The sequence below is a fragment of the Giraffa tippelskirchi genome, chromosome 4, assembly GCF_054371585.1.
Source record: "Giraffa tippelskirchi isolate mGirTip1 chromosome 4, T2T-mGirTip1v1.2.pri, whole genome shotgun sequence".
Lineage (NCBI taxonomy): Eukaryota > Metazoa > Chordata > Mammalia > Artiodactyla > Giraffidae > Giraffa > Giraffa tippelskirchi.
Window position 1 is genome coordinate 102,129,904 of NC_137278.1, and position 68,894 is coordinate 102,198,797.

A 68,894-nucleotide genomic window follows, 5' to 3' on the forward strand; every position below is an offset into this window, starting at 1 on the left:
GAAACTAGGCCTTTCTTGACTCGGGAGGTGAGGACCTGCTCGCAGGCCTATGGACCGGGCGTTTCCAGAGCTCCACGTTGCCTGCGCGCGGGAGGCCTGAAAACTCACTCTCTGGGGCTGCCTTTCCTCCCTCCAAGGAAGAGAGCCTGCCCGGCCGCCTTCAAGCTGAAAGTAACATTGGGCTGGGAAGTGCTGCCTGGGAAATCAGTTTTCAGGGGCCATAGCCGCTGGGTGCACGTGTATGTGTACAGCCCCTATACTGCCCGGGAACATCAAGGCTCCCTCCACACAGCTCTACCGTCACGTTAGCTCTGCAGGAGAGAGCTCGCGAAACTAGGCCTTTCTTGACTCGGGAAGTGAGGACTTGCTCGCAGACCTCTGGACCGGGCGTTTCCCAGCTCCGCGTTGCCTGCGCGCGGGAGGCCTGAAAACTCACTCTCTGGGGCGGCCTTTCCTCCCTCCAAGGAAGAGAGCCTGCCCGGCCGCCTTCTGGCTGAAAGTCAAATCTGGCTGGGAAGTGGTAGTTGGGAAGTCAGTTTTCAGGGGCAATGTCCGCTAGGTGTACGTGCATGCCTAGGGTTCCCACACTGCCCAGAACACCAAGGTTCCCTCCACACAGCTCTTCCGTCACGTTAGCTCTGCAGGAGAGAGCTCGCGAAACTAGGCCTTTCTCGGCTCGGGAAGTGAGTGCCTGTTTGCAGGCCTCTTGTACTGGCGTCTGCAGAGCCCCACACTTGCTGTGCGAGGGAGGCCTAAAAACCCAATCTCTGGGGCTGCCTTTCCTCCCTCCAAGGAGGACAGCCTGCTCGGCCACCTTCAAGCTGAAAGTCACATTGGGCTGGGAAATGCTACCTGGGAAGTCAGTTTTCAGGGGCCATGGCCGCTGGCTGCACGTTTACAGCTAGGCCTCCCACACTGCCCGGGAACATCAAGGCTCCCTCCACACAGCTCTTTCTTCACGTTGGCTCTGCAGGAGAGAGCTCGCGAAACTAGGCCTTTCTTGACTCGGGAGGTGAGGACCTGCTCGCAGACCTATGGACCGGGCGTTTCCAGAGCTCCACGTTGCCTGCGCGCGGGAGGCCTGAAAACTCACTCTCTGGGGCTGCCTTTCCTCCCTCCAAGGAAGAGAGCCTGCCCGGCCGCCTTCAAGCTGAAAGTAACATTGGGCTGGGAAGTGCTGCCTGGGAAATCAGTTTTCAGGGGCCATAGCCGCTGGGTGCACGTGTATGTGTACAGCCCCTATACTGCCCGGGAACATCAAGGCTCCCTCCACACAGCTCTACCGTCACGTTAGCTCTGCAGGAGAGAGCTCGCGAAACTAGGCCTTTCTTGACTCGGGAAGTGAGGACTTGCTCGCAGACCTCTGGACCGGGCGTTTCCCAGCTCCGCGTTGCCTGCGCGCGGGAGGCCTGAAAACTCACTCTCTGGGGCGGCCTTTCCTCCCTCCAAGGAAGAGAGCCTGCCCGGCCGCCTTCTGGCTGAAAGTCAAATCTGGCTGGGAAGTGGTAGTTGGGAAGTCAGTTTTCAGGGGCAATGTCCGCTAGGTGTACGTGCATGCCTAGGGTTCCCACACTGCCCAGAACACCAAGGTTCCCTCCACACAGCTCTTCCGTCACGTTAGCTCTGCAGGAGAGAGCTCGCGAAACTAGGCCTTTCTCGGCTCGGGAAGTGAGTGCCTGTTTGCAGGCCTCTTGCACTGGCGTCTGCAGAGCCCCACACTTGCTGTGCGAGGGAGGCCTAAAAACCCAATCTCTGGGGCTGCCTTTCCTCCCTCCAAGGAGGACAGCCTGCTCGGCCACCTTCAAGCTGAAAGTCCCATTGGGCTGGGAAATGCTACCTGGGAAGTCAGTTTTCAGGGGCCATGGCCGCTGGCTGCACGTTTACAGCTAGGCCTCCCACACTGCCCGGGAACATCAAGGCTCCCTCCACACAGCTCTTTCTTCACGTTGGCTCTGCAGGAGAGAGCTCGCGAAACTAGGCCTTTCTTGACTCCGGAGGTGAGGACCTGCTCGCAGGCCTATGGACCGGGCGTTTCCAGAGCTCCACGTTGCCTGCGCGCGGGAGGCCTGAAAACTCACTCTCTGGGGCTGCCTTTCCTCCCTCCAAGGAAGAGAGCCTGCCCGGCCGCCTTCAAGCTGAAAGTAACATTGGGCTGGGAAGTGCTGCCTGGGAAATCAGTTTTCAGGGGCCATAGCCGCTGGGTGCACGTGTATGTGTACAGCCCCTATACTGCCCGGGAACATCAAGGCTCCCTCCACACAGCTCTACCGTCACGTTAGCTCTGCAGGAGAGAGCTCGCGAAACTAGGCCTTTCTTGACTCGGGAAGTGAGGACTTGCTCGCAGACCTCTGGACCGGGCGTTTCCCAGCTCCGCGTTGCCTGCGCGCGGGAGGCCTGAAAACTCACTCTCTGGGGCTGCCTTTCCTCCCTCCAAGGAAGAGAGCCTGCCCGGCCGCCTTCAAGCTGAAAGTAACATTGGGCTGGGAAGTGCTGCCTGGGAAATCAGTTTTCAGGGGCCATAGCCGCTGGGTGCACGTGTATGTGTACAGCCCCTATACTGCCCGGGAACATCAAGGCTCCCTCCACACAGCTCTACCGTCACGTTAGCTCTGCAGGAGAGAGCTCGCGAAACTAGGCCTTTCTTGACTCGGGAAGTGAGGACTTGCTCGCAGACCTCTGGACCGGGCGTTTCCCAGCTCCACGTTGCCTGCGCGCGGGAGGCCTGAAAACTCACTCTCTGGGGCGGCCTTTCCTCCCTCCAAGGAAGAGAGCCTGCCCGGCCGCCTTCTGGCTGAAAGTCAAATCTGGCTGGGAAGTGGTAGTTGGGAAGTCAGTTTTCAGGGGCAATGTCCGCTAGGTGTACGTGCATGCCTAGGGTTCCCACACTGCCCAGAACACCAAGGTTCCCTCCACACAGCTCTTTCTTCACGTTGGCTCTGCAGGAGAGAGCTCGCGAAACTAGGCCTTTCTTGACTCGGGAGGTGAGGACCTGCTCGCAGGCCTATGGACCGGGCGTTTCCAGAGCTCCACGTTGCCTGCGCGCGGGAGGCCTGAAAACTCACTCTCTGGGGCTGCCTTTCCTCCCTCCAAGGAAGAGAGCCTGCCCGGCCGCCTTCAAGCTGAAAGTAACATTGGGCTGGGAAGTGCTGCCTGGGAAATCAGTTTTCAGGGGCCATAGCCGCTGGGTGCACGTGTATGTGTACAGCCCCTATACTGCCCGGGAACATCAAGGCTCCCTCCACACAGCTCTACCGTCACGTTAGCTCTGCAGGAGAGAGCTCGCGAAACTAGGCCTTTCTTGACTCGGGAAGTGAGGACTTGCTCGCAGACCTCTGGACCGGGCGTTTCCCAGCTCCGCGTTGCCTGCGCGCGGGAGGCCTGAAAACTCACTCTCTGGGGCGGCCTTTCCTCCCTCCAAGGAAGAGAGCCTGCCCGGCCGCCTTCTGGCTGAAAGTCAAATCTGGCTGGGAAGTGGTAGTTGGGAAGTCAGTTTTCAGGGGCAATGTCCGCTAGGTGTACGTGCATGCCTAGGGTTCCCACACTGCCCAGAACACCAAGGTTCCCTCCACACAGCTCTTCCGTCACGTTAGCTCTGCAGGAGAGAGCTCGCGAAACTAGGCCTTTCTCGGCTCGGGAAGTGAGTGCCTGTTTGCAGGCCTCTTGTACTGGCGTCTGCAGAGCCCCACACTTGCTGTGCGAGGGAGGCCTAAAAACCCAATCTCTGGGGCTGCCTTTCCTCCCTCCAAGGAGGACAGCCTGCTCGGCCACCTTCAAGCTGAAAGTCACATTGGGCTGGGAAATGCTACCTGGGAAGTCAGTTTTCAGGGGCCATGGCCGCTGGCTGCACGTTTACAGCTAGGCCTCCCACACTGCCCGGGAACATCAAGGCTCCCTCCACACAGCTCTTTCTTCACGTTGGCTCTGCAGGAGAGAGCTCGCGAAACTAGGCCTTTCTTGACTCGGGAGGTGAGGACCTGCTCGCAGACCTATGGACCGGGCGTTTCCAGAGCTCCACGTTGCCTGCGCGCGGGAGGCCTGAAAACTCACTCTCTGGGGCTGCCTTTCCTCCCTCCAAGGAAGAGAGCCTGCCCGGCCGCCTTCAAGCTGAAAGTAACATTGGGCTGGGAAGTGCTGCCTGGGAAATCAGTTTTCAGGGGCCATAGCCGCTGGGTGCACGTGTATGTGTACAGCCCCTATACTGCCCGGGAACATCAAGGCTCCCTCCACACAGCTCTACCGTCACGTTAGCTCTGCAGGAGAGAGCTCGCGAAACTAGGCCTTTCTTGACTCGGGAAGTGAGGACTTGCTCGCAGACCTCTGGACCGGGCGTTTCCCAGCTCCGCGTTGCCTGCGCGCGGGAGGCCTGAAAACTCACTCTCTGGGGCGGCCTTTCCTCCCTCCAAGGAAGAGAGCCTGCCCGGCCGCCTTCTGGCTGAAAGTCAAATCTGGCTGGGAAGTGGTAGTTGGGAAGTCAGTTTTCAGGGGCAATGTCCGCTAGGTGTACGTGCATGCCTAGGGTTCCCACACTGCCCAGAACACCAAGGTTCCCTCCACACAGCTCTTCCGTCACGTTAGCTCTGCAGGAGAGAGCTCGCGAAACTAGGCCTTTCTCGGCTCGGGAAGTGAGTGCCTGTTTGCAGGCCTCTTGCACTGGCGTCTGCAGAGCCCCACACTTGCTGTGCGAGGGAGGCCTAAAAACCCAATCTCTGGGGCTGCCTTTCCTCCCTCCAAGGAGGACAGCCTGCTCGGCCACCTTCAAGCTGAAAGTCACATTGGGCTGGGAAATGCTACCTGGGAAGTCAGTTTTCAGGGGCCATGGCCGCTGGCTGCACGTTTACAGCTAGGCCTCCCACACTGCCCGGGAACATCAAGGCTCCCTCCACACAGCTCTTTCTTCACGTTGGCTCTGCAGGAGAGAGCTCGCGAAACTAGGCCTTTCTTGACTCGGGAGGTGAGGACCTGCTCGCAGACCTATGGACCGGGCGTTTCCAGAGCTCCACGTTGCCTGCGCGCGGGAGGCCTGAAAACTCACTCTCTGGGGCTGCCTTTCCTCCCTCCAAGGAAGAGAGCCTGCCCGGCCGCCTTCAAGCTGAAAGTAACATTGGGCTGGGAAGTGCTGCCTGGGAAATCAGTTTTCAGGGGCCATAGCCGCTGGGTGCACGTGTATGTGTACAGCCCCTATACTGCCCGGGAACATCAAGGCTCCCTCCACACAGCTCTACCGTCACGTTAGCTCTGCAGGAGAGAGCTCGCGAAACTAGGCCTTTCTTGACTCGGGAAGTGAGGACTTGCTCGCAGACCTCTGGACCGGGCGTTTCCCAGCTCCGCGTTGCCTGCGCGCGGGAGGCCTGAAAACTCACTCTCTGGGGCGGCCTTTCCTCCCTCCAAGGAAGAGAGCCTGCCCGGCCGCCTTCTGGCTGAAAGTCAAATCTGGCTGGGAAGTGGTAGTTGGGAAGTCAGTTTTCAGGGGCAATGTCCGCTAGGTGTACGTGCATGCCTAGGGTTCCCACACTGCCCAGAACACCAAGGTTCCCTCCACACAGCTCTTCTGTCACGTTAGCTCTGCAGGAGAGAGCTCGCGAAACTAGGCCTTTCTCGGCTCGGGAAGTGAGTGCCTGTTTGCAGGCCTCTTGCACTGGCGTCTGCAGAGCCCCACACTTGCTGTGCGAGGGAGGCCTAAAAACCCAATCTCTGGGGCTGCCTTTCCTCCCTCCAAGGAGGACAGCCTGCTCGGCCACCTTCAAGCTGAAAGTCACATTGGGCTGGGAAATGCTACCTGGGAAGTCAGTTTTCAGGGGCCATGGCCGCTGGCTGCACGTTTACAGCTAGGCCTCCCACACTGCCCGGGAACATCAAGGCTCCCTCCACACAGCTCTTTCTTCACGTTGGCTCTGCAGGAGAGAGCTCGCGAAACTAGGCCTTTCTTGACTCGGGAGGTGAGGACCTGCTCGCAGACCTATGGACCGGGCGTTTCCAGAGCTCCACGTTGCCTGCGCGCGGGAGGCCTGAAAACTCACTCTCTGGGGCTGCCTTTCCTCCCTCCAAGGAAGAGAGCCTGCCCGGCCGCCTTCAAGCTGAAAGTAACATTGGGCTGGGAAGTGCTGCCTGGGAAATCAGTTTTCAGGGGCCATAGCCGCTGGGTGCACGTGTATGTGTACAGCCCCTATACTGCCCGGGAACATCAAGGCTCCCTCCACACAGCTCTACCGTCACGTTAGCTCTGCAGGAGAGAGCTCGCGAAACTAGGCCTTTCTTGACTCGGGAAGTGAGGACTTGCTCGCAGACCTCTGGACCGGGCGTTTCCCAGCTCCGCGTTGCCTGCGCGCGGGAGGCCTGAAAACTCACTCTCTGGGGCGGCCTTTCCTCCCTCCAAGGAAGAGAGCCTGCCCGGCCGCCTTCTGGCTGAAAGTCAAATCTGGCTGGGAAGTGGTAGTTGGGAAGTCAGTTTTCAGGGGCAATGTCCGCTAGGTGTACGTGCATGCCTAGGGTTCCCACACTGCCCAGAACACCAAGGTTCCCTCCACACAGCTCTTCCGTCACGTTAGCTCTGCAGGAGAGAGCTCGCGAAACTAGGCCTTTCTCGGCTCGGGAAGTGAGTGCCTGTTTGCAGGCCTCTTGCACTGGCGTCTGCAGAGCCCCACACTTGCTGTGCGAGGGAGGCCTAAAAACCCAATCTCTGGGGCTGCCTTTCCTCCCTCCAAGGAGGACAGCCTGCTCGGCCACCTTCAAGCTGAAAGTCACATTGGGCTGGGAAATGCTACCTGGGAAGTCAGTTTTCAGGGGCCATGGCCGCTGGCTGCACGTTTACAGCTAGGCCTCCCACACTGCCCGGGAACATCAAGGCTCCCTCCACACAGCTCTTTCTTCACGTTGGCTCTGCAGGAGAGAGCTCGCGAAACTAGGCCTTTCTTGACTCGGGAGGTGAGGACCTGCTCGCAGACCTATGGACCGGGCGTTTCCAGAGCTCCACGTTGCCTGCGCGCGGGAGGCCTGAAAACTCACTCTCTGGGGCTGCCTTTCCTCCCTCCAAGGAAGAGAGCCTGCCCGGCCGCCTTCAAGCTGAAAGTAACATTGGGCTGGGAAGTGCTGCCTGGGAAATCAGTTTTCAGGGGCCATAGCCGCTGGGTGCACGTGTATGTGTACAGCCCCTATACTGCCCGGGAACATCAAGGCTCCCTCCACACAGCTCTACCGTCACGTTAGCTCTGCAGGAGAGAGCTCGCGAAACTAGGCCTTTCTTGACTCGGGAAGTGAGGACTTGCTCGCAGACCTCTGGACCGGGCGTTTCCCAGCTCCGCGTTGCCTGCGCGCGGGAGGCCTGAAAACTCACTCTCTGGGGCGGCCTTTCCTCCCTCCAAGGAAGAGAGCCTGCCCGGCCGCCTTCTGGCTGAAAGTCAAATCTGGCTGGGAAGTGGTAGTTGGGAAGTCAGTTTTCAGGGGCAATGTCCGCTAGGTGTACGTGCATGCCTAGGGTTCCCACACTGCCCAGAACACCAAGGTTCCCTCCACACAGCTCTTCCGTCACGTTAGCTCTGCAGGAGAGAGCTCGCGAAACTAGGCCTTTCTCGGCTCGGGAAGTGAGTGCCTGTTTGCAGGCCTCTTGCACTGGCGTCTGCAGAGCCCCACACTTGCTGTGCGAGGGAGGCCTAAAAACCCAATCTCTGGGGCTGCCTTTCCTCCCTCCAAGGAGGACAGCCTGCTCGGCCACCTTCAAGCTGAAAGTCACATTGGGCTGGGAAATGCTACCTGGGAAGTCAGTTTTCAGGGGCCATGGCCGCTGGCTGCACGTTTACAGCTAGGCCTCCCACACTGCCCGGGAACATCAAGGCTCCCTCCACACAGCTCTTTCTTCACGTTGGCTCTGCAGGAGAGAGCTCGCGAAACTAGGCCTTTCTTGACTCGGGAGGTGAGGACCTGCTCGCAGGCCTATGGACCGGGCGTTTCCAGAGCTCCACGTTGCCTGCGCGCGGGAGGCCTGAAAACTCACTCTCTGGGGCTGCCTTTCCTCCCTCCAAGGAAGAGAGCCTGCCCGGCCGCCTTCAAGCTGAAAGTAACATTGGGCTGGGAAGTGCTGCCTGGGAAATCAGTTTTCAGGGGCCATAGCCGCTGGGTGCACGTGTATGTGTACAGCCCCTATACTGCCCGGGAACATCAAGGCTCCCTCCACACAGCTCTACCGTCACGTTAGCTCTGCAGGAGAGAGCTCGCGAAACTAGGCCTTTCTTGACTCGGGAAGTGAGGACTTGCTCGCAGACCTCTGGACCGGGCGTTTCCCAGCTCCACGTTGCCTGCGCGCGGGAGGCCTGAAAACTCACTCTCTGGGGCGGCCTTTCCTCCCTCCAAGGAAGAGAGCCTGCCCGGCCGCCTTCTGGCTGAAAGTCAAATCTGGCTGGGAAGTGGTAGTTGGGAAGTCAGTTTTCAGGGGCAATGTCCGCTAGGTGTACGTGCATGCCTAGGGTTCCCACACTGCCCAGAACACCAAGGTTCCCTCCACACAGCTCTTCCGTCCCTTTAGCTGTGCAGGAGAGAGCTCGCGAAACTAGGCCTTTCTCGGCTCGGGAAGTGAGTGCCTGTTTGCAGGCCTCTTGCACTGGCGTCTGCAGAGCCCCACACTTGCTGTGCGAGGGAGGCTTAAAAACCCAATCTCTGGGGCTGCCTTTCCTCCCTCCAAGGAGGACAGCCTGCTCGGCCACCTTCAAGCTGAAAGTCACATTGGGCTGGGAAATGCTACCTGGGAAGTCAGTTTTCAGGGGCCATGGCCGCTGGCTGCACGTTTACAGCTAGGCCTCCCACACTGCCCGGGAACATCAAGGCTCCCTCCACACAGCTCTTTCTTCACGTTGGCTCTGCAGGAGAGAGCTCGCGAAACTAGGCCTTTCTTGACTCGGGAGGTGAGGACCTGCTCGCAGACCTATGGACCGGGCGTTTCCAGAGCTCCACGTTGCCTGCGCGCGGGAGGCCTGAAAACTCACTCTCTGGGGCTGCCTTTCCTCCCTCCAAGGAAGAGAGCCTGCCCGGCCGCCTTCAAGCTGAAAGTAACATTGGGCTGGGAAGTGCTGCCTGGGAAATCAGTTTTCAGGGGCCATAGCCGCTGGGTGCACGTGTATGTGTACAGCCCCTATACTGCCCGGGAACATCAAGGCTCCCTCCACACAGCTCTACCGTCACGTTAGCTCTGCAGGAGAGAGCTCGCGAAACTAGGCCTTTCTTGACTCGGGAAGTGAGGACTTGCTCGCAGACCTCTGGACCGGGCGTTTCCCAGCTCCGCGTTGCCTGCGCGCGGGAGGCCTGAAAACTCACTCTCTGGGGCGGCCTTTCCTCCCTCCAAGGAAGAGAGCCTGCCCGGCCGCCTTCTGGCTGAAAGTCAAATCTGGCTGGGAAGTGGTAGTTGGGAAGTCAGTTTTCAGGGGCAATGTCCGCTAGGTGTACGTGCATGCCTAGGGTTCCCACACTGCCCAGAACACCAAGGTTCCCTCCACACAGCTCTTCCGTCACGTTAGCTCTGCAGGAGAGAGCTCGCGAAACTAGGCCTTTCTCGGCTCGGGAAGTGAGTGCCTGTTTGCAGGCCTCTTGCACTGGCGTCTGCAGAGCCCCACACTTGCTGTGCGAGGGAGGCCTAAAAACCCAATCTCTGGGGCTGCCTTTCCTCCCTCCAAGGAGGACAGCCTGCTCGGCCACCTTCAAGCTGAAAGTCACATTGGGCTGGGAAATGCTACCTGGGAAGTCAGTTTTCAGGGGCCATGGCCGCTGGCTGCACGTTTACAGCTAGGCCTCCCACACTGCCCGGGAACATCAAGGCTCCCTCCACACAGCTCTTTCTTCACGTTGGCTCTGCAGGAGAGAGCTCGCGAAACTAGGCCTTTCTTGACTCGGGAGGTGAGGACCTGCTCGCAGACCTATGGACCGGGCGTTTCCAGAGCTCCACGTTGCCTGCGCGCGGGAGGCCTGAAAACTCACTCTCTGGGGCTGCCTTTCCTCCCTCCAAGGAAGAGAGCCTGCCCGGCCGCCTTCAAGCTGAAAGTAACATTGGGCTGGGAAGTGCTGCCTGGGAAATCAGTTTTCAGGGGCCATAGCCGCTGGGTGCACGTGTATGTGTACAGCCCCTATACTGCCCGGGAACATCAAGGCTCCCTCCACACAGCTCTACCGTCACGTTAGCTCTGCAGGAGAGAGCTCGCGAAACTAGGCCTTTCTTGACTCGGGAAGTGAGGACTTGCTCGCAGACCTCTGGACCGGGCGTTTCCCAGCTCCGCGTTGCCTGCGCGCGGGAGGCCTGAAAACTCACTCTCTGGGGCGGCCTTTCCTCCCTCCAAGGAAGAGAGCCTGCCCGGCCGCCTTCTGGCTGAAAGTCAAATCTGGCTGGGAAGTGGTAGTTGGGAAGTCAGTTTTCAGGGGCAATGTCCGCTAGGTGTACGTGCATGCCTAGGGTTCCCACACTGCCCAGAACACCAAGGTTCCCTCCACACAGCTCTTCCGTCACGTTAGCTCTGCAGGAGAGAGCTCGCGAAACTAGGCCTTTCTCGGCTCGGGAAGTGAGTGCCTGTTTGCAGGCCTCTTGCACTGGCGTCTGCAGAGCCCCACACTTGCTGTGCGAGGGAGGCCTAAAAACCCAATCTCTGGGGCTGCCTTTCCTCCCTCCAAGGAGGACAGCCTGCTCGGCCACCTTCAAGCTGAAAGTCACATTGGGCTGGGAAATGCTACCTGGGAAGTCAGTTTTCAGGGGCCATGGCCGCTGGCTGCACGTTTACAGCTAGGCCTCCCACACTGCCCGGGAACATCAAGGCTCCCTCCACACAGCTCTTTCTTCACGTTGGCTCTGCAGGAGAGAGCTCGCGAAACTAGGCCTTTCTTGACTCGGGAGGTGAGGACCTGCTCGCAGACCTATGGACCGGGCGTTTCCAGAGCTCCACGTTGCCTGCGCGCGGGAGGCCTGAAAACTCACTCTCTGGGGCTGCCTTTCCTCCCTCCAAGGAAGAGAGCCTGCCCGGCCGCCTTCAAGCTGAAAGTAACATTGGGCTGGGAAGTGCTGCCTGGGAAATCAGTTTTCAGGGGCCATAGCCGCTGGGTGCACGTGTATGTGTACAGCCCCTATACTGCCCGGGAACATCAAGGCTCCCTCCACACAGCTCTACCGTCACGTTAGCTCTGCAGGAGAGAGCTCGCGAAACTAGGCCTTTCTTGACTCGGGAAGTGAGGACTTGCTCGCAGACCTCTGGACCGGGCGTTTCCCAGCTCCGCGTTGCCTGCGCGCGGGAGGCCTGAAAACTCACTCTCTGGGGCGGCCTTTCCTCCCTCCAAGGAAGAGAGCCTGCCCGGCCGCCTTCTGGCTGAAAGTCAAATCTGGCTGGGAAGTGGTAGTTGGGAAGTCAGTTTTCAGGGGCAATGTCCGCTAGGTGTACGTGCATGCCTAGGGTTCCCACACTGCCCAGAACACCAAGGTTCCCTCCACACAGCTCTTCCGTCACGTTAGCTCTGCAGGAGAGAGCTCGCGAAACTAGGCCTTTCTCGGCTCGGGAAGTGAGTGCCTGTTTGCAGGCCTCTTGCACTGGCGTCTGCAGAGCCCCACACTTGCTGTGCGAGGGAGGCCTAAAAACCCAATCTCTGGGGCTGCCTTTCCTCCCTCCAAGGAGGACAGCCTGCTCGGCCACCTTCAAGCTGAAAGTCACATTGGGCTGGGAAATGCTACCTGGGAAGTCAGTTTTCAGGGGCCATGGCCGCTGGCTGCACGTTTACAGCTAGGCCTCCCACACTGCCCGGGAACATCAAGGCTCCCTCCACACAGCTCTTTCTTCACGTTGGCTCTGCAGGAGAGAGCTCGCGAAACTAGGCCTTTCTTGACTCGGGAGGTGAGGACCTGCTCGCAGGCCTATGGACCGGGCGTTTCCAGAGCTCCACGTTGCCTGCGCGCGGGAGGCCTGAAAACTCACTCTCTGGGGCTGCCTTTCCTCCCTCCAAGGAAGAGAGCCTGCCCGGCCGCCTTCAAGCTGAAAGTAACATTGGGCTGGGAAGTGCTGCCTGGGAAATCAGTTTTCAGGGGCCATAGCCGCTGGGTGCACGTGTATGTGTACAGCCCCTATACTGCCCGGGAACATCAAGGCTCCCTCCACACAGCTCTACCGTCACGTTAGCTCTGCAGGAGAGAGCTCGCGAAACTAGGCCTTTCTTGACTCGGGAAGTGAGGACTTGCTCGCAGACCTCTGGACCGGGCGTTTCCCAGCTCCGCGTTGCCTGCGCGCGGGAGGCCTGAAAACTCACTCTCTGGGGCGGCCTTTCCTCCCTCCAAGGAAGAGAGCCTGCCCGGCCGCCTTCTGGCTGAAAGTCAAATCTGGCTGGGAAGTGGTAGTTGGGAAGTCAGTTTTCAGGGGCAATGTCCGCTAGGTGTACGTGCATGCCTAGGGTTCCCACACTGCCCAGAACACCAAGGTTCCCTCCACACAGCTCTTCCGTCACGTTAGCTCTGCAGGAGAGAGCTCGCGAAACTAGGCCTTTCTCGGCTCGGGAAGTGAGTGCCTGTTTGCAGGCCTCTTGCACTGGCGTCTGCAGAGCCCCACACTTGCTGTGCGAGGGAGGCCTAAAAACCCAATCTCTGGGGCTGCCTTTCCTCCCTCCAAGGAGGACAGCCTGCTCGGCCACCTTCAAGCTGAAAGTCACATTGGGCTGGGAAATGCTACCTGGGAAGTCAGTTTTCAGGGGCCATGGCCGCTGGCTGCACGTTTACAGCTAGGCCTCCCACACTGCCCGGGAACATCAAGGCTCCCTCCACACAGCTCTTTCTTCACGTTGGCTCTGCAGGAGAGAGCTCGCGAAACTAGGCCTTTCTTGACTCGGGAGGTGAGGACCTGCTCGCAGACCTATGGACCGGGCGTTTCCAGAGCTCCACGTTGCCTGCGCGCGGGAGGCCTGAAAACTCACTCTCTGGGGCTGCCTTTCCTCCCTCCAAGGAAGAGAGCCTGCCCGGCCGCCTTCAAGCTGAAAGTAACATTGGGCTGGGAAGTGCTGCCTGGGAAATCAGTTTTCAGGGGCCATAGCCGCTGGGTGCACGTGTATGTGTACAGCCCCTATACTGCCCGGGAACATCAAGGCTCCCTCCACACAGCTCTACCGTCACGTTAGCTCTGCAGGAGAGAGCTCGCGAAACTAGGCCTTTCTTGACTCGGGAAGTGAGGACTTGCTCGCAGACCTCTGGACCGGGCGTTTCCCAGCTCCGCGTTGCCTGCGCGCGGGAGGCCTGAAAACTCACTCTCTGGGGCGGCCTTTCCTCCCTCCAAGGAAGAGAGCCTGCCCGGCCGCCTTCTGGCTGAAAGTCAAATCTGGCTGGGAAGTGGTAGTTGGGAAGTCAGTTTTCAGGGGCAATGTCCGCTAGGTGTACGTGCATGCCTAGGGTTCCCACACTGCCCAGAACACCAAGGTTCCCTCCACACAGCTCTTCCGTCACGTTAGCTCTGCAGGAGAGAGCTCGCGAAACTAGGCCTTTCTCGGCTCGGGAAGTGAGTGCCTGTTTGCAGGCCTCTTGCACTGGCGTCTGCAGAGCCCCACACTTGCTGTGCGAGGGAGGCCTAAAAACCCAATCTCTGGGGCTGCCTTTCCTCCCTCCAAGGAGGACAGCCTGCTCGGCCACCTTCAAGCTGAAAGTCCCATTGGGCTGGGAAATGCTACCTGGGAAGTCAGTTTTCAGGGGCCATGGCCGCTGGCTGCACGTTTACAGCTAGGCCTCCCACACTGCCCGGGAACATCAAGGCTCCCTCCACACAGCTCTTTCTTCACGTTGGCTCTGCAGGAGAGAGCTCGCGAAACTAGGCCTTTCTTGACTCGGGAGGTGAGGACCTGCTCGCAGGCCTATGGACCGGGCGTTTCCAGAGCTCCACGTTGCCTGCGCGCGGGAGGCCTGAAAACTCACTCTCTGGGGCTGCCTTTCCTCCCTCCAAGGAAGAGAGCCTGCCCGGCCGCCTTCAAGCTGAAAGTAACATTGGGCTGGGAAGTGCTGCCTGGGAAATCAGTTTTCAGGGGCCATAGCCGCTGGGTGCACGTGTATGTGTACAGCCCCTATACTGCCCGGGAACATCAAGGCTCCCTCCACACAGCTCTACCGTCACGTTAGCTCTGCAGGAGAGAGCTCGCGAAACTAGGCCTTTCTTGACTCGGGAAGTGAGGACTTGCTCGCAGACCTCTGGACCGGGCGTTTCCCAGCTCCACGTTGCCTGCGCGCGGGAGGCCTGAAAACTCACTCTCTGGGGCGGCCTTTCCTCCCTCCAAGGAAGAGAGCCTGCCCGGCCGCCTTCTGGCTGAAAGTCAAATCTGGCTGGGAAGTGGTAGTTGGGAAGTCAGTTTTCAGGGGCAATGTCCGCTAGGTGTACGTGCATGCCTAGGGTTCCCACACTGCCCAGAACACCAAGGTTCCCTCCACACAGCTCTTTCTTCACGTTGGCTCTGCAGGAGAGAGCTCGCGAAACTAGGCCTTTCTTGACTCGGGAGGTGAGGACCTGCTCGCAGGCCTATGGACCGGGCGTTTCCAGAGCTCCACGTTGCCTGCGCGCGGGAGGCCTGAAAACTCACTCTCTGGGGCTGCCTTTCCTCCCTCCAAGGAAGAGAGCCTGCCCGGCCGCCTTCAAGCTGAAAGTAACATTGGGCTGGGAAGTGCTGCCTGGGAAATCAGTTTTCAGGGGCCATAGCCGCTGGGTGCACGTGTATGTGTACAGCCCCTATACTGCCCGGGAACATCAAGGCTCCCTCCACACAGCTCTACCGTCACGTTAGCTCTGCAGGAGAGAGCTCGCGAAACTAGGCCTTTCTTGACTCGGGAAGTGAGGACTTGCTCGCAGACCTCTGGACCGGGCGTTTCCCAGCTCCGCGTTGCCTGCGCGCGGGAGGCCTGAAAACTCACTCTCTGGGGCGGCCTTTCCTCCCTCCAAGGAAGAGAGCCTGCCCGGCCGCCTTCTGGCTGAAAGTCAAATCTGGCTGGGAAGTGGTAGTTGGGAAGTCAGTTTTCAGGGGCAATGTCCGCTAGGTGTACGTGCATGCCTAGGGTTCCCACACTGCCCAGAACACCAAGGTTCCCTCCACACAGCTCTTCCGTCACGTTAGCTCTGCAGGAGAGAGCTCGCGAAACTAGGCCTTTCTCGGCTCGGGAAGTGAGTGCCTGTTTGCAGGCCTCTTGTACTGGCGTCTGCAGAGCCCCACACTTGCTGTGCGAGGGAGGCCTAAAAACCCAATCTCTGGGGCTGCCTTTCCTCCCTCCAAGGAGGACAGCCTGCTCGGCCACCTTCAAGCTGAAAGTCACATTGGGCTGGGAAATGCTACCTGGGAAGTCAGTTTTCAGGGGCCATGGCCGCTGGCTGCACGTTTACAGCTAGGCCTCCCACACTGCCCGGGAACATCAAGGCTCCCTCCACACAGCTCTTTCTTCACGTTGGCTCTGCAGGAGAGAGCTCGCGAAACTAGGCCTTTCTTGACTCGGGAGGTGAGGACCTGCTCGCAGGCCTATGGACCGGGCGTTTCCAGAGCTCCACGTTGCCTGCGCGCGGGAGGCCTGAAAACTCACTCTCTGGGGCTGCCTTTCCTCCCTCCAAGGAAGAGAGCCTGCCCGGCCGCCTTCAAGCTGAAAGTAACATTGGGCTGGGAAGTGCTGCCTGGGAAATCAGTTTTCAGGGGCCATAGCCGCTGGGTGCACGTGTATGTGTACAGCCCCTATACTGCCCGGGAACATCAAGGCTCCCTCCACACAGCTCTACCGTCACGTTAGCTCTGCAGGAGAGAGCTCGCGAAACTAGGCCTTTCTTGACTCGGGAAGTGAGGACTTGCTCGCAGACCTCTGGACCGGGCGTTTCCCAGCTCCACGTTGCCTGCGCGCGGGAGGCCTGAAAACTCACTCTCTGGGGCGGCCTTTCCTCCCTCCAAGGAAGAGAGCCTGCCCGGCCGCCTTCTGGCTGAAAGTCAAATCTGGCTGGGAAGTGGTAGTTGGGAAGTCAGTTTTCAGGGGCAATGTCCGCTAGGTGTACGTGCATGCCTAGGGTTCCCACACTGCCCAGAACACCAAGGTTCCCTCCACACAGCTCTTCCGTCCCTTTAGCTGTGCAGGAGAGAGCTCGCGAAACTAGGCCTTTCTCGGCTCGGGAAGTGAGTGCCTGTTTGCAGGCCTCTTGCACTGGCGTCTGCAGAGCCCCACACTTGCTGTGCGAGGGAGGCTTAAAAACCCAATCTCTGGGGCTGCCTTTCCTCCCTCCAAGGAGGACAGCCTGCTCGGCCACCTTCAAGCTGAAAGTCACATTGGGCTGGGAAATGCTACCTGGGAAGTCAGTTTTCAGGGGCCATGGCCGCTGGCTGCACGTTTACAGCTAGGCCTCCCACACTGCCCGGGAACATCAAGGCTCCCTCCACACAGCTCTTTCTTCACGTTGGCTCTGCAGGAGAGAGCTCGCGAAACTAGGCCTTTCTTGACTCGGGAGGTGAGGACCTGCTCGCAGACCTATGGACCGGGCGTTTCCAGAGCTCCACGTTGCCTGCGCGCGGGAGGCCTGAAAACTCACTCTCTGGGGCTGCCTTTCCTCCCTCCAAGGAAGAGAGCCTGCCCGGCCGCCTTCAAGCTGAAAGTAACATTGGGCTGGGAAGTGCTGCCTGGGAAATCAGTTTTCAGGGGCCATAGCCGCTGGGTGCACGTGTATGTGTACAGCCCCTATACTGCCCGGGAACATCAAGGCTCCCTCCACACAGCTCTACCGTCACGTTAGCTCTGCAGGAGAGAGCTCGCGAAACTAGGCCTTTCTTGACTCGGGAAGTGAGGACTTGCTCGCAGACCTCTGGACCGGGCGTTTCCCAGCTCCGCGTTGCCTGCGCGCGGGAGGCCTGAAAACTCACTCTCTGGGGCGGCCTTTCCTCCCTCCAAGGAAGAGAGCCTGCCCGGCCGCCTTCTGGCTGAAAGTCAAATCTGGCTGGGAAGTGGTAGTTGGGAAGTCAGTTTTCAGGGGCAATGTCCGCTAGGTGTACGTGCATGCCTAGGGTTCCCACACTGCCCAGAACACCAAGGTTCCCTCCACACAGCTCTTCCGTCACGTTAGCTCTGCAGGAGAGAGCTCGCGAAACTAGGCCTTTCTCGGCTCGGGAAGTGAGTGCCTGTTTGCAGGCCTCTTGCACTGGCGTCTGCAGAGCCCCACACTTGCTGTGCGAGGGAGGCCTAAAAACCCAATCTCTGGGGCTGCCTTTCCTCCCTCCAAGGAGGACAGCCTGCTCGGCCACCTTCAAGCTGAAAGTCACATTGGGCTGGGAAATGCTACCTGGGAAGTCAGTTTTCAGGGGCCATGGCCGCTGGCTGCACGTTTACAGCTAGGCCTCCCACACTGCCCGGGAACATCAAGGCTCCCTCCACACAGCTCTTTCTTCACGTTGGCTCTGCAGGAGAGAGCTCGCGAAACTAGGCCTTTCTTGACTCGGGAGGTGAGGACCTGCTCGCAGACCTATGGACCGGGCGTTTCCAGAGCTCCACGTTGCCTGCGCGCGGGAGGCCTGAAAACTCACTCTCTGGGGCTGCCTTTCCTCCCTCCAAGGAAGAGAGCCTGCCCGGCCGCCTTCAAGCTGAAAGTAACATTGGGCTGGGAAGTGCTGCCTGGGAAATCAGTTTTCAGGGGCCATAGCCGCTGGGTGCACGTGTATGTGTACAGCCCCTATACTGCCCGGGAACATCAAGGCTCCCTCCACACAGCTCTACCGTCACGTTAGCTCTGCAGGAGAGAGCTCGCGAAACTAGGCCTTTCTTGACTCGGGAAGTGAGGACTTGCTCGCAGACCTCTGGACCGGGCGTTTCCCAGCTCCGCGTTGCCTGCGCGCGGGAGGCCTGAAAACTCACTCTCTGGGGCGGCCTTTCCTCCCTCCAAGGAAGAGAGCCTGCCCGGCCGCCTTCTGGCTGAAAGTCAAATCTGGCTGGGAAGTGGTAGTTGGGAAGTCAGTTTTCAGGGGCAATGTCCGCTAGGTGTACGTGCATGCCTAGGGTTCCCACACTGCCCAGAACACCAAGGTTCCCTCCACACAGCTCTTCCGTCACGTTAGCTCTGCAGGAGAGAGCTCGCGAAACTAGGCCTTTCTCGGCTCGGGAAGTGAGTGCCTGTTTGCAGGCCTCTTGCACTGGCGTCTGCAGAGCCCCACACTTGCTGTGCGAGGGAGGCCTAAAAACCCAATCTCTGGGGCTGCCTTTCCTCCCTCCAAGGAGGACAGCCTGCTCGGCCACCTTCAAGCTGAAAGTCACATTGGGCTGGGAAATGCTACCTGGGAAGTCAGTTTTCAGGGGCCATGGCCGCTGGCTGCACGTTTACAGCTAGGCCTCCCACACTGCCCGGGAACATCAAGGCTCCCTCCACACAGCTCTTTCTTCACGTTGGCTCTGCAGGAGAGAGCTCGCGAAACTAGGCCTTTCTTGACTCGGGAGGTGAGGACCTGCTCGCAGGCCTATGGACCGGGCGTTTCCAGAGCTCCACGTTGCCTGCGCGCGGGAGGCCTGAAAACTCACTCTCTGGGGCTGCCTTTCCTCCCTCCAAGGAAGAGAGCCTGCCCGGCCGCCTTCAAGCTGAAAGTAACATTGGGCTGGGAAGTGCTGCCTGGGAAATCAGTTTTCAGGGGCCATAGCCGCTGGGTGCACGTGTATGTGTACAGCCCCTATACTGCCCGGGAACATCAAGGCTCCCTCCACACAGCTCTACCGTCACGTTAGCTCTGCAGGAGAGAGCTCGCGAAACTAGGCCTTTCTTGACTCGGGAAGTGAGGACTTGCTCGCAGACCTCTGGACCGGGCGTTTCCCAGCTCCGCGTTGCCTGCGCGCGGGAGGCCTGAAAACTCACTCTCTGGGGCGGCCTTTCCTCCCTCCAAGGAAGAGAGCCTGCCCGGCCGCCTTCTGGCTGAAAGTCAAATCTGGCTGGGAAGTGGTAGTTGGGAAGTCAGTTTTCAGGGGCAATGTCCGCTAGGTGTACGTGCATGCCTAGGGTTCCCACACTGCCCAGAACACCAAGGTTCCCTCCACACAGCTCTTCCGTCACGTTAGCTCTGCAGGAGAGAGCTCGCGAAACTAGGCCTTTCTCGGCTCGGGAAGTGAGTGCCTGTTTGCAGGCCTCTTGCACTGGCGTCTGCAGAGCCCCACACTTGCTGTGCGAGGGAGGCCTAAAAACCCAATCTCTGGGGCTGCCTTTCCTCCCTCCAAGGAGGACAGCCTGCTCGGCCACCTTCAAGCTGAAAGTCACATTGGGCTGGGAAATGCTACCTGGGAAGTCAGTTTTCAGGGGCCATGGCCGCTGGCTGCACGTTTACAGCTAGGCCTCCCACACTGCCCGGGAACATCAAGGCTCCCTCCACACAGCTCTTTCTTCACGTTGGCTCTGCAGGAGAGAGCTCGCGAAACTAGGCCTTTCTTGACTCGGGAGGTGAGGACCTGCTCGCAGACCTATGGACCGGGCGTTTCCAGAGCTCCACGTTGCCTGCGCGCGGGAGGCCTGAAAACTCACTCTCTGGGGCTGCCTTTCCTCCCTCCAAGGAAGAGAGCCTGCCCGGCCGCCTTCAAGCTGAAAGTAACATTGGGCTGGGAAGTGCTGCCTGGGAAATCAGTTTTCAGGGGCCATAGCCGCTGGGTGCACGTGTATGTGTACAGCCCCTATACTGCCCGGGAACATCAAGGCTCCCTCCACACAGCTCTACCGTCACGTTAGCTCTGCAGGAGAGAGCTCGCGAAACTAGGCCTTTCTTGACTCGGGAAGTGAGGACTTGCTCGCAGACCTCTGGACCAGGCGTTTCCCAGCTCCGCGTTGCCTGCGCGCGGGAGGCCTGAAAACTCACTCTCTGGGGCGGCCTTTCCTCCCTCCAAGGAAGAGAGCCTGCCCGGCCGCCTTCTGGCTGAAAGTCAAATCTGGCTGGGAAGTGGTAGTTGGGAAGTCAGTTTTCAGGGGCAATGTCCGCTAGGTGTACGTGCATGCCTAGGGTTCCCACACTGCCCAGAACACCAAGGTTCCCTCCACACAGCTCTTCCGTCACGTTAGCTCTGCAGGAGAGAGCTCGCGAAACTAGGCCTTTCTCGGCTCGGGAAGTGAGTGCCTGTTTGCAGGCCTCTTGCACTGGCGTCTGCAGAGCCCCACACTTGCTGTGCGAGGGAGGCCTAAAAACCCAATCTCTGGGGCTGCCTTTCCTCCCTCCAAGGAGGACAGCCTGCTCGGCCACCTTCAAGCTGAAAGTCACATTGGGCTGGGAAATGCTACCTGGGAAGTCAGTTTTCAGGGGCCATGGCCGCTGGCTGCACGTTTACAGCTAGGCCTCCCACACTGCCCGGGAACATCAAGGCTCCCTCCACACAGCTCTTTCTTCACGTTGGCTCTGCAGGAGAGAGCTCGCGAAACTAGGCCTTTCTTGACTCGGGAGGTGAGGACCTGCTCGCAGACCTATGGACCGGGCGTTTCCAGAGCTCCACGTTGCCTGCGCGCGGGAGGCCTGAAAACTCACTCTCTGGGGCTGCCTTTCCTCCCTCCAAGGAAGAGAGCCTGCCCGGCCGCCTTCAAGCTGAAAGTAACATTGGGCTGGGAAGTGCTGCCTGGGAAATCAGTTTTCAGGGGCCATAGCCGCTGGGTGCACGTGTATGTGTACAGCCCCTATACTGCCCGGGAACATCAAGGCTCCCTCCACACAGCTCTACCGTCACGTTAGCTCTGCAGGAGAGAGCTCGCGAAACTAGGCCTTTCTTGACTCGGGAGGTGAGGACCTGCTCGCAGGCCTATGGACCGGGCGTTTCCAGAGCTCCACGTTGCCTGCGCGCGGGAGGCCTGAAAACTCACTCTCTGGGGCTGCCTTTCCTCCCTCCAAGGAAGAGAGCCTGCCCGGCCGCCTTCAAGCTGAAAGTAACATTGGGCTGGGAAGTGCTGCCTGGGAAATCAGTTTTCAGGGGCCATAGCCGCTGGGTGCACGTGTATGTGTACAGCCCCTATACTGCCCGGGAACATCAAGGCTCCCTCCACACAGCTCTACCGTCACGTTAGCTCTGCAGGAGAGAGCTCGCGAAACTAGGCCTTTCTTGACTCGGGAAGTGAGGACTTGCTCGCAGACCTCTGGACCGGGCGTTTCCCAGCTCCACGTTGCCTGCGCGCGGGAGGCCTGAAAACTCACTCTCTGGGGCGGCCTTTCCTCCCTCCAAGGAAGAGAGCCTGCCCGGCCGCCTTCTGGCTGAAAGTCAAATCTGGCTGGGAAGTGGTAGTTGGGAAGTCAGTTTTCAGGGGCAATGTCCGCTAGGTGTACGTGCATGCCTAGGGTTCCCACACTGCCCAGAACACCAAGGTTCCCTCCACACAGCTCTTTCTTCACGTTGGCTCTGCAGGAGAGAGCTCGCGAAACTAGGCCTTTCTTGACTCGGGAGGTGAGGACCTGCTCGCAGGCCTATGGACCGGGCGTTTCCAGAGCTCCACGTTGCCTGCGCGCGGGAGGCCTGAAAACTCACTCTCTGGGGCTGCCTTTCCTCCCTCCAAGGAAGAGAGCCTGCCCGGCCGCCTTCAAGCTGAAAGTAACATTGGGCTGGGAAGTGCTGCCTGGGAAATCAGTTTTCAGGGGCCATAGCCGCTGGGTGCACGTGTATGTGTACAGCCCCTATACTGCCCGGGAACATCAAGGCTCCCTCCACACAGCTCTACCGTCACGTTAGCTCTGCAGGAGAGAGCTCGCGAAACTAGGCCTTTCTTGACTCGGGAAGTGAGGACTTGCTCGCAGACCTCTGGACCGGGCGTTTCCCAGCTCCGCGTTGCCTGCGCGCGGGAGGCCTGAAAACTCACTCTCTGGGGCGGCCTTTCCTCCCTCCAAGGAAGAGAGCCTGCCCGGCCGCCTTCTGGCTGAAAGTCAAATCTGGCTGGGAAGTGGTAGTTGGGAAGTCAGTTTTCAGGGGCAATGTCTGCTAGGTGTACGTGCATGCCTAGGGTTCCCACACTGCCCAGAACACCAAGGTTCCCTCCACACAGCTCTTCCGTCACGTTAGCTCTGCAGGAGAGAGCTCGCGAAACTAGGCCTTTCTCGGCTCGGGAAGTGAGTGCCTGTTTGCAGGCCTCTTGTACTGGCGTCTGCAGAGCCCCACACTTGCTGTGTGAGGGAGGCCTAAAAACCCAATCTCTGGGGCTGCCTTTCCTCCCTCCAAGGAGGACAGCCTGCTCGGCCACCTTCAAGCTGAAAGTCACATTGGGCTGGGAAATGCTACCTGGGAAGTCAGTTTTCAGGGGCCATGGCCGCTGGCTGCACGTTTACAGCTAGGCCTCCCACACTGCCCGGGAACATCAAGGCTCCCTCCACACAGCTCTTTCTTCACGTTGGCTCTGCAGGAGAGAGCTCGCGAAACTAGGCCTTTCTTGACTCGGGAGGTGAGGACCTGCTCGCAGGCCTATGGACCGGGCGTTTCCAGAGCTCCACGTTGCCTGCGCGCGGGAGGCCTGAAAACTCACTCTCTGGGGCTGCCTTTCCTCCCTCCAAGGAAGAGAGCCTGCCCGGCCGCCTTCAAGCTGAAAGTAACATTGGGCTGGGAAGTGCTGCCTGGGAAATCAGTTTTCAGGGGCCATAGCCGCTGGGTGCACGTGTATGTGTACAGCCCCTATACTGCCCGGGAACATCAAGGCTCCCTCCACACAGCTCTACCGTCACGTTAGCTCTGCAGGAGAGAGCTCGCGAAACTACGCCTTTCTTGACTCGGGAAGTGAGGACTTGCTCGCAGACCTCTGGACCGGGCGTTTCCCAGCTCCACGTTGCCTGCGCGCGGGAGGCCTGAAAACTCACTCTCTGGGGCGGCCTTTCCTCCCTCCAAGGAAGAGAGCCTGCCCGGCCGCCTTCTGGCTGAAAGTCAAATCTGGCTGGGAAGTGGTAGTTGGGAAGTCAGTTTTCAGGGGCAATGTCCGCTAGGTGTACGTGCATGCCTAGGGTTCCCACACTGCCCAGAACACCAAGGTTCCCTCCACACAGCTCTTCCGTCACGTTAGCTCTGCAGGAGAGAGCTCGCGAAACTAGGCCTTTCTCGGCTCGGGAAGTGAGTGCCTGTTTGCAGGCCTCTTGCACTGGCGTCTGCAGAGCCCCACACTTGCTGTGCGAGGGAGGCTTAAAAACCCAATCTCTGGGGCTGCCTTTCCTCCCTCCAAGGAGGACAGCCTGCTCGGCCACCTTCAAGCTGAAAGTCACATTGGGCTGGGAAATGCTACCTGGGAAGTCAGTTTTCAGGGGCCATGGCCGCTGGCTGCACGTTTACAGCTAGGCCTCCCACACTGCCCGGGAACATCAAGGCTCCCTCCACACAGCTCTTTCTTCACGTTGGCTCTGCAGGAGAGAGCTCGCGAAACTAGGCCTTTCTTGACTCGGGAGGTGAGGACCTGCTCGCAGACCTATGGACCGGGCGTTTCCAGAGCTCCACGTTGCCTGCGCGCGGGAGGCCTGAAAACTCACTCTCTGGGGCTGCCTTTCCTCCCTCCAAGGAAGAGAGCCTGCCCGGCCGCCTTCAAGCTGAAAGTAACATTGGGCTGGGAAGTGCTGCCTGGGAAATCAGTTTTCAGGGGCCATAGCCGCTGGGTGCACGTGTATGTGTACAGCCCCTATACTGCCCGGGAACATCAAGGCTCCCTCCACACAGCTCTACCGTCACGTTAGCTCTGCAGGAGAGAGCTCGCGAAACTAGGCCTTTCTTGACTCGGGAAGTGAGGACTTGCTCGCAGACCTCTGGACCGGGCGTTTCCCAGCTCCGCGTTGCCTGCGCGCGGGAGGCCTGAAAACTCACTCTCTGGGGCGGCCTTTCCTCCCTCCAAGGAAGAGAGCCTGCCCGGCCGCCTTCTGGCTGAAAGTCAAATCTGGCTGGGAAGTGGTAGTTGGGAAGTCAGTTTTCAGGGGCAATGTCCGCTAGGTGTACGTGCATGCCTAGGGTTCCCACACTGCCCAGAACACCAAGGTTCCCTCCACACAGCTCTTCCGTCCCTTTAGCTGTGCAGGAGAGAGCTCGCGAAACTAGGCCTTTCTCGGCTCGGGAAGTGAGTGCCTGTTTGCAGGCCTCTTGCACTGGCGTCTGCAGAGCCCCACACTTGCTGTGCGAGGGAGGCCTAAAAACCCAATCTCTGGGGCTGCCTTTCCTCCCTCCAAGGAGGACAGCCTGCTCGGCCACCTTCAAGCTGAAAGTCACATTGGGCTGGGAAATGCTACCTGGGAAGTCAGTTTTCAGGGGCCATTGCCGCTGGCTGCACGTTTACAGCTAGGCCTCCCACACTGCCCGGGAACATCAAGGCTCCCTCCACACAGCTCTTTCTTCACGTTGGCTCTGCAGGAGAGAGCTCGCGAAACTAGGCCTTTCTTGACTCGGGAGGTGAGGACCTGCTCGCAGACCTATGGACCGGGCGTTTCCAGAGCTCCACGTTGCCTGCGCGCGGGAGGCCTGAAAACTCACTCTCTGGGGCTGCCTTTCCTCCCTCCAAGGAAGAGAGCCTGCCCGGCCGCCTTCAAGCTGAAAGTAACATTGGGCTGGGAAGTGCTGCCTGGGAAATCAGTTTTCAGGGGCCATAGCCGCTGGGTGCACGTGTATGTGTACAGCCCCTATACTGCCCGGGAACATCAAGGCTCCCTCCACACAGCTCTACCGTCACGTTAGCTCTGCAGGAGAGAGCTCGCGAAACTAGGCCTTTCTTGACTCGGGAAGTGAGGACTTGCTCGCAGACCTCTGGACCGGGCGTTTCCCAGCTCCGCGTTGCCTGCGCGCGGGAGGCCTGAAAACTCACTCTCTGGGGCGGCCTTTCCTCCCTCCAAGGAAGAGAGCCTGCCCGGCCGCCTTCTGGCTGAAAGTCAAATCTGGCTGGGAAGTGGTAGTTGGGAAGTCAGTTTTCAGGGGCAATGTCCGCTAGGTGTACGTGCATGCCTAGGGTTCCCACACTGCCCAGAACACCAAGGTTCCCTCCACACAGCTCTTCCGTCCCTTTAGCTGTGCAGGAGAGAGCTCGCGAAACTAGGCCTTTCTCGGCTCGGGAAGTGAGTGCCTGTTTGCAGGCCTCTTGCACTGGCGTCTGCAGAGCCCCACACTTGCTGTGCGAGGGAGGCCTAAAAACCCAATCTCTGGGGCTGCCTTTCCTCCCTCCAAGGAGGACAGCCTGCTCGGCCACCTTCAAGCTGAAAGTCACATTGGGCTGGGAAATGCTACCTGGGAAGTCAGTTTTCAGGGGCCATTGCCGCTGGCTGCACGTTTACAGCTAGGCCTCCCACACTGCCCGGGAACATCAAGGCTCCCTCCACACAGCTCTTTCTTCACGTTGGCTCTGCAGGAGAGAGCTCGCGAAACTAGGCCTTTCTTGACTCGGGAGGTGAGGACCTGCTCGCAGACCTATGGACCGGGCGTTTCCAGAGCTCCACGTTGCCTGCGCGCGGGAGGCCTGAAAACTCACTCTCTGGGGCTGCCTTTCCTCCCTCCAAGGAAGAGAGCCTGCCCGGCCGCCTTCAAGCTGAAAGTAACATTGGGCTGGGAAGTGCTGCCTGGGAAATCAGTTTTCAGGGGCCATAGCCGCTGGGTGCACGTGTATGTGTACAGCCCCTATACTGCCCGGGAACATCAAGGCTCCCTCCACACAGCTCTACCGTCACGTTAGCTCTGCAGGAGAGAGCTCGCGAAACTAGGCCTTTCTTGACTCGGGAAGTGAGGACTTGCTCGCAGACCTCTGGACCGGGCGTTTCCCAGCTCCGCGTTGCCTGCGCGCGGGAGGCCTGAAAACTCACTCTCTGGGGCGGCCTTTCCTCCCTCCAAGGAAGAGAGCCTGCCCGGCCGCCTTCTGGCTGAAAGTCAAATCTGGCTGGGAAGTGGTAGTTGGGAAGTCAGTTTTCAGGGGCAATGTCCGCTAGGTGTACGTGCATGCCTAGGGTTCCCACACTGCCCAGAACACCAAGGTTCCCTCCACACAGCTCTTCCGTCACGTTAGCTCTGCAGGAGAGAGCTCGCGAAACTAGGCCTTTCTCGGCTCGGGAAGTGAGTGCCTGTTTGCAGGCCTCTTGCACTGGCGTCTGCAGAGCCCCACACTTGCTGTGCGAGGGAGGCCTAAAAACCCAATCTCTGGGGCTGCCTTTCCTCCCTCCAAGGAGGACAGCCTGCTCGGCCACCTTCAAGCTGAAAGTCACATTGGGCTGGGAAATGCTACCTGGGAAGTCAGTTTTCAGGGGCCATGGCCGCTGGCTGCACGTTTACAGCTAGGCCTCCCACACTGCCCGGGAACATCAAGGCTCCCTCCACACAGCTCTTTCTTCACGTTGGCTCTGCAGGAGAGAGCTCGCGAAACTAGGCCTTTCTTGACTCGGGAGGTGAGGACCTGCTCGCAGACCTATGGACCGGGCGTTTCCAGAGCTCCACGTTGCCTGCGCGCGGGAGGCCTGAAAACTCACTCTCTGGGGCTGCCTTTCCTCCCTCCAAGGAAGAGAGCCTGCCCGGCCGCCTTCAAGCTGAAAGTAACATTGGGCTGGGAAGTGCTGCCTGGGAAATCAGTTTTCAGGGGCCATAGCCGCTGGGTGCACGTGTATGTGTACAGCCCCTATACTGCCCGGGAACATCAAGGCTCCCTCCACACAGCTCTACCGTCACGTTAGCTCTGCAGGAGAGAGCTCGCGAAACTAGGCCTTTCTTGACTCGGGAAGTGAGGACTTGCTCGCAGACCTCTGGACCGGGCGTTTCCCAGCTCCGCGTTGCCTGCGCGCGGGAGGCCTGAAAACTCACTCTCTGGGGCGGCCTTTCCTCCCTCCAAGGAAGAGAGCCTGCCCGGCCGCCTTCTGGCTGAAAGTCAAATCTGGCTGGGAAGTGGTAGTTGGGAAGTCAGTTTTCAGGGGCAATGTCCGCTAGGTGTACGTGCATGCCTAGGGTTCCCACACTGCCCAGAACACCAAGGTTCCCTCCACACAGCTCTTCCGTCACGTTAGCTCTGCAGGAGAGAGCTCGCGAAACTAGGCCTTTCTCGGCTCGGGAAGTGAGTGCCTGTTTGCAGGCCTCTTGCACTGGCGTCTGCAGAGCCCCACACTTGCTGTGCGAGGGAGGCCTAAAAACCCAATCTCTGGGGCTGCCTTTCCTCCCTCCAAGGAGGACAGCCTGCTCGGCCACCTTCAAGCTGAAAGTCACATTGGGCTGGGAAATGCTACCTGGGAAGTCAGTTTTCAGGGGCCATGGCCGCTGGCTGCACGTTTACAGCTAGGCCTCCCACACTGCCCGGGAACATCAAGGCTCCCTCCACACAGCTCTTTCTTCACGTTGGCTCTGCAGGAGAGAGCTCGCGAAACTAGGCCTTTCTTGACTCGGGAGGTGAGGACCTGCTCGCAGGCCTATGGACCGGGCGTTTCCAGAGCTCCACGTTGCCTGCGCGCGGGAGGCCTGAAAACTCACTCTCTGGGGCTGCCTTTCCTCCCTCCAAGGAAGAGAGCCTGCCCGGCCGCCTTCAAGCTGAAAGTAACATTGGGCTGGGAAGTGCTGCCTGGGAAATCAGTTTTCAGGGGCCATAGCCGCTGGGTGCACGTGTATGTGTACAGCCCCTATACTGCCCGGGAACATCAAGGCTCCCTCCACACAGCTCTACCGTCACGTTAGCTCTGCAGGAGAGAGCTCGCGAAACTAGGCCTTTCTTGACTCGGGAAGTGAGGACTTGCTCGCAGACCTCTGGACCGGGCGTTTCCCAGCTCCGCGTTGCCTGCGCGCGGGAGGCCTGAAAACTCACTCTCTGGGGCGGCCTTTCCTCCCTCCAAGGAAGAGAGCCTGCCCGGCTGCCTTCTGGCTGAAAGTCAAATCTGGCTGGGAAGTGGTAGTTGGGAAGTCAGTTTTCAGGGGCAATGTCCGCTAGGTGTACGTGCATGCCTAGGGTTCCCACACTGCCCAGAACACCAAGGTTCCCTCCACACAGCTCTTCCGTCACGTTAGCTCTGCAGGAGAGAGCTCGCGAAACTAGGCCTTTCTCGGCTCGGGAAGTGAGTGCCTGTTTGCAGGCCTCTTGCACTGGCGTCTGCAGAGCCCCACACTTGCTGTGCGAGGGAGGCCTAAAAACCCAATCTCTGGGGCTGCCTTTCCTCCCTCCAAGGAGGACAGCCTGCTCGGCCACCTTCAAGCTGAAAGTCACATTGGGCTGGGAAATGCTACCTGGGAAGTCAGTTTTCAGGGGCCATGGCCGCTGGCTGCACGTTTACAGCTAGGCCTCCCACACTGCCCGGGAACATCAAGGCTCCCTCCACACAGCTCTTTCTTCACGTTGGCTCTGCAGGAGAGAGCTCGCGAAACTAGGCCTTTCTTGACTCGGGAGGTGAGGACCTGCTCGCAGGCCTATGGACCGGGCGTTTCCAGAGCTCCACGTTGCCTGCGCGCGGGAGGCCTGAAAACTCACTCTCTGGGGCTGCCTTTCCTCCCTCCAAGGAAGAGAGCCTGCCCGGCCGCCTTCAAGCTGAAAGTAACATTGGGCTGGGAAGTGCTGCCTGGGAAATCAGTTTTCAGGGGCCATAGCCGCTGGGTGCACGTGTATGTGTACAGCCCCTATACTGCCCGGGAACATCAAGGCTCCCTCCACACAGCTCTACCGTCACGTTAGCTCTGCAGGAGAGAGCTCGCGAAACTAGGCCTTTCTTGACTCGGGAAGTGAGGACTTGCTCGCAGACCTCTGGACCGGGCGTTTCCCAGCTCCGCGTTGCCTGCGCGCGGGAGGCCTGAAAACTCACTCTCTGGGGCGGCCTTTCCTCCCTCCAAGGAAGAGAGCCTGCCCGGCCGCCTTCTGGCTGAAAGTGAAATCTGGCTGGGAAGTGGTAGTTGGGAAGTCAGTTTTCAGGGGCAATGTCCGCTAGGTGTACGTGCATGCCTAGGGTTCCCACACTGCCCAGAACACCAAGGTTCCCTCCACACAGCTCTTCCGTCACGTTAGCTCTGCAGGAGAGAGCTCGCGAAACTAGGCCTTTCTCGGCTCGGGAAGTGAGTGCCTGTTTGCAGGCCTCTTGCACTGGCGTCTGCAGAGCCCCACACTTGCTGTGCGAGGGAGGCCTAAAAACCCAATCTCTGGGGCTGCCTTTCCTCCCTCCAAGGAGGACAGCCTGCTCGGCCACCTTCAAGCTGAAAGTCACATTGGGCTGGGAAATGCTACCTGGGAAGTCAGTTTTCAGGGGCCATGGCCGCTGGCTGCACGTTTACAGCTAGGCCTCCCACACTGCCCGGGAACATCAAGGCTCCCTCCACACAGCTCTTTCTTCACGTTGGCTCTGCAGGAGAGAGCTCGCGAAACTAGGCCTTTCTTGACTCGGGAGGTGAGGACCTGCTCGCAGACCTATGGACCGGGCGTTTCCAGAGCTCCACGTTGCCTGCGCGCGGGAGGCCTGAAAACTCACTCTCTGGGGCTGCCTTTCCTCCCTCCAAGGAAGAGAGCCTGCCCGGCCGCCTTCAAGCTGAAAGTAACATTGGGCTGGGAAGTGCTGCCTGGGAAATCAGTTTTCAGGGGCCATAGCCGCTGGGTGCACGTGTATGTGTACAGCCCCTATACTGCCCGGGAACATCAAGGCTCCCTCCACACAGCTCTACCGTCACGTTAGCTCTGCAGGAGAGAGCTCGCGAAACTAGGCCTTTCTTGACTCGGGAAGTGAGGACTTGCTCGCAGACCTCTGGACCAGGCGTTTCCCAGCTCCGCGTTGCCTGCGCGCGGGAGGCCTGAAAACTCACTCTCTGGGGCGGCCTTTCCTCCCTCCAAGGAAGAGAGCCTGCCCGGCCGCCTTCTGGCTGAAAGTCAAATCTGGCTGGGAAGTGGTAGTTGGGAAGTCAGTTTTCAGGGGCAATGTCCGCTAGGTGTACGTGCATGCCTAGGGTTCCCACACTGCCCAGAACACCAAGGTTCCCTCCACACAGCTCTTCCGTCACGTTAGCTCTGCAGGAGAGAGCTCGCGAAACTAGGCCTTTCTCGGCTCGGGAAGTGAGTGCCTGTTTGCAGGCCTCTTGCACTGGCGTCTGCAGAGCCCCACACTTGCTGTGCGAGGGAGGCCTAAAAACCCAATCTCTGGGGCTGCCTTTCCTCCCTCCAAGGAGGACAGCCTGCTCTGCCACCTTCAAGCTGAAAGTCACATTGGGCTGGGAAATGCTACCTGGGAAGTCAGTTTTCAGGGGCCATGGCCGCTGGCTGCACGTTTACAGCTAGGCCTCCCACACTGCCCGGGAACATCAAGGCTCCCTCCACACAGCTCTTTCTTCACGTTGGCTCTGCAGGAGAGAGCTCGCGAAACTAGGCCTTTCTTGACTCGGGAGGTGAGGACCTGCTCGCAGACCTATGGACCGGGCGTTTCCAGAGCTCCACGTTGCCTGCGCGCGGGAGGCCTGAAAACTCACTCTCTGGGGCTGCCTTTCCTCCCTCCAAGGAAGAGAGCCTGCCCGGCCGCCTTCAAGCTGAAAGTAACATTGGGCTGGGAAGTGCTGCCTGGGAAATCAGTTTTCAGGGGCCATAGCCGCTGGGTGCACGTGTATGTGTACAGCCCCTATACTGCCCGGGAACATCAAGGCTCCCTCCACACAGCTCTACCGTCACGTTAGCTCTGCAGGAGAGAGCTCGCGAAACTAGGCCTTTCTTGACTCGGGAGGTGAGGACCTGCTCGCAGGCCTATGGACCGGGCGTTTCCAGAGCTCCACGTTGCCTGCGCGCGGGAGGCCTGAAAACTCACTCTCTGGGGCTGCCTTTCCTCCCTCCAAGGAAGAGAGCCTGCCCGGCCGCCTTCAAGCTGAAAGTAACATTGGGCTGGGAAGTGCTGCCTGGGAAATCAGTTTTCAGGGGCCATAGCCGCTGGGTGCACGTGTATGTGTACAGCCCCTATACTGCCCGGGAACATCAAGGCTCCCTCCACACAGCTCTACCGTCACGTTAGCTCTGCAGGAGAGAGCTCGCGAAACTAGGCCTTTCTTGACTCGGGAAGTGAGGACTTGCTCGCAGACCTCTGGACCGGGCGTTTCCCAGCTCCACGTTGCCTGCGCGCGGGAGGCCTGAAAACTCACTCTCTGGGGCGGCCTTTCCTCCCTCCAAGGAAGAGAGCCTGCCCGGCCGCCTTCTGGCTGAAAGTCAAATCTGGCTGGGAAGTGGTAGTTGGGAAGTCAGTTTTCAGGGGCAATGTCCGCTAGGTGTACGTGCATGCCTAGGGTTCCCACACTGCCCAGAACACCAAGGTTCCCTCCACACAGCTCTTTCTTCACGTTGGCTCTGCAGGAGAGAGCTCGCGAAACTAGGCCTTTCTTGACTCGGGAGGTGAGGACCTGCTCGCAGGCCTATGGACCGGGCGTTTCCAGAGCTCCACGTTGCCTGCGCGCGGGAGGCCTGAAAACTCACTCTCTGGGGCTGCCTTTCCTCCCTCCAAGGAAGAGAGCCTGCCCGGCCGCCTTCAAGCTGAAAGTAACATTGGGCTGGGAAGTGCTGCCTGGGAAATCAGTTTTCAGGGGCCATAGCCGCTGGGTGCACGTGTATGTGTACAGCCCCTATACTGCCCGGGAACATCAAGGCTCCCTCCACACAGCTCTACCGTCACGTTAGCTCTGCAGGAGAGAGCTCGCGAAACTAGGCCTTTCTTGACTCGGGAAGTGAGGACTTGCTCGCAGACCTCTGGACCGGGCGTTTCCCAGCTCCGCGTTGCCTGCGCGCGGGAGGCCTGAAAACTCACTCTCTGGGGCGGCCTTTCCTCCCTCCAAGGAAGAGAGCCTGCCCGGCCGCCTTCTGGCTGAAAGTCAAATCTGGCTGGGAAGTGGTAGTTGGGAAGTCAGTTTTCAGGGGCAATGTCCGCTAGGTGTACGTGCATGCCTAGGGTTCCCACACTGCCCAGAACACCAAGGTTCCCTCCACACAGCTCTTCCGTCACGTTAGCTCTGCAGGAGAGAGCTCGCGAAACTAGGCCTTTCTCGGCTCGGGAAGTGAGTGCCTGTTTGCAGGCCTCTTGTACTGGCGTCTGCAGAGCCCCACACTTGCTGTGCGAGGGAGGCCTAAAAACCCAATCTCTGGGGCTGCCTTTCCTCCCTCCAAGGAGGACAGCCTGCTCGGCCACCTTCAAGCTGAAAGTCACATTGGGCTGGGAAATGCTACCTGGGAAGTCAGTTTTCAGGGGCCATGGCCGCTGGCTGCACGTTTACAGCTAGGCCTCCCACACTGCCCGGGAACATCAAGGCTCCCTCCACACAGCTCTTTCTTCACGTTGGCTCTGCAGGAGAGAGCTCGCGAAACTAGGCCTTTCTTGACTCGGGAGGTGAGGACCTGCTCGCAGGCCTATGGACCGGGCGTTTCCAGAGCTCCACGTTGCCTGCGCGCGGGAGGCCTGAAAACTCACTCTCTGGGGCTGCCTTTCCTCCCTCCAAGGAAGAGAGCCTGCCCGGCCGCCTTCAAGCTGAAAGTAACATTGGGCTGGGAAGTGCTGCCTGGGAAATCAGTTTTCAGGGGCCATAGCCGCTGGGTGCACGTGTATGTGTACAGCCCCTATACTGCCCGGGAACATCAAGGCTCCCTCCACACAGCTCTACCGTCACGTTAGCTCTGCAGGAGAGAGCTCGCGAAACTACGCCTTTCTTGACTCGGGAAGTGAGGACTTGCTCGCAGACCTCTGGACCGGGCGTTTCCCAGCTCCACGTTGCCTGCGCGCGGGAGGCCTGAAAACTCACTCTCTGGGGCGGCCTTTCCTCCCTCCAAGGAAGAGAGCCTGCCCGGCCGCCTTCTGGCTGAAAGTCAAATCTGGCTGGGAAGTGGTAGTTGGGAAGTCAGTTTTCAGGGGCAATGTCCGCTAGGTGTACGTGCATGCCTAGGGTTCCCACACTGCCCAGAACACCAAGGTTCCCTCCACACAGCTCTTCCGTCCCTTTAGCTGTGCAGGAGAGAGCTCGCGAAACTAGGCCTTTCTCGGCTCGGGAAGTGAGTGCCTGTTTGCAGGCCTCTTGCACTGGCGTCTGCAGAGCCCCACACTTGCTGTGCGAGGGAGGCTTAAAAACCCAATCTCTGGGGCTGCCTTTCCTCCCTCCAAGGAGGACAGCCTGCTCGGCCACCTTCAAGCTGAAAGTCACATTGGGCTGGGAAATGCTACCTGGGAAGTCAGTTTTCAGGGGCCATGGCCGCTGGCTGCACGTTTACAGCTAGGCCTCCCACACTGCCCGGGAACATCAAGGCTCCCTCCACACAGCTCTTTCTTCACGTTGGCTCTGCAGGAGAGAGCTCGCGAAACTAGGCCTTTCTTGACTCGGGAGGTGAGGACCTGCTCGCAGACCTATGGACCGGGCGTTTCCAGAGCTCCACGTTGCCTGCGCGCGGGAGGCCTGAAAACTCACTCTCTGGGGCTGCCTTTCCTCCCTCCAAGGAAGAGAGCCTGCCCGGCCGCCTTCAAGCTGAAAGTAACATTGGGCTGGGAAGTGCTGCCTGGGAAATCAGTTTTCAGGGGCCATAGCCGCTGGGTGCACGTGTATGTGTACAGCCCCTATACTGCCCGGGAACATCAAGGCTCCCTCCACACAGCTCTACCGTCACGTTAGCTCTGCAGGAGAGAGCTCGCGAAACTAGGCCTTTCTTGACTCGGGAAGTGAGGACTTGCTCGCAGACCTCTGGACCGGGCGTTTCCCAGCTCCGCGTTGCCTGCGCGCGGGAGGCCTGAAAACTCACTCTCTGGGGCGGCCTTTCCTCCCTCCAAGGAAGAGAGCCTGCCCGGCCGCCTTCTGGCTGAAAGTCAAATCTGGCTGGGAAGTGGTAGTTGGGAAGTCAGTTTTCAGGGGCAATGTCCGCTAGGTGTACGTGCATGCCTAGGGTTCCCACACTGCCCAGAACACCAAGGTTCCCTCCACACAGCTCTTCCGTCCCTTTAGCTGTGCAGGAGAGAGCTCGCGAAACTAGGCCTTTCTCGGCTCGGGAAGTGAGTGCCTGTTTGCAGGCCTCTTGCACTGGCGTCTGCAGAGCCCCACACTTGCTGTGCGAGGGAGGCCTAAAAACCCAATCTCTGGGGCTGCCTTTCCTCCCTCCAAGGAGGACAGCCTGCTCGGCCACCTTCAAGCTGAAAGTCACATTGGGCTGGGAAATGCTACCTGGGAAGTCAGTTTTCAGGGGCCATTGCCGCTGGCTGCACGTTTACAGCTAGGCCTCCCACACTGCCCGGGAACATCAAGGCTCCCTCCACACAGCTCTTTCTTCACGTTGGCTCTGCAGGAGAGAGCTCGCGAAACTAGGCCTTTCTTGACTCGGGAGGTGAGGACCTGCTCGCAGACCTATGGACCGGGCGTTTCCAGAGCTCCACGTTGCCTGCGCGCGGGAGGCCTGAAAACTCACTCTCTGGGGCTGCCTTTCCTCCCTCCAAGGAAGAGAGCCTGCCCGGCCGCCTTCAAGCTGAAAGTAACATTGGGCTGGGAAGTGCTGCCTGGGAAATCAGTTTTCAGGGGCCATAGCCGCTGGGTGCACGTGTATGTGTACAGCCCCTATACTGCCCGGGAACATCAAGGCTCCCTCCACACAGCTCTACCGTCACGTTAGCTCTGCAGGAGAGAGCTCGCGAAACTAGGCCTTTCTTGACTCGGGAAGTGAGGACTTGCTCGCAGACCTCTGGACCGGGCGTTTCCCAGCTCCGCGTTGCCTGCGCGCGGGAGGCCTGAAAACTCACTCTCTGGGGCGGCCTTTCCTCCCTCCAAGGAAGAGAGCCTGCCCGGCCGCCTTCTGGCTGAAAGTCAAATCTGGCTGGGAAGTGGTAGTTGGGAAGTCAGTTTTCAGGGGCAATGTCCGCTAGGTGTACGTGCATGCCTAGGGTTCCCACACTGCCCAGAACACCAAGGTTCCCTCCACACAGCTCTTCCGTCACGTTAGCTCTGCAGGAGAGAGCTCGCGAAACTAGGCCTTTCTCGGCTCGGGAAGTGAGTGCCTGTTTGCAGGCCTCTTGCACTGGCGTCTGCAGAGCCCCACACTTGCTGTGCGAGGGAGGCCTAAAAACCCAATCTCTGGGGCTGCCTTTCCTCCCTCCTAGGAGGACAGCCTGCTCGGCCACCTTCAAGCTGAAAGTCACATTGGGCTGGGAAATGCTACCTGGGAAGTCAGTTTTCAGGGGCCATGGCCGCTGGCTGCACGTTTACAGCTAGGCCTCCCACACTGCCCGGGAACATCAAGGCTCCCTCCACACAGCTCTTTCTTCACGTTGGCTCTGCAGGAGAGAGCTCGCGAAACTAGGCCTTTCTTGACTCGGGAGGTGAGGACCTGCTCGCAGACCTATGGACCGGGCGTTTCCAGAGCTCCACGTTGCCTGCGCGCGGGAGGCCTGAAAACTCACTCTCTGGGGCTGCCTTTCCTCCCTCCAAGGAAGAGAGCCTGCCCGGCCGCCTTCAAGCTGAAAGTAACATTGGGCTGGGAAGTGCTGCCTGGGAAATCAGTTTTCAGGGGCCATAGCCGCTGGGTGCACGTGTATGTGTACAGCCCCTATACTGCCCGGGAACATCAAGGCTCCCTCCACACAGCTCTACAGTCACGTTAGCTCTGCAGGAGAGAGCTCGCGAAACTAGGCCTTTCTTGACTCGGGAAGTGAGGACTTGCTCGCAGACCTCTGGACCGGGCGTTTCCCAGCTCCGCGTTGCCTGCGCGCGGGAGGCCTGAAAACTCACTCTCTGGGGCGGCCTTTCCTCCCTCCAAGGAAGAGAGCCTGCCCGGCCGCCTTCTGGCTGAAAGTCAAATCTGGCTGGGAAGTGGTAGTTGGGAAGTCAGTTTTCAGGGGCAATGTCCGCTAGGTGTACGTGCATGCCTAGGGTTCCCACACTGCCCAGAACACCAAGGTTCCCTCCACACAGCTCTTCCGTCACGTTAGCTCTGCAGGAGAGAGCTCGCGAAACTAGGCCTTTCTCGGCTCGGGAAGTGAGTGCCTGTTTGCAGGCCTCTTGCACTGGCGTCTGCAGAGCCCCACACTTGCTGTGCGAGGGAGGCCTAAAAACCCAATCTCTGGGGCTGCCTTTCCTCCCTCCAAGGAGGACAGCCTGCTCGGCCACCTTCAAGCTGAAAGTCACATTGGGCTGGGAAATGCTACCTGGGAAGTCAGTTTTCAGGGGCCATGGCCGCTGGCTGCACGTTTACAGCTAGGCCTCCCACACTGCCCGGGAACATCAAGGCTCCCTCCACACAGCTCTTTCTTCACGTTGGCTCTGCAGGAGAGAGCTCGCGAAACTAGGCCTTTCTTGACTCGGGAGGTGAGGACCTGCTCGCAGACCTATGGACCGGGCGTTTCCAGAGCTCCACGTTGCCTGCGCGCGGGAGGCCTGAAAACTCACTCTCTGGGGCTGCCTTTCCTCCCTCCAAGGAAGAGAGCCTGCCCGGCCGCCTTCAAGCTGAAAGTAACATTGGGCTGGGAAGTGCTGCCTGGGAAATCAGTTTTCAGGGGCCATAGCCGCTGGGTGCACGTGTATGTGTACAGCCCCTATACTGCCCGGGAACATCAAGGCTCCCTCCACACAGCTCTACCGTCACGTTAGCTCTGCAGGAGAGAGCTCGCGAAACTAGGCCTTTCTTGACTCGGGAAGTGAGGACTTGCTCGCAGACCTCTGGACCGGGCGTTTCCCAGCTCCGCGTTGCCTGCGCGCGGGAGGCCTGAAAACTCACTCTCTGGGGCGGCCTTTCCTCCCTCCAAGGAAGAGAGCCTGCCCGGCCGCCTTCTGGCTGAAAGTCAAATCTGGCTGGGAAGTGGTAGTTGGGAAGTCAGTTTTCAGGGGCAATGTCCGCTAGGTGTACGTGCATGCCTAGGGTTCCCACACTGCCCAGAACACCAAGGTTCCCTCCACACAGCTCTTCCGTCACGTTAGCTCTGCAGGAGAGAGCTCGCGAAACTAGGCCTTTCTCGGCTCGGGAAGTGAGTGCCTGTTTGCAGGCCTCTTGCACTGGCGTCTGCAGAGCCCCACACTTGCTGTGCGAGGGAGGCCTAAAAACCCAATCTCTGGGGCTGCCTTTCCTCCCTCCAAGGAGGACAGCCTGCTCGGCCACCTTCAAGCTGAAAGTCACATTGGGCTGGGAAATGCTACCTGGGAAGTCAGTTTTCAGGGGCCATGGCCGCTGGCTGCACGTTTACAGCTAGGCCTCCCACACTGCCCGGGAACATCAAGGCTCCCTCCACACAGCTCTTTCTTCACGTTGGCTCTGCAGGAGAGAGCTCGCGAAACTAGGCCTTTCTTGACTCGGGAGGTGAGGACCTGCTCGCAGACCTATGGACCGGGCGTTTCCAGAGCTCCACGTTGCCTGCGCGCGGGAGGCCTGAAAACTCACTCTCTGGGGCTGCCTTTCCTCCCTCCAAGGAAGAGAGCCTGCCCGGCCGCCTTCAAGCTGAAAGTAACATTGGGCTGGGAAGTGCTGCCTGGGAAATCAGTTTTCAGGGGCCATAGCCGCTGGGTGCACGTGTATGTGTACAGCCCCTATACTGCCCGGGAACATCAAGGCTCCCTCCACACAGCTCTACCGTCACGTTAGCTCTGCAGGAGAGAGCTCGCGAAACTAGGCCTTTCTTGACTCGGGAAGTGAGGACTTGCTCGCAGACCTCTGGACCGGGCGTTTCCCAGCTCCGCGTTGCCTGCGCGCGGGAGGCCTGAAAACTCACTCTCTGGGGCGGCCTTTCCTCCCTCCAAGGAAGAGAGCCTGCCCGGCCGCCTTCTGGCTGAAAGTCAAATCTGGCTGGGAAGTGGTAGTTGGGAAGTCAGTTTTCAGGGGCAATGTCCGCTAGGTGTACGTGCATGCCTAGGGTTCCCACACTGCCCAGAACACCAAGGTTCCCTCCACACAGCTCTTCCGTCACGTTAGCTCTGCAGGAGAGAGCTCGCGAAACTAGGCCTTTCTCGGCTCGGGAAGTGAGTGCCTGTTTGCAGGCCTCTTGCACTGGCGTCTGCAGAGCCCCACACTTGCTGTGCGAGGGAGGCCTAAAAACCCAATCTCTGGGGCTGCCTTTCCTCCCTCCAAGGAGGACAGCCTGCTCGGCCACCTTCAAGCTGAAAGTCACATTGGGCTGGGAAATGCTACCTGGGAAGTCAGTTTTCAGGGGCCATGGCCGCTGGCTGCACGTTTACAGCTAGGCCTCCCACACTGCCCGGGAACATCAAGGCTCCCTCCACACAGCTCTTTCTTCACGTTGGCTCTGCAGGAGAGAGCTCGCGAAACTAGGCCTTTCTTGACTCGGGAGGTGAGGACCTGCTCGCAGGCCTATGGACCGGGCGTTTCCAGAGCTCCACGTTGCCTGCGCGCGGGAGGCCTGAAAACTCACTCTCTGGGGCTGCCTTTCCTCCCTCCAAGGAAGAGAGCCTGCCCGGCCGCCTTCAAGCTGAAAGTAACATTGGGCTGGGAAGTGCTGCCTGGGAAATCAGTTTTCAGGGGCCATAGCCGCTGGGTGCACGTGTATGTGTACAGCCCCTATACTGCCCGGGAACATCAAGGCTCCCTCCACACAGCTCTACCGTCACGTTAGCTCTGCAGGAGAGAGCTCGCGAAACTAGGCCTTTCTTGACTCGGGAAGTGAGGACTTGCTCGCAGACCTCTGGACCGGGCGTTTCCCAGCTCCGCGTTGCCTGCGCGCGGGAGGCCTGAAAACTCACTCTCTGGGGCGGCCTTTCCTCCCTCCAAGGAAGAGAGCCTGCCCGGCTGCCTTCTGGCTGAAAGTCAAATCTGGCTGGGAAGTGGTAGTTGGGAAGTCAGTTTTCAGGGGCAATGTCCGCTAGGTGTACGTGCATGCCTAGGGTTCCCACACTGCCCAGAACACCAAGGTTCCCTCCACACAGCTCTTCCGTCACGTTAGCTCTGCAGGAGAGAGCTCGCGAAACTAGGCCTTTCTCGGCTCGGGAAGTGAGTGCCTGTTTGCAGGCCTCTTGCACTGGCGTCTGCAGAGCCCCACACTTGCTGTGCGAGGGAGGCCTAAAAACCCAATCTCTGGGGCTGCCTTTCCTCCCTCCAAGGAGGACAGCCTGCTCGGCCACCTTCAAGCTGAAAGTCACATTGGGCTGGGAAATGCTACCTGGGAAGTCAGTTTTCAGGGGCCATGGCCGCTGGCTGCACGTTTACAGCTAGGCCTCCCACACTGCCCGGGAACATCAAGGCTCCCTCCACACAGCTCTTTCTTCACGTTGGCTCTGCAGGAGAGAGCTCGCGAAACTAGGCCTTTCTTGACTCGGGAGGTGAGGACCTGCTCGCAGGCCTATGGACCGGGCGTTTCCAGAGCTCCACGTTGCCTGCGCGCGGGAGGCCTGAAAACTCACTCTCTGGGGCTGCCTTTCCTCCCTCCAAGGAAGAGAGCCTGCCCGGCCGCCTTCAAGCTGAAAGTAACATTGGGCTGGGAAGTGCTGCCTGGGAAATCAGTTTTCAGGGGCCATAGCCGCTGGGTGCACGTGTATGTGTACAGCCCCTATACTGCCCGGGAACATCAAGGCTCCCTCCACACAGCTCTACCGTCACGTTAGCTCTGCAGGAGAGAGCTCGCGAAACTAGGCCTTTCTTGACTCGGGAAGTGAGGACTTGCTCGCAGACCTCTGGACCGGGCGTTTCCCAGCTCCGCGTTGCCTGCGCGCGGGAGGCCTGAAAACTCACTCTCTGGGGCGGCCTTTCCTCCCTCCAAGGAAGAGAGCCTGCCCGGCCGCCTTCTGGCTGAAAGTGAAATCTGGCTGGGAAGTGGTAGTTGGGAAGTCAGTTTTCAGGGGCAATGTCCGCTAGGTGTACGTGCATGCCTAGGGTTCCCACACTGCCCAGAACACCAAGGTTCCCTCCACACAGCTCTTCCGTCACGTTAGCTCTGCAGGAGAGAGCTCGCGAAACTAGGCCTTTCTCGGCTCGGGAAGTGAGTGCCTGTTTGCAGGCCTCTTGCACTGGCGTCTGCAGAGCCCCACACTTGCTGTGCGAGGGAGGCCTAAAAACCCAATCTCTGGGGCTGCCTTTCCTCCCTCCAAGGAGGACAGCCTGCTCGGCCACCTTCAAGCTGAAAGTCACATTGGGCTGGGAAATGCTACCTGGGAAGTCAGTTTTCAGGGGCCATGGCCGCTGGCTGCACGTTTACAGCTAGGCCTCCCACACTGCCCGGGAACATCAAGGCTCCCTCCACACAGCTCTTTCTTCACGTTGGCTCTGCAGGAGAGAGCTCGCGAAACTAGGCCTTTCTTGACTCGGGAGGTGAGGACCTGCTCGCAGACCTATGGACCGGGCGTTTCCAGAGCTCCACGTTGCCTGCGCGCGGGAGGCCTGAAAACTCACTCTCTGGGGCTGCCTTTCCTCCCTCCAAGGAAGAGAGCCTGCCCGGCCGCCTTCAAGCTGAAAGTAACATTGGGCTGGGAAGTGCTGCCTGGGAAATCAGTTTTCAGGGGCCATAGCCGCTGGGTGCACGTGTATGTGTACAGCCCCTATACTGCCCGGGAACATCAAGGCTCCCTCCACACAGCTCTACCGTCACGTTAGCTCTGCAGGAGAGAGCTCGCGAAACTAGGCCTTTCTTGACTCGGGAAGTGAGGACTTGCTCGCAGACCTCTGGACCAGGCGTTTCCCAGCTCCGCGTTGCCTGCGCGCGGGAGGCCTGAAAACTCACTCTCTGGGGCGGCCTTTCCTCCCTCCAAGGAAGAGAGCCTGCCCGGCCGCCTTCTGGCTGAAAGTCAAATCTGGCTGGGAAGTGGTAGTTGGGAAGTCAGTTTTCAGGGGCAATGTCCGCTAGGTGTACGTGCATGCCTAGGGTTCCCACACTGCCCAGAACACCAAGGTTCCCTCCACACAGCTCTTCCGTCACGTTAGCTCTGCAGGAGAGAGCTCGCGAAACTAGGCCTTTCTCGGCTCGGGAAGTGAGTGCCTGTTTGCAGGCCTCTTGCACTGGCGTCTGCAGAGCCCCACACTTGCTGTGCGAGGGAGGCCTAAAAACCCAATCTCTGGGGCTGCCTTTCCTCCCTCCAAGGAGGACAGCCTGCTCTGCCACCTTCAAGCTGAAAGTCACATTGGGCTGGGAAATGCTACCTGGGAAGTCAGTTTTCAGGGGCCATGGCCGCTGGCTGCACGTTTACAGCTAGGCCTCCCACACTGCCCGGGAACATCAAGGCTCCCTCCACACAGCTCTTTCTTCACGTTGGCTCTGCAGGAGAGAGCTCGCGAAACTAGGCCTTTCTTGACTCGGGAGGTGAGGACCTGCTCGCAGACCTATGGACCGGGCGTTTCCAGAGCTCCACGTTGCCTGCGCGCGGGAGGCCTGAAAACTCACTCTCTGGGGCTGCCTTTCCTCCCTCCAAGGAAGAGAGCCTGCCCGGCCGCCTTCAAGCTGAAAGTAACATTGGGCTGGGAAGTGCTGCCTGGGAAATCAGTTTTCAGGGGCCATAGCCGCTGGGTGCACGTGTATGTGTACAGCCCCTATACTGCCCGGGAACATCAAGGCTCCCTCCACACAGCTCTACCGTCACGTTAGCTCTGCAGGAGAGAGCTCGCGAAACTAGGCCTTTCTTGACTCGGGAGGTGAGGACCTGCTCGCAGGCCTATGGACCGGGCGTTTCCAGAGCTCCACGTTGCCTGCGCGCGGGAGGCCTGAAAACTCACTCTCTGGGGCTGCCTTTCCTCCCTCCAAGGAAGAGAGCCTGCCCGGCCGCCTTCAAGCTGAAAGTAACATTGGGCTGGGAAGTGCTGCCTGGGAAATCAGTTTTCAGGGGCCATAGCCGCTGGGTGCACGTGTATGTGTACAGCCCCTATACTGCCCGGGAACATCAAGGCTCCCTCCACACAGCTCTACCGTCACGTTAGCTCTGCAGGAGAGAGCTCGCGAAACTAGGCCTTTCTTGACTCGGGAAGTGAGGACTTGCTCGCAGACCTCTGGACCGGGCGTTTCCCAGCTCCACGTTGCCTGCGCGCGGGAGGCCTGAAAACTCACTCTCTGGGGCGGCCTTTCCTCCCTCCAAGGAAGAGAGCCTGCCCGGCCGCCTTCTGGCTGAAAGTCAAATCTGGCTGGGAAGTGGTAGTTGGGAAGTCAGTTTTCAGGGGCAATGTCCGCTAGGTGTACGTGCATGCCTAGGGTTCCCACACTGCCCAGAACACCAAGGTTCCCTCCACACAGCTCTTTCTTCACGTTGGCTCTGCAGGAGAGAGCTCGCGAAACTAGGCCTTTCTTGACTCGGGAGGTGAGGACCTGCTCGCAGGCCTATGGACCGGGCGTTTCCAGAGCTCCACGTTGCCTGCGCGCGGGAGGCCTGAAAACTCACTCTCTGGGGCTGCCTTTCCTCCCTCCAAGGAAGAGAGCCTGCCCGGCCGCCTTCAAGCTGAAAGTAACATTGGGCTGGGAAGTGCTGCCTGGGAAATCAGTTTTCAGGGGCCATAGCCGCTGGGTGCACGTGTATGTGTACAGCCCCTATACTGCCCGGGAACATCAAGGCTCCCTCCACACAGCTCTACCGTCACGTTAGCTCTGCAGGAGAGAGCTCGCGAAACTAGGCCTTTCTTGACTCGGGAAGTGAGGACTTGCTCGCAGACCTCTGGACCGGGCGTTTCCCAGCTCCGCGTTGCCTGCGCGCGGGAGGCCTGAAAACTCACTCTCTGGGGCGGCCTTTCCTCCCTCCAAGGAAGAGAGCCTGCCCGGCCGCCTTCTGGCTGAAAGTCAAATCTGGCTGGGAAGTGGTAGTTGGGAAGTCAGTTTTCAGGGGCAATGTCCGCTAGGTGTACGTGCATGCCTAGGGTTCCCACACTGCCCAGAACACCAAGGTTCCCTCCACACAGCTCTTCCGTCACGTTAGCTCTGCAGGAGAGAGCTCGCGAAACTAGGCCTTTCTCGGCTCGGGAAGTGAGTGCCTGTTTGCAGGCCTCTTGTACTGGCGTCTGCAGAGCCCCACACTTGCTGTGCGAGGGAGGCCTAAAAACCCAATCTCTGGGGCTGCCTTTCCTCCCTCCAAGGAGGACAGCCTGCTCGGCCACCTTCAAGCTGAAAGTCACATTGGGCTGGGAAATGCTACCTGGGAAGTCAGTTTTCAGGGGCCATGGCCGCTGGCTGCACGTTTACAGCTAGGCCTCCCACACTGCCCGGGAACATCAAGGCTCCCTCCACACAGCTCTTTCTTCACGTTGGCTCTGCAGGAGAGAGCTCGCGAAACTAGGCCTTTCTTGACTCGGGAGGTGAGGACCTGCTCGCAGGCCTATGGACCGGGCGTTTCCAGAGCTCCACGTTGCCTGCGCGCGGGAGGCCTGAAAACTCACTCTCTGGGGCTGCCTTTCCTCCCTCCAAGGAAGAGAGCCTGCCCGGCCGCCTTCAAGCTGAAAGTAACATTGGGCTGGGAAGTGCTGCCTGGGAAATCAGTTTTCAGGGGCCATAGCCGCTGGGTGCACGTGTATGTGTACAGCCCCTATACTGCCCGGGAACATCAAGGCTCCCTCCACACAGCTCTACCGTCACGTTAGCTCTGCAGGAGAGAGCTCGCGAAACTACGCCTTTCTTGACTCGGGAAGTGAGGACTTGCTCGCAGACCTCTGGACCGGGCGTTTCCCAGCTCCACGTTGCCTGCGCGCGGGAGGCCTGAAAACTCACTCTCTGGGGCGGCCTTTCCTCCCTCCAAGGAAGAGAGCCTGCCCGGCCGCCTTCTGGCTGAAAGTCAAATCTGGCTGGGAAGTGGTAGTTGGGAAGTCAGTTTTCAGGGGCAATGTCCGCTAGGTGTACGTGCATGCCTAGGGTTCCCACACTGCCCAGAACACCAAGGTTCCCTCCACACAGCTCTTCCGTCCCTTTAGCTGTGCAGGAGAGAGCTCGCGAAACTAGGCCTTTCTCGGCTCGGGAAGTGAGTGCCTGTTTGCAGGCCTCTTGCACTGGCGTCTGCAGAGCCCCACACTTGCTGTGCGAGGGAGGCTTAAAAACCCAATCTCTGGGGCTGCCTTTCCTCCCTCCAAGGAGGACAGCCTGCTCGGCCACCTTCAAGCTGAAAGTCACATTGGGCTGGGAAATGCTACCTGGGAAGTCAGTTTTCAGGGGCCATGGCCGCTGGCTGCACGTTTACAGCTAGGCCTCCCACACTGCCCGGGAACATCAAGGCTCCCTCCACACAGCTCTTTCTTCACGTTGGCTCTGCAGGAGAGAGCTCGCGAAACTAGGCCTTTCTTGACTCGGGAGGTGAGGACCTGCTCGCAGACCTATGGACCGGGCGTTTCCAGAGCTCCACGTTGCCTGCGCGCGGGAGGCCTGAAAACTCACTCTCTGGGGCTGCCTTTCCTCCCTCCAAGGAAGAGAGCCTGCCCGGCCGCCTTCAAGCTGAAAGTAACATTGGGCTGGGAAGTGCTGCCTGGGAAATCAGTTTTCAGGGGCCATAGCCGCTGGGTGCACGTGTATGTGTACAGCCCCTATACTGCCCGGGAACATCAAGGCTCCCTCCACACAGCTCTACCGTCACGTTAGCTCTGCAGGAGAGAGCTCGCGAAACTAGGCCTTTCTTGACTCGGGAAGTGAGGACTTGCTCGCAGACCTCTGGACCGGGCGTTTCCCAGCTCCGCGTTGCCTGCGCGCGGGAGGCCTGAAAACTCACTCTCTGGGGCGGCCTTTCCTCCCTCCAAGGAAGAGAGCCTGCCCGGCCGCCTTCTGGCTGAAAGTCAAATCTGGCTGGGAAGTGGTAGTTGGGAAGTCAGTTTTCAGGGGCAATGTCCGCTAGGTGTACGTGCATGCCTAGGGTTCCCACACTGCCCAGAACACCAAGGTTCCCTCCACACAGCTCTTCCGTCCCTTTAGCTGTGCAGGAGAGAGCTCGCGAAACTAGGCCTTTCTCGGCTCGGGAAGTGAGTGCCTGTTTGCAGGCCTCTTGCACTGGCGTCTGCAGAGCCCCACACTTGCTGTGCGAGGGAGGCCTAAAAACCCAATCTCTGGGGCTGCCTTTCCTCCCTCCAAGGAGGACAGCCTGCTCGGCCACCTTCAAGCTGAAAGTCACATTGGGCTGGGAAATGCTACCTGGGAAGTCAGTTTTCAGGGGCCATTGCCGCTGGCTGCACGTTTACAGCTAGGCCTCCCACACTGCCCGGGAACATCAAGGCTCCCTCCACACAGCTCTTTCTTCACGTTGGCTCTGCAGGAGAGAGCTCGCGAAACTAGGCCTTTCTTGACTCGGGAGGTGAGGACCTGCTCGCAGACCTATGGACCGGGCGTTTCCAGAGCTCCACGTTGCCTGCGCGCGGGAGGCCTGAAAACTCACTCTCTGGGGCTGCCTTTCCTCCCTCCAAGGAAGAGAGCCTGCCCGGCCGCCTTCAAGCTGAAAGTAACATTGGGCTGGGAAGTGCTGCCTGGGAAATCAGTTTTCAGGGGCCATAGCCGCTGGGTGCACGTGTATGTGTACAGCCCCTATACTGCCCGGGAACATCAAGGCTCCCTCCACACAGCTCTACCGTCACGTTAGCTCTGCAGGAGAGAGCTCGCGAAACTAGGCCTTTCTTGACTCGGGAAGTGAGGACTTGCTCGCAGACCTCTGGACCGGGCGTTTCCCAGCTCCGCGTTGCCTGCGCGCGGGAGGCCTGAAAACTCACTCTCTGGGGCGGCCTTTCCTCCCTCCAAGGAAGAGAGCCTGCCCGGCCGCCTTCTGGCTGAAAGTCAAATCTGGCTGGGAAGTGGTAGTTGGGAAGTCAGTTTTCAGGGGCAATGTCCGCTAGGTGTACGTGCATGCCTAGGGTTCCCACACTGCCCAGAACACCAAGGTTCCCTCCACACAGCTCTTCCGTCACGTTAGCTCTGCAGGAGAGAGCTCGCGAAACTAGGCCTTTCTCGGCTCGGGAAGTGAGTGCCTGTTTGCAGGCCTCTTGCACTGGCGTCTGCAGAGCCCCACACTTGCTGTGCGAGGGAGGCCTAAAAACCCAATCTCTGGGGCTGCCTTTCCTCCCTCCTAGGAGGACAGCCTGCTCGGCCACCTTCAAGCTGAAAGTCACATTGGGCTGGGAAATGCTACCTGGGAAGTCAGTTTTCAGGGGCCATGGCCGCTGGCTGCACGTTTACAGCTAGGCCTCCCACACTGCCCGGGAACATCAAGGCTCCCTCCACACAGCTCTTTCTTCACGTTGGCTCTGCAGGAGAGAGCTCGCGAAACTAGGCCTTTCTTGACTCGGGAGGTGAGGACCTGCTCGCAGACCTATGGACCGGGCGTTTCCAGAGCTCCACGTTGCCTGCGCGCGGGAGGCCTGAAAACTCACTCTCTGGGGCTGCCTTTCCTCCCTCCAAGGAAGAGAGCCTGCCCGGCCGCCTTCAAGCTGAAAGTAACATTGGGCTGGGAAGTGCTGCCTGGGAAATCAGTTTTCAGGGGCCATAGCCGCTGGGTGCACGTGTATGTGTACAGCCCCTATACTGCCCGGGAACATCAAGGCTCCCTCCACACAGCTCTACAGTCACGTTAGCTCTGCAGGAGAGAGCTCGCGAAACTAGGCCTTTCTTGACTCGGGAAGTGAGGACTTGCTCGCAGACCTCTGGACCGGGCGTTTCCCAGCTCCGCGTTGCCTGCGCGCGGGAGGCCTGAAAACTCACTCTCTGGGGCGGCCTTTCCTCCCTCCAAGGAAGAGAGCCTGCCCGGCCGCCTTCTGGCTGAAAGTCAAATCTGGCTGGGAAGTGGTAGTTGGGAAGTCAGTTTTCAGGGGCAATGTCCGCTAGGTGTACGTGCATGCCTAGGGTTCCCACACTGCCCAGAACACCAAGGTTCCCTCCACACAGCTCTTCCGTCACGTTAGCTCTGCAGGAGAGAGCTCGCGAAACTAGGCCTTTCTCGGCTCGGGAAGTGAGTGCCTGTTTGCAGGCCTCTTGCACTGGCGTCTGCAGAGCCCCACACTTGCTGTGCGAGGGAGGCCTAAAAACCCAATCTCTGGGGCTGCCTTTCCTCCCTCCAAGGAGGACAGCCTGCTCGGCCACCTTCAAGCTGAAAGTCACATTGGGCTGGGAAATGCTACCTGGGAAGTCAGTTTTCAGGGGCCATGGCCGCTGGCTGCACGTTTACAGCTAGGCCTCCCACACTGCCCGGGAACATCAAGGCTCCCTCCACACAGCTCTTTCTTCACGTTGGCTCTGCAGGAGAGAGCTCGCGAAACTAGGCCTTTCTTGACTCGGGAGGTGAGGACCTGCTCGCAGACCTATGGACCGGGCGTTTCCAGAGCTCCACGTTGCCTGCGCGCGGGAGGCCTGAAAACTCACTCTCTGGGGCTGCCTTTCCTCCCTCCAAGGAAGAGAGCCTGCCCGGCCGCCTTCAAGCTGAAAGTAACATTGGGCTGGGAAGTGCTGCCTGGGAAATCAGTTTTCAGGGGCCATAGCCGCTGGGTGCACGTGTATGTGTACAGCCCCTATACTGCCCGGGAACATCAAGGCTCCCTCCACACAGCTCTACCGTCACGTTAGCTCTGCAGGAGAGAGCTCGCGAAACTAGGCCTTTCTTGACTCGGGAAGTGAGGACTTGCTCGCAGACCTCTGGACCGGGCGTTTCCCAGCTCCGCGTTGCCTGCGCGCGGGAGGCCTGAAAACTCACTCTCTGGGGCGGCCTTTCCTCCCTCCAAGGAAGAGAGCCTGCCCGGCCGCCTTCTGGCTGAAAGTCAAATCTGGCTGGGAAGTGGTAGTTGGGAAGTCAGTTTTCAGGGGCAATGTCCGCTAGGTGTACGTGCATGCCTAGGGTTCCCACACTGCCCAGAACACCAAGGTTCCCTCCACACAGCTCTTCCGTCACGTTAGCTCTGCAGGAGAGAGCTCGCGAAACTAGGCCTTTCTCGGCTCGGGAAGTGAGTGCCTGTTTGCAGGCCTCTTGCACTGGCGTCTGCAGAGCCCCACACTTGCTGTGCGAGGGAGGCCTAAAAACCCAATCTCTGGGGCTGCCTTTCCTCCCTCCAAGGAGGACAGCCTGCTCGGCCACCTTCAAGCTGAAAGTCACATTGGGCTGGGAAATGCTACCTGGGAAGTCAGTTTTCAGGGGCCATGGCCGCTGGCTGCACGTTTACAGCTAGGCCTCCCACACTGCCCGGGAACATCAAGGCTCCCTCCACACAGCTCTTTCTTCACGTTGGCTCTGCAGGAGAGAGCTCGCGAAACTAGGCCTTTCTTGACTCGGGAGGTGAGGACCTGCTCGCAGACCTATGGACCGGGCGTTTCCAGAGCTCCACGTTGCCTGCGCGCGGGAGGCCTGAAAACTCACTCTCTGGGGCTGCCTTTCCTCCCTCCAAGGAAGAGAGCCTGCCCGGCCGCCTTCAAGCTGAAAGTAACATTGGGCTGGGAAGTGCTGCCTGGGAAATCAGTTTTCAGGGGCCATAGCCGCTGGGTGCACGTGTATGTGTACAGCCCCTATACTGCCCGGGAACATCAAGGCTCCCTCCACACAGCTCTACCGTCACGTTAGCTCTGCAGGAGAGAGCTCGCGAAACTAGGCCTTTCTTGACTCGGGAAGTGAGGACTTGCTCGCAGACCTCTGGACCGGGCGTTTCCCAGCTCCACGTTGCCTGCGCGCGGGAGGCCTGAAAACTCACTCTCTGGGGCGGCCTTTCCTCCCTCCAAGGAAGAGAGCCTGCCCGGCCGCCTTCTGGCTGAAAGTCAAATCTGGCTGGGAAGTGGTAGTTGGGAAGTCAGTTTTCAGGGGCAATGTCCGCTAGGTGTACGTGCATGCCTAGGGTTCCCACACTGCCCAGAACACCAAGGTTCCCTCCACACAGCTCTTCCGTCCCTTTAGCTGTGCAGGAGAGAGCTCGCGAAACTAGGCCTTTCTCGGCTCGGGAAGTGAGTGCCTGTTTGCAGGCCTCTTGCACTGGCGTCTGCAGAGCCCCACACTTGCTGTGCGAGGGAGGCTTAAAAACCCAATCTCTGGGGCTGCCTTTCCTCCCTCCAAGGAGGACAGCCTGCTCGGCCACCTTCAAGCTGAAAGTCACATTGGGCTGGGAAATGCTACCTGGGAAGTCAGTTTTCAGGGGCCATGGCCGCTGGCTGCACGTTTACAGCTAGGCCTCCCACACTGCCCGGGAACATCAAGGCTCCCTCCACACAGCTCTTTCTTCACGTTGGCTCTGCAGGAGAGAGCTCGCGAAACTAGGCCTTTCTTGACTCGGGAGGTGAGGACCTGCTCGCAGACCTATGGACCGGGCGTTTCCAGAGCTCCACGTTGCCTGCGCGCGGGAGGCCTGAAAACTCACTCTCTGGGGCTGCCTTTCCTCCCTCCAAGGAAGAGAGCCTGCCCGGCCGCCTTCAAGCTGAAAGTAACATTGGGCTGGGAAGTGCTGCCTGGGAAATCAGTTTTCAGGGGCCATAGCCGCTGGGTGCACGTGTATGTGTACAGCCCCTATACTGCCCGGGAACATCAAGGCTCCCTCCACACAGCTCTACCGTCACGTTAGCTCTGCAGGAGAGAGCTCGCGAAACTAGGCCTTTCTTGACTCGGGAAGTGAGGACTTGCTCGCAGACCTCTGGACCGGGCGTTTCCCAGCTCCGCGTTGCCTGCGCGCGGGAGGCCTGAAAACTCACTCTCTGGGGCGGCCTTTCCTCCCTCCAAGGAAGAGAGCCTGCCCGGCCGCCTTCTGGCTGAAAGTCAAATCTGGCTGGGAAGTGGTAGTTGGGAAGTCAGTTTTCAGGGGCAATGTCCGCTAGGTGTACGTGCATGCCTAGGGTTCCCACACTGCCCAGAACACCAAGGTTCCCTCCACACAGCTCTTCCGTCACGTTAGCTCTGCAGGAGAGAGCTCGCGAAACTAGGCCTTTCTCGGCTCGGGAAGTGAGTGCCTGTTTGCAGGCCTCTTGCACTGGCGTCTGCAGAGCCCCACACTTGCTGTGCGAGGGAGGCCTAAAAACCCAATCTCTGGGGCTGCCTTTCCTCCCTCCAAGGAGGACAGCCTGCTCGGCCACCTTCAAGCTGAAAGTCACATTGGGCTGGGAAATGCTACCTGGGAAGTCAGTTTTCAGGGGCCATGGCCGCTGGCTGCACGTTTACAGCTAGGCCTCCCACACTGCCCGGGAACATCAAGGCTCCCTCCACACAGCTCTTTCTTCACGTTGGCTCTGCAGGAGAGAGCTCGCGAAACTAGGCCTTTCTTGACTCGGGAGGTGAGGACCTGCTCGCAGACCTATGGACCGGGCGTTTCCAGAGCTCCACGTTGCCTGCGCGCGGGAGGCCTGAAAACTCACTCTCTGGGGCTGCCTTTCCTCCCTCCAAGGAAGAGAGCCTGCCCGGCCGCCTTCAAGCTGAAAGTAACATTGGGCTGGGAAGTGCTGCCTGGGAAATCAGTTTTCAGGGGCCATAGCCGCTGGGTGCACGTGTATGTGTACAGCCCCTATACTGCCCGGGAACATCAAGGCTCCCTCCACACAGCTCTACCGTCACGTTAGCTCTGCAGGAGAGAGCTCGCGAAACTAGGCCTTTCTTGACTCGGGAAGTGAGGACTTGCTCGCAGACCTCTGGACCGGGCGTTTCCCAGCTCCGCGTTGCCTGCGCGCGGGAGGCCTGAAAACTCACTCTCTGGGGCGGCCTTTCCTCCCTCCAAGGAAGAGAGCCTGCCCGGCCGCCTTCTGGCTGAAAGTCAAATCTGGCTGGGAAGTGGTAGTTGGGAAGTCAGTTTTCAGGGGCAATGTCCGCTAGGTGTACGTGCATGCCTAGGGTTCCCACACTGCCCAGAACACCAAGGTTCCCTCCACACAGCTCTTCCGTCACGTTAGCTCTGCAGGAGAGAGCTCGCGAAACTAGGCCTTTCTCGGCTCGGGAAGTGAGTGCCTGTTTGCAGGCCTCTTGCACTGGCGTCTGCAGAGCCCCACACTTGCTGTGCGAGGGAGGCCTAAAAACCCAATCTCTGGGGCTGCCTTTCCTCCCTCCAAGGAGGACAGCCTGCTCGGCCACCTTCAAGCTGAAAGTCACATTGGGCTGGGAAATGCTACCTGGGAAGTCAGTTTTCAGGGGCCATGGCCGCTGGCTGCACGTTTACAGCTAGGCCTCCCACACTGCCCGGGAACATCAAGGCTCCCTCCACACAGCTCTTTCTTCACGTTGGCTCTGCAGGAGAGAGCTCGCGAAACTAGGCCTTTCTTGACTCGGGAGGTGAGGACCTGCTCGCAGACCTATGGACCGGGCGTTTCCAGAGCTCCACGTTGCCTGCGCGCGGGAGGCCTGAAAACTCACTCTCTGGGGCTGCCTTTCCTCCCTCCAAGGAAGAGAGCCTGCCCGGCCGCCTTCAAGCTGAAAGTAACATTGGGCTGGGAAGTGCTGCCTGGGAAATCAGTTTTCAGGGGCCATAGCCGCTGGGTGCACGTGTATGTGTACAGCCCCTATACTGCCCGGGAACATCAAGGCTCCCTCCACACAGCTCTACCGTCACGTTAGCTCTGCAGGAGAGAGCTCGCGAAACTAGGCCTTTCTTGACTCGGGAAGTGAGGACTTGCTCGCAGACCTCTGGACCGGGCGTTTCCCAGCTCCGCGTTGCCTGCGCGCGGGAGGCCTGAAAACTCACTCTCTGGGGCGGCCTTTCCTCCCTCCAAGGAAGAGAGCCTGCCCGGCCGCCTTCTGGCTGAAAGTCAAATCTGGCTGGGAAGTGGTAGTTGGGAAGTCAGTTTTCAGGGGCAATGTCCGCTAGGTGTACGTGCATGCCTAGGGTTCCCACACTGCCCAGAACACCAAGGTTCCCTCCACACAGCTCTTCCGTCACGTTAGCTCTGCAGGAGAGAGCTCGCGAAACTAGGCCTTTCTCGGCTCGGGAAGTGAGTGCCTGTTTGCAGGCCTCTTGCACTGGCGTCTGCAGAGCCCCACACTTGCTGTGCGAGGGAGGCCTAAAAACCCAATCTCTGGGGCTGCCTTTCCTCCCTCCAAGGAGGACAGCCTGCTCGGCCACCTTCAAGCTGAAAGTCACATTGGGCTGGGAAATGCTACCTGGGAAGTCAGTTTTCAGGGGCCATGGCCGCTGGCTGCACGTTTACAGCTAGGCCTCCCACACTGCCCGGGAACATCAAGGCTCCCTCCACACAGCTCTTTCTTCACGTTGGCTCTGCAGGAGAGAGCTCGCGAAACTAGGCCTTTCTTGACTCGGGAGGTGAGGACCTGCTCGCAGGCCTATGGACCGGGCGTTTCCAGAGCTCCACGTTGCCTGCGCGCGGGAGGCCTGAAAACTCACTCTCTGGGGCTGCCTTTCCTCCCTCCAAGGAAGAGAGCCTGCCCGGCCGCCTTCAAGCTGAAAGTAACATTGGGCTGGGAAGTGCTGCCTGGGAAATCAGTTTTCAGGGGCCATAGCCGCTGGGTGCACGTGTATGTGTACAGCCCCTATACTGCCCGGGAACATCAAGGCTCCCTCCACACAGCTCTACCGTCACGTTAGCTCTGCAGGAGAGAGCTCGCGAAACTAGGCCTTTCTTGACTCGGGAAGTGAGGACTTGCTCGCAGACCTCTGGACCGGGCGTTTCCCAGCTCCGCGTTGCCTGCGCGCGGGAGGCCTGAAAACTCACTCTCTGGGGCGGCCTTTCCTCCCTCCAAGGAAGAGAGCCTGCCCGGCCGCCTTCTGGCTGAAAGTCAAATCTGGCTGGGAAGTGGTAGTTGGGAAGTCAGTTTTCAGGGGCAATGTCCGCTAGGTGTACGTGCATGCCTAGGGTTCCCACACTGCCCAGAACACCAAGGTTCCCTCCACACAGCTCTTCCGTCACGTTAGCTCTGCAGGAGAGAGCTCGCGAAACTAGGCCTTTCTCGGCTCGGGAAGTGAGTGCCTGTTTGCAGGCCTCTTGCACTGGCGTCTGCAGAGCCCCACACTTGCTGTGCGAGGGAGGCCTAAAAACCCAATCTCTGGGGCTGCCTTTCCTCCCTCCAAGGAGGACAGCCTGCTCGGCCACCTTCAAGCTGAAAGTCACATTGGGCTGGGAAATGCTACCTGGGAAGTCAGTTTTCAGGGGCCATGGCCGCTGGCTGCACGTTTACAGCTAGGCCTCCCACACTGCCCGGGAACATCAAGGCTCCCTCCACACAGCTCTTTCTTCACGTTGGCTCTGCAGGAGAGAGCTCGCGAAACTAGGCCTTTCTTGACTCGGGAGGTGAGGACCTGCTCGCAGACCTATGGACCGGGCGTTTCCAGAGCTCCACGTTGCCTGCGCGCGGGAGGCCTGAAAACTCACTCTCTGGGGCTGCCTTTCCTCCCTCCAAGGAAGAGAGCCTGCCCGGCCGCCTTCAAGCTGAAAGTAACATTGGGCTGGGAAGTGCTGCCTGGGAAATCAGTTTTCAGGGGCCATAGCCGCTGGGTGCACGTGTATGTGTACAGCCCCTATACTGCCCGGGAACATCAAGGCTCCCTCCACACAGCTCTACCGTCACGTTAGCTCTGCAGGAGAGAGCTCGCGAAACTAGGCCTTTCTTGACTCGGGAGGTGAGGACCTGCTCGCAGGCCTATGGACCGGGCGTTTCCAGAGCTCCACGTTGCCTGCGCGCGGGAGGCCTGAAAACTCACTCTCTGGGGCTGCCTTTCCTCCCTCCAAGGAAGAGAGCCTGCCCGGCCGCCTTCAAGCTGAAAGTAACATTGGGCTGGGAAGTGCTGCCTGGGAAATCAGTTTTCAGGGGCCATAGCCGCTGGGTGCACGTGTATGTGTACAGCCCCTATACTGCCCGGGAACATCAAGGCTCCCTCCACACAGCTCTACCGTCACGTTAGCTCTGCAGGAGAGAGCTCGCGAAACTAGGCCTTTCTTGACTCGGGAAGTGAGGACTTGCTCGCAGACCTCTGGACCGGGCGTTTCCCAGCTCCACGTTGCCTGCGCGCGGGAGGCCTGAAAACTCACTCTCTGGGGCGGCCTTTCCTCCCTCCAAGGAAGAGAGCCTGCCCGGCCGCCTTCTGGCTGAAAGTCAAATCTGGCTGGGAAGTGGTAGTTGGGAAGTCAGTTTTCAGGGGCAATGTCCGCTAGGTGTACGTGCATGCCTAGGGTTCCCACACTGCCCAGAACACCAAGGTTCCCTCCACACAGCTCTTTCTTCACGTTGGCTCTGCAGGAGAGAGCTCGCGAAACTAGGCCTTTCTTGACTCGGGAGGTGAGGACCTGCTCGCAGGCCTATGGACCGGGCGTTTCCAGAGCTCCACGTTGCCTGCGCGCGGGAGGCCTGAAAACTCACTCTCTGGGGCTGCCTTTCCTCCCTCCAAGGAAGAGAGCCTGCCCGGCCGCCTTCAAGCTGAAAGTAACATTGGGCTGGGAAGTGCTGCCTGGGAAATCAGTTTTCAGGGGCCATAGCCGCTGGGTGCACGTGTATGTGTACAGCCCCTATACTGCCCGGGAACATCAAGGCTCCCTCCACACAGCTCTACCGTCACGTTAGCTCTGCAGGAGAGAGCTCGCGAAACTAGGCCTTTCTTGACTCGGGAAGTGAGGACTTGCTCGCAGACCTCTGGACCGGGCGTTTCCCAGCTCCGCGTTGCCTGCGCGCGGGAGGCCTGAAAACTCACTCTCTGGGGCGGCCTTTCCTCCCTCCAAGGAAGAGAGCCTGCCCGGCCGCCTTCTGGCTGAAAGTCAAATCTGGCTGGGAAGTGGTAGTTGGGAAGTCAGTTTTCAGGGGCAATGTCCGCTAGGTGTACGTGCATGCCTAGGGTTCCCACACTGCCCAGAACACCAAGGTTCCCTCCACACAGCTCTTCCGTCACGTTAGCTCTGCAGGAGAGAGCTCGCGAAACTAGGCCTTTCTCGGCTCGGGAAGTGAGTGCCTGTTTGCAGGCCTCTTGTACTGGCGTCTGCAGAGCCCCACACTTGCTGTGCGAGGGAGGCCTAAAAACCCAATCTCTGGGGCTGCCTTTCCTCCCTCCAAGGAGGACAGCCTGCTCGGCCACCTTCAAGCTGAAAGTCACATTGGGCTGGGAAATGCTACCTGGGAAGTCAGTTTTCAGGGGCCATGGCCGCTGGCTGCACGTTTACAGCTAGGCCTCCCACACTGCCCGGGAACATCAAGGCTCCCTCCACACAGCTCTTTCTTCACGTTGGCTCTGCAGGAGAGAGCTCGCGAAACTAGGCCTTTCTTGACTCGGGAGGTGAGGACCTGCTCGCAGGCCTATGGACCGGGCGTTTCCAGAGCTCCACGTTGCCTGCGCGCGGGAGGCCTGAAAACTCACTCTCTGGGGCTGCCTTTCCTCCCTCCAAGGAAGAGAGCCTGCCCGGCCGCCTTCAAGCTGAAAGTAACATTGGGCTGGGAAGTGCTGCCTGGGAAATCAGTTTTCAGGGGCCATAGCCGCTGGGTGCACGTGTATGTGTACAGCCCCTATACTGCCCGGGAACATCAAGGCTCCCTCCACACAGCTCTACCGTCACGTTAGCTCTGCAGGAGAGAGCTCGCGAAACTACGCCTTTCTTGACTCGGGAAGTGAGGACTTGCTCGCAGACCTCTGGACCGGGCGTTTCCCAGCTCCACGTTGCCTGCGCGCGGGAGGCCTGAAAACTCACTCTCTGGGGCGGCCTTTCCTCCCTCCAAGGAAGAGAGCCTGCCCGGCCGCCTTCTGGCTGAAAGTCAAATCTGGCTGGGAAGTGGTAGTTGGGAAGTCAGTTTTCAGGGGCAATGTCCGCTAGGTGTACGTGCATGCCTAGGGTTCCCACACTGCCCAGAACACCAAGGTTCCCTCCACACAGCTCTTCCGTCACGTTAGCTCTGCAGGAGAGAGCTCGCGAAACTAGGCCTTTCTCGGCTCGGGAAGTGAGTGCCTGTTTGCAGGCCTCTTGCACTGGCGTCTGCAGAGCCCCACACTTGCTGTGCGAGGGAGGCTTAAAAACCCAATCTCTGGGGCTGCCTTTCCTCCCTCCAAGGAGGACAGCCTGCTCGGCCACCTTCAAGCTGAAAGTCACATTGGGCTGGGAAATGCTACCTGGGAAGTCAGTTTTCAGGGGCCATGGCCGCTGGCTGCACGTTTACAGCTAGGCCTCCCACACTGCCCGGGAACATCAAGGCTCCCTCCACACAGCTCTTTCTTCACGTTGGCTCTGCAGGAGAGAGCTCGCGAAACTAGGCCTTTCTTGACTCGGGAGGTGAGGACCTGCTCGCAGACCTATGGACCGGGCGTTTCCAGAGCTCCACGTTGCCTGCGCGCGGGAGGCCTGAAAACTCACTCTCTGGGGCTGCCTTTCCTCCCTCCAAGGAAGAGAGCCTGCCCGGCCGCCTTCAAGCTGAAAGTAACATTGGGCTGGGAAGTGCTGCCTGGGAAATCAGTTTTCAGGGGCCATAGCCGCTGGGTGCACGTGTATGTGTACAGCCCCTATACTGCCCGGGAACATCAAGGCTCCCTCCACACAGCTCTACCGTCACGTTAGCTCTGCAGGAGAGAGCTCGCGAAACTAGGCCTTTCTTGACTCGGGAAGTGAGGACTTGCTCGCAGACCTCTGGACCGGGCGTTTCCCAGCTCCGCGTTGCCTGCGCGCGGGAGGCCTGAAAACTCACTCTCTGGGGCGGCCTTTCCTCCCTCCAAGGAAGAGAGCCTGCCCGGCCGCCTTCTGGCTGAAAGTCAAATCTGGCTGGGAAGTGGTAGTTGGGAAGTCAGTTTTCAGGGGCAATGTCCGCTAGGTGTACGTGCATGCCTAGGGTTCCCACACTGCCCAGAACACCAAGGTTCCCTCCACACATCTCTTCCGTCCCTTTAGCTGTGCAGGAGAGAGCTCGCGAAACTAGGCCTTTCTCGGCTCGGGAAGTGAGTGCCTGTTTGCAGGCCTCTTGCACTGGCGTCTGCAGAGCCCCACACTTGCTGTGCGAGGGAGGCCTAAAAACCCAATCTCTGGGGCTGCCTTTCCTCCCTCCAAGGAGGACAGCCTGCTCGGCCACCTTCAAGCTGAAAGTCACATTGGGCTGGGAAATGCTACCTGGGAAGTCAGTTTTCAGGGGCCATTGCCGCTGGCTGCACGTTTACAGCTAGGCCTCCCACACTGCCCGGGAACATCAAGGCTCCCTCCACACAGCTCTTTCTTCACGTTGGCTCTGCAGGAGAGAGCTCGCGAAACTAGGCCTTTCTTGACTCGGGAGGTGAGGACCTGCTCGCAGACCTATGGACCGGGCGTTTCCAGAGCTCCACGTTGCCTGCGCGCGGGAGGCCTGAAAACTCACTCTCTGGGGCTGCCTTTCCTCCCTCCAAGGAAGAGAGCCTGCCCGGCCGCCTTCAAGCTGAAAGTAACATTGGGCTGGGAAGTGCTGCCTGGGAAATCAGTTTTCAGGGGCCATAGCCGCTGGGTGCACGTGTATGTGTACAGCCCCTATACTGCCCGGGAACATCAAGGCTCCCTCCACACAGCTCTACCGTCACGTTAGCTCTGCAGGAGAGAGCTCGCGAAACTAGGCCTTTCTTGACTCGGGAAGTGAGGACTTGCTCGCAGACCTCTGGACCGGGCGTTTCCCAGCTCCGCGTTGCCTGCGCGCGGGAGGCCTGAAAACTCACTCTCTGGGGCGGCCTTTCCTCCCTCCAAGGAAGAGAGCCTGCCCGGCCGCCTTCTGGCTGAAAGTCAAATCTGGCTGGGAAGTGGTAGTTGGGAAGTCAGTTTTCAGGGGCAATGTCCGCTAGGTGTACGTGCATGCCTAGGGTTCCCACACTGCCCAGAACACCAAGGTTCCCTCCACACAGCTCTTCCGTCACGTTAGCTCTGCAGGAGAGAGCTCGCGAAACTAGGCCTTTCTCGGCTCGGGAAGTGAGTGCCTGTTTGCAGGCCTCTTGCACTGGCGTCTGCAGAGCCCCACACTTGCTGTGCGAGGGAGGCCTAAAAACCCAATCTCTGGGGCTGCCTTTCCTCCCTCCAAGGAGGACAGCCTGCTCGGCCACCTTCAAGCTGAAAGTCACATTGGGCTGGGAAATGCTACCTGGGAAGTCAGTTTTCAGGGGCCATGGCCGCTGGCTGCACGTTTACAGCTAGGCCTCCCACACTGCCCGGGAACATCAAGGCTCCCTCCACACAGCTCTTTCTTCACGTTGGCTCTGCAGGAGAGAGCTCGCGAAACTAGGCCTTTCTTGACTCGGGAGGTGAGGACCTGCTCGCAGGCCTATGGACCGGGCGTTTCCAGAGCTCCACGTTGCCTGCGCGCGGGAGGCCTGAAAACTCACTCTCTGGGGCTGCCTTTCCTCCCTCCAAGGAAGAGAGCCTGCCCGGCCGCCTTCAAGCTGAAAGTAACATTGGGCTGGGAAGTGCTGCCTGGGAAATCAGTTTTCAGGGGCCATAGCCGCTGGGTGCACGTGTATGTGTACAGCCCCTATACTGCCCGGGAACATCAAGGCTCCCTCCACACAGCTCTACCGTCACGTTAGCTCTGCAGGAGAGAGCTCGCGAAACTAGGCCTTTCTTGACTCGGGAAGTGAGGACTTGCTCGCAGACCTCTGGACCGGGCGTTTCCCAGCTCCGCGTTGCCTGCGCGCGGGAGGCCTGAAAACTCACTCTCTGGGGCGGCCTTTCCTCCCTCCAAGGAAGAGAGCCTGCCCGGCCGCCTTCTGGCTGAAAGTCAAATCTGGCTGGGAAGTGGTAGTTGGGAAGTCAGTTTTCAGGGGCAATGTCCGCTAGGTGTACGTGCATGCCTAGGGTTCCCACACTGCCCAGAACACCAAGGTTCCCTCCACACAGCTCTTCCGTCACGTTAGCTCTGCAGGAGAGAGCTCGCGAAACTAGGCCTTTCTCGGCTCGGGAAGTGAGTGCCTGTTTGCAGGCCTCTTGCACTGGCGTCTGCAGAGCCCCACACTTGCTGTGCGAGGGAGGCCTAAAAACCCAATCTCTGGGGCTGCCTTTCCTCCCTCCAAGGAGGACAGCCTGCTCGGCCACCTTCAAGCTGAAAGTCACATTGGGCTGGGAAATGCTACCTGGGAAGTCAGTTTTCAGGGGCCATGGCCGCTGGCTGCACGTTTACAGCTAGGCCTCCCACACTGCCCGGGAACATCAAGGCTCCCTCCACACAGCTCTTTCTTCACGTTGGCTCTGCAGGAGAGAGCTCGCGAAACTAGGCCTTTCTTGACTCGGGAGGTGAGGACCTGCTCGCAGACCTATGGACCGGGCGTTTCCAGAGCTCCACGTTGCCTGCGCGCGGGAGGCCTGAAAACTCACTCTCTGGGGCTGCCTTTCCTCCCTCCAAGGAAGAGAGCCTGCCCGGCCGCCTTCAAGCTGAAAGTAACATTGGGCTGGGAAGTGCTGCCTGGGAAATCAGTTTTCAGGGGCCATAGCCGCTGGGTGCACGTGTATGTGTACAGCCCCTATACTGCCCGGGAACATCAAGGCTCCCTCCACACAGCTCTACCGTCACGTTAGCTCTGCAGGAGAGAGCTCGCGAAACTAGGCCTTTCTTGACTCGGGAAGTGAGGACTTGCTCGCAGACCTCTGGACCGGGCGTTTCCCAGCTCCGCGTTGCCTGCGCGCGGGAGGCCTGAAAACTCACTCTCTGGGGCGGCCTTTCCTCCCTCCAAGGAAGAGAGCCTGCCCGGCCGCCTTCTGGCTGAAAGTCAAATCTGGCTGGGAAGTGGTAGTTGGGAAGTCAGTTTTCAGGGGCAATGTCCGCTAGGTGTACGTGCATGCCTAGGGTTCCCACACTGCCCAGAACACCAAGGTTCCCTCCACACAGCTCTTCCGTCACGTTAGCTCTGCAGGAGAGAGCTCGCGAAACTAGGCCTTTCTCGGCTCGGGAAGTGAGTGCCTGTTTGCAGGCCTCTTGCACTGGCGTCTGCAGAGCCCCACACTTGCTGTGCGAGGGAGGCCTAAAAACCCAATCTCTGGGGCTGCCTTTCCTCCCTCCAAGGAGGACAGCCTGCTCGGCCACCTTCAAGCTGAAAGTCACATTGGGCTGGGAAATGCTACCTGGGAAGTCAGTTTTCAGGGGCCATGGCCGCTGGCTGCACGTTTACAGCTAGGCCTCCCACACTGCCCGGGAACATCAAGGCTCCCTCCACACAGCTCTTTCTTCACGTTGGCTCTGCAGGAGAGAGCTCGCGAAACTAGGCCTTTCTTGACTCGGGAGGTGAGGACCTGCTCGCAGACCTATGGACCGGGCGTTTCCAGAGCTCCACGTTGCCTGCGCGCGGGAGGCCTGAAAACTCACTCTCTGGGGCTGCCTTTCCTCCCTCCAAGGAAGAGAGCCTGCCCGGCCGCCTTCAAGCTGAAAGTAACATTGGGCTGGGAAGTGCTGCCTGGGAAATCAGTTTTCAGGGGCCATAGCCGCTGGGTGCACGTGTATGTGTACAGCCCCTATACTGCCCGGGAACATCAAGGCTCCCTCCACACAGCTCTACCGTCACGTTAGCTCTGCAGGAGAGAGCTCGCGAAACTAGGCCTTTCTTGACTCGGGAAGTGAGGACTTGCTCGCAGACCTCTGGACCGGGCGTTTCCCAGCTCCGCGTTGCCTGCGCGCGGGAGGCCTGAAAACTCACTCTCTGGGGCGGCCTTTCCTCCCTCCAAGGAAGAGAGCCTGCCCGGCCGCCTTCTGGCTGAAAGTCAAATCTGGCTGGGAAGTGGTAGTTGGGAAGTCAGTTTTCAGGGGCAATGTCCGCTAGGTGTACGTGCATGCCTAGGGTTCCCACACTGCCCAGAACACCAAGGTTCCCTCCACACAGCTCTTCCGTCACGTTAGCTCTGCAGGAGAGAGCTCGCGAAACTAGGCCTTTCTCGGCTCGGGAAGTGAGTGCCTGTTTGCAGGCCTCTTGCACTGGCGTCTGCAGAGCCCCACACTTGCTGTGCGAGGGAGGCCTAAAAACCCAATCTCTGGGGCTGCCTTTCCTCCCTCCAAGGAGGACAGCCTGCTCGGCCACCTTCAAGCTGAAAGTCACATTGGGCTGGGAAATGCTACCTGGGAAGTCAGTTTTCAGGGGCCATGGCCGCTGGCTGCACGTTTACAGCTAGGCCTCCCACACTGCCCGGGAACATCAAGGCTCCCTCCACACAGCTCTTTCTTCACGTTGGCTCTGCAGGAGAGAGCTCGCGAAACTAGGCCTTTCTTGACTCGGGAGGTGAGGACCTGCTCGCAGACCTATGGACCGGGCGTTTCCAGAGCTCCACGTTGCCTGCGCGCGGGAGGCCTGAAAACTCACTCTCTGGGGCTGCCTTTCCTCCCTCCAAGGAAGAGAGCCTGCCCGGCCGCCTTCAAGCTGAAAGTAACATTGGGCTGGGAAGTGCTGCCTGGGAAATCAGTTTTCAGGGGCCATAGCCGCTGGGTGCACGTGTATGTGTACAGCCCCTATACTGCCCGGGAACATCAAGGCTCCCTCCACACAGCTCTACCGTCACGTTAGCTCTGCAGGAGAGAGCTCGCGAAACTAGGCCTTTCTTGACTCGGGAAGTGAGGACTTGCTCGCAGACCTCTGGACCGGGCGTTTCCCAGCTCCGCGTTGCCTGCGCGCGGGAGGCCTGAAAACTCACTCTCTGGGGCGGCCTTTCCTCCCTCCAAGGAAGAGAGCCTGCCCGGCCGCCTTCTGGCTGAAAGTCAAATCTGGCTGGGAAGTGGTAGTTGGGAAGTCAGTTTTCAGGGGCAATGTCCGCTAGGTGTACGTGCATGCCTAGGGTTCCCACACTGCCCAGAACACCAAGGTTCCCTCCACACAGCTCTTCCGTCACGTTAGCTCTGCAGGAGAGAGCTCGCGAAACTAGGCCTTTCTCGGCTCGGGAAGTGAGTGCCTGTTTGCAGGCCTCTTGCACTGGCGTCTGCAGAGCCCCACACTTGCTGTGCGAGGGAGGCCTAAAAACCCAATCTCTGGGGCTGCCTTTCCTCCCTCCAAGGAGGACAGCCTGCTCGGCCACCTTCAAGCTGAAAGTCACATTGGGCTGGGAAATGCTACCTGGGAAGTCAGTTTTCAGGGGCCATGGCCGCTGGCTGCACGTTTACAGCTAGGCCTCCCACACTGCCCGGGAACATCAAGGCTCCCTCCACACAGCTCTTTCTTCACGTTGGCTCTGCAGGAGAGAGCTCGCGAAACTAGGCCTTTCTTGACTCGGGAGGTGAGGACCTGCTCGCAGACCTATGGACCGGGCGTTTCCAGAGCTCCACGTTGCCTGCGCGCGGGAGGCCTGAAAACTCACTCTCTGGGGCTGCCTTTCCTCCCTCCAAGGAAGAGAGCCTGCCCGGCCGCCTTCAAGCTGAAAGTAACATTGGGCTGGGAAGTGCTGCCTGGGAAATCAGTTTTCAGGGGCCATAGCCGCTGGGTGCACGTGTATGTGTACAGCCCCTATACTGCCCGGGAACATCAAGGCTCCCTCCACACAGCTCTACCGTCACGTTAGCTCTGCAGGAGAGAGCTCGCGAAACTAGGCCTTTCTTGACTCGGGAAGTGAGGACTTGCTCGCAGACCTCTGGACCGGGCGTTTCCCAGCTCCGCGTTGCCTGCGCGCGGGAGGCCTGAAAACTCACTCTCTGGGGCGGCCTTTCCTCCCTCCAAGGAAGAGAGCCTGCCCGGCCGCCTTCTGGCTGAAAGTCAAATCTGGCTGGGAAGTGGTAGTTGGGAAGTCAGTTTTCAGGGGCAATGTCCGCTAGGTGTACGTGCATGCCTAGGGTTCCCACACTGCCCAGAACACCAAGGTTCCCTCCACACAGCTCTTCCGTCACGTTAGCTCTGCAGGAGAGAGCTCGCGAAACTAGGCCTTTCTCGGCTCGGGAAGTGAGTGCCTGTTTGCAGGCCTCTTGCACTGGCGTCTGCAGAGCCCCACACTTGCTGTGCGAGGGAGGCCTAAAAACCCAATCTCTGGGGCTGCCTTTCCTCCCTCCAAGGAGGACAGCCTGCTCGGCCACCTTCAAGCTGAAAGTCACATTGGGCTGGGAAATGCTACCTGGGAAGTCAGTTTTCAGGGGCCATGGCCGCTGGCTGCACGTTTACAGCTAGGCCTCCCACACTGCCCGGGAACATCAAGGCTCCCTCCACACAGCTCTTTCTTCACGTTGGCTCTGCAGGAGAGAGCTCGCGAAACTAGGCCTTTCTTGACTCGGGAGGTGAGGACCTGCTCGCAGGCCTATGGACCGGGCGTTTCCAGAGCTCCACGTTGCCTGCGCGCGGGAGGCCTGAAAACTCACTCTCTGGGGCTGCCTTTCCTCCCTCCAAGGAAGAGAGCCTGCCCGGCCGCCTTCAAGCTGAAAGTAACATTGGGCTGGGAAGTGCTGCCTGGGAAATCAGTTTTCAGGGGCCATAGCCGCTGGGTGCACGTGTATGTGTACAGCCCCTATACTGCCCGGGAACATCAAGGCTCCCTCCACACAGCTCTACCGTCACGTTAGCTCTGCAGGAGAGAGCTCGCGAAACTAGGCCTTTCTTGACTCGGGAAGTGAGGACTTGCTCGCAGACCTCTGGACCGGGCGTTTCCCAGCTCCGCGTTGCCTGCGCGCGGGAGGCCTGAAAACTCACTCTCTGGGGCGGCCTTTCCTCCCTCCAAGGAAGAGAGCCTGCCCGGCCGCCTTCTGGCTGAAAGTCAAATCTGGCTGGGAAGTGGTAGTTGGGAAGTCAGTTTTCAGGGGCAATGTCCGCTAGGTGTACGTGCATGCCTAGGGTTCCCACACTGCCCAGAACACCAAGGTTCCCTCCACACAGCTCTTCCGTCACGTTAGCTCTGCAGGAGAGAGCTCGCGAAACTAGGCCTTTCTCGGCTCGGGAAGTGAGTGCCTGTTTGCAGGCCTCTTGCACTGGCGTCTGCAGAGCCCCACACTTGCTGTGCGAGGGAGGCCTAAAAACCCAATCTCTGGGGCTGCCTTTCCTCCCTCCAAGGAGGACAGCCTGCTCGGCCACCTTCAAGCTGAAAGTCACATTGGGCTGGGAAATGCTACCTGGGAAGTCAGTTTTCAGGGGCCATGGCCGCTGGCTGCACGTTTACAGCTAGGCCTCCCACACTGCCCGGGAACATCAAGGCTCCCTCCACACAGCTCTTTCTTCACGTTGGCTCTGCAGGAGAGAGCTCGCGAAACTAGGCCTTTCTTGACTCGGGAGGTGAGGACCTGCTCGCAGACCTATGGACCGGGCGTTTCCAGAGCTCCACGTTGCCTGCGCGCGGGAGGCCTGAAAACTCACTCTCTGGGGCTGCCTTTCCTCCCTCCAAGGAAGAGAGCCTGCCCGGCCGCCTTCAAGCTGAAAGTAACATTGGGCTGGGAAGTGCTGCCTGGGAAATCAGTTTTCAGGGGCCATAGCCGCTGGGTGCACGTGTATGTGTACAGCCCCTATACTGCCCGGGAACATCAAGGCTCCCTCCACACAGCTCTACCGTCACGTTAGCTCTGCAGGAGAGAGCTCGCGAAACTAGGCCTTTCTTGACTCGGGAGGTGAGGACCTGCTCGCAGGCCTATGGACCGGGCGTTTCCAGAGCTCCACGTTGCCTGCGCGCGGGAGGCCTGAAAACTCACTCTCTGGGGCTGCCTTTCCTCCCTCCAAGGAAGAGAGCCTGCCCGGCCGCCTTCAAGCTGAAAGTAACATTGGGCTGGGAAGTGCTGCCTGGGAAATCAGTTTTCAGGGGCCATAGCCGCTGGGTGCACGTGTATGTGTACAGCCCCTATACTGCCCGGGAACATCAAGGCTCCCTCCACACAGCTCTACCGTCACGTTAGCTCTGCAGGAGAGAGCTCGCGAAACTAGGCCTTTCTTGACTCGGGAAGTGAGGACTTGCTCGCAGACCTCTGGACCGGGCGTTTCCCAGCTCCACGTTGCCTGCGCGCGGGAGGCCTGAAAACTCACTCTCTGGGGCGGCCTTTCCTCCCTCCAAGGAAGAGAGCCTGCCCGGCCGCCTTCTGGCTGAAAGTCAAATCTGGCTGGGAAGTGGTAGTTGGGAAGTCAGTTTTCAGGGGCAATGTCCGCTAGGTGTACGTGCATGCCTAGGGTTCCCACACTGCCCAGAACACCAAGGTTCCCTCCACACAGCTCTTTCTTCACGTTGGCTCTGCAGGAGAGAGCTCGCGAAACTAGGCCTTTCTTGACTCGGGAGGTGAGGACCTGCTCGCAGGCCTATGGACCGGGCGTTTCCAGAGCTCCACGTTGCCTGCGCGCGGGAGGCCTGAAAACTCACTCTCTGGGGCTGCCTTTCCTCCCTCCAAGGAAGAGAGCCTGCCCGGCCGCCTTCAAGCTGAAAGTAACATTGGGCTGGGAAGTGCTGCCTGGGAAATCAGTTTTCAGGGGCCATAGCCGCTGGGTGCACGTGTATGTGTACAGCCCCTATACTGCCCGGGAACATCAAGGCTCCCTCCACACAGCTCTACCGTCACGTTAGCTCTGCAGGAGAGAGCTCGCGAAACTAGGCCTTTCTTGACTCGGGAAGTGAGGACTTGCTCGCAGACCTCTGGACCGGGCGTTTCCCAGCTCCGCGTTGCCTGCGCGCGGGAGGCCTGAAAACTCACTCTCTGGGGCGGCCTTTCCTCCCTCCAAGGAAGAGAGCCTGCCCGGCCGCCTTCTGGCTGAAAGTCAAATCTGGCTGGGAAGTGGTAGTTGGGAAGTCAGTTTTCAGGGGCAATGTCCGCTAGGTGTACGTGCATGCCTAGGGTTCCCACACTGCCCAGAACACCAAGGTTCCCTCCACACAGCTCTTCCGTCACGTTAGCTCTGCAGGAGAGAGCTCGCGAAACTAGGCCTTTCTCGGCTCGGGAAGTGAGTGCCTGTTTGCAGGCCTCTTGTACTGGCGTCTGCAGAGCCCCACACTTGCTGTGCGAGGGAGGCCTAAAAACCCAATCTCTGGGGCTGCCTTTCCTCCCTCCAAGGAGGACAGCCTGCTCGGCCACCTTCAAGCTGAAAGTCACATTGGGCTGGGAAATGCTACCTGGGAAGTCAGTTTTCAGGGGCCATGGCCGCTGGCTGCACGTTTACAGCTAGGCCTCCCACACTGCCCGGGAACATCAAGGCTCCCTCCACACAGCTCTTTCTTCACGTTGGCTCTGCAGGAGAGAGCTCGCGAAACTAGGCCTTTCTTGACTCGGGAGGTGAGGACCTGCTCGCAGACCTATGGACCGGGCGTTTCCAGAGCTCCACGTTGCCTGCGCGCGGGAGGCCTGAAAACTCACTCTCTGGGGCTGCCTTTCCTCCCTCCAAGGAAGAGAGCCTGCCCGGCCGCCTTCAAGCTGAAAGTAACATTGGGCTGGGAAGTGCTGCCTGGGAAATCAGTTTTCAGGGGCCATAGCCGCTGGGTGCACGTGTATGTGTACAGCCCCTATACTGCCCGGGAACATCAAGGCTCCCTCCACACAGCTCTACCGTCACGTTAGCTCTGCAGGAGAGAGCTCGCGAAACTAGGCCTTTCTTGACTCGGGAAGTGAGGACTTGCTCGCAGACCTCTGGACCGGGCGTTTCCCAGCTCCACGTTGCCTGCGCGCGGGAGGCCTGAAAACTCACTCTCTGGGGCGGCCTTTCCTCCCTCCAAGGAAGAGAGCCTGCCCGGCCGCCTTCTGGCTGAAAGTCAAATCTGGCTGGGAAGTGGTAGTTGGGAAGTCAGTTTTCAGGGGCAATGTCCGCTAGGTGTACGTGCATGCCTAGGGTTCCCACACTGCCCAGAACACCAAGGTTCCCTCCACACAGCTCTTCCGTCACGTTAGCTCTGCAGGAGAGAGCTCGCGAAACTAGGCCTTTCTCGGCTCGGGAAGTGAGTGCCTGTTTGCAGGCCTCTTGCACTGGCGTCTGCAGAGCCCCACACTTGCTGTGCGAGGGAGGCTTAAAAACCCAATCTCTGGGGCTGCCTTTCCTCCCTCCAAGGAGGACAGCCTGCTCGGCCACCTTCAAGCTGAAAGTCACATTGGGCTGGGAAATGCTACCTGGGAAGTCAGTTTTCAGGGGCCATGGCCGCTGGCTGCACGTTTACAGCTAGGCCTCCCACACTGCCCGGGAACATCAAGGCTCCCTCCACACAGCTCTTTCTTCACGTTGGCTCTGCAGGAGAGAGCTCGCGAAACTAGGCCTTTCTTGACTCGGGAGGTGAGGACCTGCTCGCAGACCTATGGACCGGGCGTTTCCAGAGCTCCACGTTGCCTGCGCGCGGGAGGCCTGAAAACTCACTCTCTGGGGCTGCCTTTCCTCCCTCCAAGGAAGAGAGCCTGCCCGGCCGCCTTCAAGCTGAAAGTAACATTGGGCTGGGAAGTGCTGCCTGGGAAATCAGTTTTCAGGGGCCATAGCCGCTGGGTGCACGTGTATGTGTACAGCCCCTATACTGCCCGGGAACATCAAGGCTCCCTCCACACAGCTCTACCGTCACGTTAGCTCTGCAGGAGAGAGCTCGCGAAACTAGGCCTTTCTTGACTCGGGAAGTGAGGACTTGCTCGCAGACCTCTGGACCGGGCGTTTCCCAGCTCCGCGTTGCCTGCGCGCGGGAGGCCTGAAAACTCACTCTCTGGGGCGGCCTTTCCTCCCTCCAAGGAAGAGAGCCTGCCCGGCCGCCTTCTGGCTGAAAGTCAAATCTGGCTGGGAAGTGGTAGTTGGGAAGTCAGTTTTCAGGGGCAATGTCCGCTAGGTGTACGTGCATGCCTAGGGTTCCCACACTGCCCAGAACACCAAGGTTCCCTCCACACAGCTCTTCCGTCACGTTAGCTCTGCAGGAGAGAGCTCGCGAAACTAGGCCTTTCTCGGCTCGGGAAGTGAGTGCCTGTTTGCAGGCCTCTTGCACTGGCGTCTGCAGAGCCCCACACTTGCTGTGCGAGGGAGGCCTAAAAACCCAATCTCTGGGGCTGCCTTTCCTCCCTCCAAGGAGGACAGCCTGCTCGGCCACCTTCAAGCTGAAAGTCACATTGGGCTGGGAAATGCTACCTGGGAAGTCAGTTTTCAGGGGCCATGGCCGCTGGCTGCACGTTTACAGCTAGGCCTCCCACACTGCCCGGGAACATCAAGGCTCCCTCCACACAGCTCTTTCTTCACGTTGGCTCTGCAGGAGAGAGCTCGCGAAACTAGGCCTTTCTTGACTCGGGAGGTGAGGACCTGCTCGCAGACCTATGGACCGGGCGTTTCCAGAGCTCCACGTTGCCTGCGCGCGGGAGGCCTGAAAACTCACTCTCTGGGGCTGCCTTTCCTCCCTCCAAGGAAGAGAGCCTGCCCGGCCGCCTTCAAGCTGAAAGTAACATTGGGCTGGGAAGTGCTGCCTGGGAAATCAGTTTTCAGGGGCCATAGCCGCTGGGTGCACGTGTATGTGTACAGCCCCTATACTGCCCGGGAACATCAAGGCTCCCTCCACACAGCTCTACCGTCACGTTAGCTCTGCAGGAGAGAGCTCGCGAAACTAGGCCTTTCTTGACTCGGGAAGTGAGGACTTGCTCGCAGACCTCTGGACCGGGCGTTTCCCAGCTCCGCGTTGCCTGCGCGCGGGAGGCCTGAAAACTCACTCTCTGGGGCGGCCTTTCCTCCCTCCAAGGAAGAGAGCCTGCCCGGCCGCCTTCTGGCTGAAAGTCAAATCTGGCTGGGAAGTGGTAGTTGGGAAGTCAGTTTTCAGGGGCAATGTCCGCTAGGTGTACGTGCATGCCTAGGGTTCCCACACTGCCCAGAACACCAAGGTTCCCTCCACACAGCTCTTCCGTCACGTTAGCTCTGCAGGAGAGAGCTCGCGAAACTAGGCCTTTCTCGGCTCGGGAAGTGAGTGCCTGTTTGCAGGCCTCTTGCACTGGCGTCTGCAGAGCCCCACACTTGCTGTGCGAGGGAGGCCTAAAAACCCAATCTCTGGGGCTGCCTTTCCTCCCTCCAAGGAGGACAGCCTGCTCGGCCACCTTCAAGCTGAAAGTCACATTGGGCTGGGAAATGCTACCTGGGAAGTCAGTTTTCAGGGGCCATGGCCGCTGGCTGCACGTTTACAGCTAGGCCTCCCACACTGCCCGGGAACATCAAGGCTCCCTCCACACAGCTCTTTCTTCACGTTGGCTCTGCAGGAGAGAGCTCGCGAAACTAGGCCTTTCTTGACTCGGGAGGTGAGGACCTGCTCGCAGACCTATGGACCGGGCGTTTCCAGAGCTCCACGTTGCCTGCGCGCGGGAGGCCTGAAAACTCACTCTCTGGGGCTGCCTTTCCTCCCTCCAAGGAAGAGAGCCTGCCCGGCCGCCTTCAAGCTGAAAGTAACATTGGGCTGGGAAGTGCTGCCTGGGAAATCAGTTTTCAGGGGCCATAGCCGCTGGGTGCACGTGTATGTGTACAGCCCCTATACTGCCCGGGAACATC